Below are 72,089 nucleotides of genomic sequence, written 5' to 3'. Positions count from 1 at the left end.
AGGCACGTTACCCAACAGACGCGTTCGCATGCACCCACCAAAATAATACAACGGTGCCTATTTGGACCGATTACAGATTATGACACTCTTAAAAGGGAAATTTACAAATTTTGAAATCACGCTTACACAGCCCTTCAAAGGGGGGGCCCTGCCTTCCATCTCTAAATTGGGTTTAACGTCATCATTTTCATTTTCGAAAACAGTTAAGAAACAATAGAGCAAGATCTGACTGCAGATCTCGCTCTGGAGGAAAAACTCCAAACAAACGTCTCTATTACACAAACATGCAATTACCAGAGGAAGAGAGTGTGTGTGTGTGTGTGTGTGTGTGTGTGTGTGTGTGTGTGTGTGCTGTATCTACGAGGGTGTGAGCACACAGCGGGGAGTGGGCAGCAGCAGTCAGGACTTGTGTTCACGGATTAGCAACAGTGTTTACTGTGAGTAATGAGCTCATGTCGCTTATGGAAGGCTCAACTGAAGGCTGCGTCTTTTCACCGCGCACCGCCGCAAAGTGTGGGCGTCTGGGGATACGGTGTAATTAAGAGGCTTGCGCTGATGACAGGAGCAGGAGATCATTTTTGACTGATTGTCTTCGTGAAAGAATAATAATAACAATAAAGTCTAGGTTGCAGTTTGGCGGCCACCGCTCGATGCAAACAAGTGAAAACGGAGCGAAATGAGTGCACAGATCTCTTCACGCGTCCTCACTTATCCGCTCTGCTTGTGTGAATGTTCACGGTTAGCGAGTGTGCTCACAAAGATCCCTTTCTACACACGATATGATGTCTATGCAAACACCACTGTGCGCGCACGCCGGAGAGAAATACCTAAACTCTTTGTCAACTGAGCTGCCTGTGTGTTCATTGTGTAAACTTGTTGAGAGTGAACAGTATGTCCACACAGGAGTGATTTGCCTTCCCTTAACTGGAAGCACTTCTGGCAACGCTAACTGACAGCTGATGCTAATTTGAAACAAATAGCACACAAACTGTAGATAAACGTCACCTTTGGGTGCAGTGGCCTCCACAGTGCAGCTGCAGCTGCAGCATAAGAGGCACATCAGAGAAGCCACAATGTCAATAAGAAAACCAAACTCCACAGTGACTATTTGAAGTACTTTAGAGAATATCTAAATCATCCAAATGAGAGAAATAAACTGAAATAATACGGCAGACGTGTTGAAACTATGACAGATGTGCTCGTTTAATATCAAAGGCAAACCACTGAAGGAGCGGGAAATATCTGCGATGCCGAGATAAAGTTAAAGGGAATTGTTTTTTAACAGTCACAATCGCATGAATGGCTACTACATGCCATAAAAGACAACTGCTGCGTATAAACACGTACCTTGTTAAATTATTTGTTAACCAATTATATAAACAAAGCATTCACATATAGCGATCCTCTGTCTTTTACACAGAAATCTTGTTAAATTATAAAATAAAGATTGAGTGAGATATTGTCAAATGCAAGAAAAATCAAATGTTCTAACGAAATCAAAAGAAAAATGAAGATCTGAGCTGATGGAAGAACTATTTCCAGCTCTAAGCGTAGACGTTTGGTTTGTGTATCTAAGTGAAGGACAGACTCTAGCTCCGACCGTACAACTGAGGAAAAAAGTCCATATTTCAGTGGTGCGTTAACTGAAACAGTGTCAAATATCTCTTGTCCACTTTGTTTAGTTGCTAGTTAAAACTCGCTGAGTCAACTTAAAGGAGCATTCCACCCACAGAATACCCATTTGTATATCAATTACGCACTGCATGCTACCTTGAATTCTTGAAGAAAACTTCTCCTGCGCGCCTCTACGGCGAATTTAGGAAACGTAGACAGCAAAAGTCCATTTACACTTGCAGTATAATCAAAATCTCATTCATCCAGTCGTACACTCACTTCTTCCCAAAACACCTGCGTAAACCGTCTGGCGGTTTGGGAAGCAGTGAGCGGACGTCTGGATTAATGACACTCGGATGATTCTGCAGGAGTTTGTAAACGGATGTTTTCACATAGTTAAAGGCAGTTTACTTCAATTCATCAACACTTTTCCTCCGTTTTGTGACTCTGTGCAGGTATGCTAGTTTGCAAAATGTACTTCCAAGACTTCAAGGTAACAAAGGGTGAGTACTTGATATACAAATAGTCATTTTGTGGATGAAGTATTCCTTTAACAGAACTGTTTATAGTTTTTTTTAAACTTGTAAAGCAGTTTTAAGTCTGATCGATGACGTTTTTGCTGAGCTGTTAAAGTACGATCATCAGAGCCAATTCATAAATCAGCTACTGTACCTTCATTGCTTTCATATTCATGAGAGTGAAGACCACTCAACTCATTTGAGACACTTGTAGACTAATGTTTTTATCACCTTGTGAATTGACTAGACATGTGAGCGTGATGTTGAGTTAGTGATAAGAGACGAGGTAACTTAACTACATTAGTTTTACAGCGCAAGTGCTGTCGTGACATATTTTGTTTATGATTCTATCTTTTCAACAAACTGTCTCGTTCCTGTCGTCCAAAGGTTTCCAGTTGATGACAATGTGTTGCTGTTTGTGGTGGTTCAAACCTTGCTTCTGGCAATCAAGTATTTATAACATTTAGATATTTATAGATATAATAATGAGCTAAACACCACAAAACCTAGATGCTAATTATAGGTTAGGTCTAATTATCAAGGGAAAAAAAAAAAATATATATATATATATAAAGTACTTTCATGCAGCACTTTCACACAAAGGCAGTTGACTTGGAGTCATGACATGCCTTGTTGACTGACTACATAAATCATTACAGAACATCCAGTATGGAGAGATGAAGATGATCATTATTGCCAAATCTCTCCCTGGAGGACATAGCAACAGGAAGATTGATGACTTTGGTAAATATTTAGTGTAATCCCTGGTTACCGTCTCTCTTACCAACTACACCAAACTCATTAAGCACACCGGCCCAGCTTTGTGGGTTTACTGTGGTGAGTTATCGTAACGACAAACACGCTGCGGGCTACTGTCACTCACTCACCACAGAGGTGGGACATGCAGGAGGAGGGAGGAGGGGGGAGGGGGGCACTGATGGATGGTGTAGCAGATGAGGAAACCAGTGATAGCTAAAATGTGGCACCATTTTACCTTTTTGTGTCTCATCCCTGTCTGACTTTCTGTGAAGATGAGAGTCGGGCACAAACTTGACGGCTGTAATCCTGAAGCCTCCCTCTCACCCATCTACCCGTAGAGGAGCTGTGATGTGACAGAGCGACCTGCAGAGGGTCTCACCCAGACCTGGAGTCTGAAACCAAAGCGTTAAACCACACGGACGCGCATGGAGAGCAGGAATCATTATTTACATTATCAATTTATCTGCTGATTATTTTCTTAAATAAGAAGTAAAACATTTTTTGTTGTCTATGAAATGTCCAGAGCCCAATGCGGCCACTTATAATAACCAAAAGTATCATACTTATTGTCATATGACGGAACAAAGAAAGATTTGCAAATCTACACATTTGAATAGCTGGAGGCAGACAAAAGTTATTAAATAGACATTTTTTGTCAATCTACTCATTAATATCAGCTGATTATTGTGACTCTACAGACATCAAGTTTAGTTGGTTAAGATTGTTCTTTTCGTAGCAATTTATCCGTCAGTTGCTTTTCAAAAAAACTATTATAACATTTTGTACATAAATGTCAGAAAACAATTAAGTGTTTATCGCAAGTTCCCAGAGTCCAAGGTGATGTTTTTAAATATCTGGTTTTGTGCAACCAAATCCCAAATCCTAAAATATTCATACTGACAGCATAAATGAAAGAAAAGCAGCAAATCCTCTCACTTAAGCTGGAATAAAGATGAATTTATCGATAAAAAAAATCAATATCAACATTGCTATTACGTCTTAATTCTTCTATACGTTTTTAGTCATATTTTTATAGCTGTTCTATGAATTACTTTTCATATCGCTGCATCCGCTACATTTAAATTCACAACGATATCAAACAGAGAAAAGCAGTTCTCACATTTCAGAAGTTGGAACCACTGAAGCAAACTGAATTTATCTATTATCAACACAGCTGTTGATTGACTAATGTATACATTTTCAAAGCGCTTAGATTATAATTCCTGGAGTATTTGAGTTCGTTTTTCTATTGATGATGTTTTTGTTGTTTGATTGCTGATAGTAGAGTTGTTGAACTTACCTTTCCTTCCCCTGACCTGCCTGCTGATGAATACCTGACTCTACGGTCCTGACTGAGTCGTCACACTGCGGCTCACTGCTGCCATCTATGACTCACAGGTGAAACTACATCCGCACTGTTTACTTTGGCTTCTGTGCGCCAGGCGAACAAAACCGTTGATCTGGAATATTTGGGATTTGATTTAAGATACGGACTTAGATGCAATCATAATTAGCTTTGTGTTACTATTTATTGACTCAGTGCATTTACTTAACAAACCTCAAAAAGCCCCCCCCCCCTCCTCCTCCTCCTCCCACTCCTCCTTTCCCAAACTGCATGTTTCCATGTGTTACAACTTTGCTAAAAAACAGAAAAAAGAACTGACTCATGAGTGGAGCAATGACTGTGACCCACAAAGCACAACCACAAAACATTCCCCGACTCTGAAGTGCAGACTTGTTTCTCTTGGCACCAAACCGGCTATTCTTAAGCTAAAGTTCACTTTCGATCCAGGCCAGGCAGGCCGCCTCGTACGAAGGCCTAACCTTTCAAAACAGGGATCGGCCCGCTCTGGGCGCTATTCTCACCGCTGACTACCAGGTCACCAGCGCTCATTCAATAGGCGGGACGCATGAGAAAAATGTGGGCTCAGAGATTATAATGCATCTCTTTATGGACAAAAACCCAGCAGGATCCTGAAAGGCAATCTTTACAACAATGGAAAACATGGCACCTTAAAATACACGCAAACCGCACACATGCAACTAATGAGTCCTGAGAGGCAGAAAACACACAGTTTGGAAGGGGAATGCGTCTAATTTGGTTCCAGGCGAGTCTTTATCCCAGCGAGGTTCTAACAACCGCAGCAAGCGTGCCACCGAGGGCTGATTGGGCGGGAGTAGTGTAAACACCAATCACAGAGTGAGTAAACCGGGCCGACGGGCCGTAAGGAGACCACTCATCACTCACTCAGGGGTTCGACGCCGTCCTGTGAAAACCAAGTTTCTCCAAAACTTAGGAAAAAATCTTGTTTGTATCAAGGAACTTCTGAAGACAATCAAAAAGGTTTTTAGCCAAAAAGAAAAAGCAGGAAAACAAAGAATTGGAATTCCCAAAATGATTCTTTCAAAGAGTCCAGATTATTTGATTTATAAATGATGATTTGCTGATGTGAACCATGTTCCTCCAAAATGTCAGCTTTTCATGAACGAAGGAAAAAGCAGTCTTGTTTTAAGCTGTGCAACAATGCCTTCTTGAGGTAATGTTGTTTTCCTCCTAAGAAGCGGGGGATTTGGTGTTTTCATAACAATATTTTTGGCACCGAACCGTGACAGCCATGTTTCTCCAATATGTCAAGATTTTTATGACTTCATGATAAACACCTTGTTTTAAGCTCTGAGACGACGCGGTTCCGAGGTAATCTGATGGGGTTTTATTAGCGAAACAAATTGACATTTGCATAACTGTCCTCGCTGTCCTGTTCAAAACCATGTCTCACCAAAATGTCAACTGTTCAAGACATAACACTTTAAGCTTTGAGACAGTGCAGTCTTAAGATAATCTTACGGTTATTTTTTTGTTTTATTTTCCTAAAAGCAAAAGTAAAGGCATTTTCAACTTTCTGACATAATCCAATGAGTTTTTAAACAGTCTAAGCAAGAAAGTCTTGGGATTCATTGTTGCTATCCTGATATGGAGACATTTTGTTTTAGAGTTTTATGAGCCTCAGATGAATAATCCCAAGCAAGACAAAGTTATGCTTTTTTTGAAGCATTGTCGGTGTTGTATGTAAAAAATAAATAAAAAGGCATATTCGAGTTAGAGGTCTAATAAGGCAGGAAATTGTGCATCTAAACACACTACAACATTCCCTACCCACACATCACACACACTGGATGACGCAAGGATTGCATAACATGCCCACAAACTATAGTAAGCAGTGGTATGAGAGTAAACTGCTGGCAGGCTGCACAACAGCCGCTCCAGGCCAGTAAACGTATCAACACAGCGAGTTAAAAGTGCAGCACTTTGTGGGGAAACAGGCGTGTTAAATCCTGTGTGTGTGTGTGTGTGTGTGTGTGTGTGTGTGTGTCTCCGGCATGGGAGCTTCTGAACCCGGATGGGGGGGAAACACCAAAGGGTAGCGGAGAGAGAGCTGTAAGAAGATAATAGGATGATGAGTCCTCCTGAGGAGGAATTTGGATATGGATTATGAAGGATATAGATGCAGGAAGTCGGTCTCACGGATGCGATCTGCACTTCAAAAACAATAGAGTGGAAACCTCACCTCCCAACACTCTTTCCACCCTCTCTGTCTCCTCATCCCCATGTCCCCATGTCCCCTCCCGTGTAGTAATAATTCCTCCCGTTCTCCCCGTGTGTCTTGCTGTGACAGCTGCAGGTGGGAGAACTCGCCCGGGGGAGAGAGAGCGACATTGAGGGGGTTTTGTTCGCGGCTTTCCTGTGAAGCGCCTCAGTGGGAGAACACAATGGGGTTCGTGTTGGACAGAACAGATTACTGAGAGCAGCCTGTAAGCACTTCCCCACATCACGTTCGTTGTTCATGCATATTTAATGTGTGCATCGTCCAAGATATTTGGTTTATTTTTCTTCTTGGTCAGTTAACCTGTTATATATAGTAACAGCAAACATATCAGATTCATGTACGTTTGTGGTGTTTCTTATTTTAGCACTACCTGCAATAAGCTAAGAATACGCTATATAAACCAAAACCAGATTACAGTTCCACCCCCTACACAAAATGAAGGTTTTAGTCATTGAAACCCACAGACGACACACATTGCCTGCACTACCACATGAGTCCCAACGGACTTCAAAACTGTCACTCAAACTTGCATTCCTGAAAGTTCCTGACCAGAAAAAGTAGAAAGACACAGAAGAAGTTCTGCATGAGCTGCTGGTTTGTAAACATTGCAGAGCAAACTGGGACGCACAGACCTTTTCTATTAGGAAACCTTGGTGCTTCCTACTATGCTGCTAAAGAAAACGGTTAGTTGTAGGTACTAGACACACACACACGCTGCCTGAGAGGACAGGTTCCGGGAAGACAAAGCTGTCGAAATAAATAAGATCGGATGTGGATATTGCAGCCTACTGACTTTATTGATCCCCTGACTTTCCCCGTAGCGCCACCAAAAGGTTGAAAGTTTGGATTTTAGATGAAACGTGTCAACCACATTCAGATGGATTGGTTCAGATATCCAAGGATGAATCCAAATATACTTTGGGGATCCTCAGACACCAGCAGATACTTTGGTTATCTGGATATTTACTCGGCAAATGCTACCGCGCGAAAATGAAATGGTGAAGGAGGTTATTATTTAATACATCATCTGCTAAACACGTCGAGTTATCCTGCCGACGATGGCTCAAAACACCACAAGAACAGCCGATGGTGCGGCTCTAGACTTTTTCCTCTTACTTTGCAAACAGTGAAGTTGTTCAGATGATGCTAATTGGGTACCCTCCATCCCCATTGCTTCTACTAGTGGAGTTACTGCGACGCAGCACTATTATAAACAATCCACCAGAAACTCAGAAGTGAAATAGTTTTTTTTTTTACAAAGTCTTCTGGCCATCTTCGCTGTGCCTTATGATAACATGTTAGGAAAGAAAGATCAAACTGCTGTTGCAGTCACAGAGAAGAGACATAATATCCCTTCTGTTTTTGCTGGTGCGCTGGTCTTTTGATGCTGCAGCTGGCTGCCTTTCTGGCCCTCCGGCGTCCGTCCCCCTATTCCCCTGTCCACCTCCGCCCCTGCAGCATTAGAAAATAACCCTCACTGTGTTCTCAGTGATGACTCTCTGCAGCGGAAACCAGCACCCACCCACACACACACACACACACACACACACACACACACACCGACACCCCGTTGCAAACCGATGCCTCAATCCAAGTCGTTCAGAAGGGATTCCCTGTGAGACGGTGGGAGCGGGCCGACGGGAAGGAAGAGAGCGAGATGCAGAGGAGCCGGTGTGTGAGTGATCTTTTCCTCTGTGGTGGGACGGACTGGAAATTGCTCCACACCACTGCTGCCAGTAACACAGCCGGCTCAGCTGTTCAGAGCGGGCAGCATGTGGTGAAGAGAAATCGGAGCCAGGTTTATTGGTGTGGAAACAAATAAACACAGGGGAGCCTCGTACAGGTACAGGGGTTTTCTGTCACTCCGAGAGTGTGAGTGTGTGTGTGTGTGTGTGTGTGTGTGGCCTGAGGATGATCTACCATGTGGGAGGTGGGAGCCGAGTCACAGCCTCTGACCACAAAGGATGTGGAGAGAGGAGTCATCGTTCTCCTCCCTTTTCTCCCACTCTCTTCTTTTTCATTCTGTCTGTCTTCCTTCTTTCCTCTTTCTTCATTATGCTATTAGAGCATCAGCAAACAATTATCGTCATAAGTGAGTTATCAAGATTTTTTTTTTCAATCAACTGTTAATTGATTTGCTACTTGAGACGGTGATGCAATAATAGTTCAAGTACAACACTATACTGCTTGCGCTGTCATTTTGAGTCCAACAGCTCTTTTGTAGTTTCCAATTTTCTTCTGTTCTTATTTTCATTTTATATACTTCTAATTATTCGTCTTATATTCTTTTTTACCTTTTTCTGTGTGTCTGCACTTATTTCTGTCCTTGTGCAGCTGCAGCACCTGAATTTCCAGGGATGAATCATCTTAATCCTTAATCCTGACAAATACCCTTTCCACAGACTGAGAATAAAGTTGTTGGAAACTTAGCATCTCGAATAAAACTCCTTTATTCTTATAAATTGTATAAAAATTGTCGATTATTGGATATATAATTAATATGTCTCATGTTGATTTACTCAATTAGTTCTCGATTCTTATACCAGATGGCAGAGAGCGGGCTGACCTGGCTCTTCCTGTTTGACCCAGAGAATCAAAGAGCAGAAACAAACTAACTAATATAAACTAATTTCAACTGAATGATGTCATCCAAATGTGGTTGGATTCAAGAAAGAAAGGACTACTATTGAAGAGCAGAGTCTCCTGTTGACATTACAAATGGCCTCTTGGCTCCGTATCCCACCCAAACCGCCGTACTGAAGGAGGATCAGTGCTGCCTGGAGACGGTGTGTCAGATCCCCGTAGTGGTGTGTGTGTGTGGGGGGGTGGGGGTGGGGGATCTCCTGGGATCTGAGACAAAAGGGACATTGTGGCACAGACTGACCCATCCCAGAAAACATTACTTCCTGTCCCATCAGCTCCAGCGTCCATGAGCGGCTCGCTTCCCAGAACTGAGAGTCCGTTTTTGACAGCGTCTGCTGTTAACCATTCGCAGCAGCAGTCAGAGCTGACATGTACACACTGCCACTCAAACACAGGGAACTACATTTGGGGAGAGACTGTGTTGAAGACGCTACTCGTATTTTTCAGCCCATTATTTCCAATTCTTGCACATGTGCTTCACGGCACAAAACAGAAAGCAGTTTTACTTCGGGGATCACAGAGCAATCTCGTTCACTACTCCTGTTCACCGTTATTAGCTCTGTTCCGTTGTCTGGCTCTTCAAAACAACTCCATGTCCAGTGCAGTGATTCCAGGAAATGGGAAGCAAGTGAACACTGTTTATCAGAAAAAGTGGCTGGAACACGGTGAGCTGCAGAGACTAAAGACCCATGAGAGTGCTGGAGGATGTGTTCACAGTACCTTGACATGGCTCTGAGCACCCAGGTTGTAGATCTCTGTAGGCTTCACCTGGTTGATGATTTTCACCAGGCACGTGCTGTCGGTCAGATCGCCATAATGCAGCTTCATGTCTAACAAAGAGGGGGACACACACACACACACACATGCGTCATTCAAACTTTTATCGGTCCTTCATATATTCAGTCATCGGGCAGGTCTGAAATAGCTCACAGCCATCTGATTCTGGTGTCTTATGACATGGCTCGAGTGGCCACAGCAAAAGGGAGACACACCAGCACCAATTGTTATAAAAAAAAAGATTCGCTCAATTTCAAATCAAGTTCAATTTACATTTTATCAAATCAAATTGCACCCAATTAATTAGGAGGGTGTGGATCTTGTAAGGCTCAAGGCAAAGCAATATGGTAAACTAAGGCAACATAACCATTTCCTGTAGAGGGTAGCAGAGAAAGTTATTGGACTGCAACCACAATTTAACCCAAGAAGGCGCAAAAGAGGAGAAGTCATGCCGTCATGTCATTTGAGGTACAACATAGATCACCGAGTCTAAATATAAAATTATATGAATTAATCTGCACAGCGTTGGGACTTGCTCCTCATAAATTAAATGTTCATACCAAAAACCGCAGTCTACTTTCTAGCTCAAAAAAGTAATGTAAGGCCGAGCGTGAGCGGACACCATCTCTTTATTTTTAGGGCCATCCGCTGTAACCCTCTAGCATTGCAGCTCCAGTTACACTGCACACGTGTCATACACCAAAGCTCTCACGGGAAGCAGGTCAGTACTAGATCAAACTCCAAGAGGACCCCAATTGGTAACGTCAGTGGTGTGTGATGTGCATGAGTGAAGGAGGTGGGTGTAAGGCAATAGGCAAAGCAGAACTAATGGTAAACTAAGGCAAAAAAAATAAAAAATTTAAAATCAAACCAGAACCTGGTGTGCCTGTGGAGAAGAGCAGAAAGAGGGGTCATCACATGACATCCTTAGATGTTGGCATACTGTCAATATGAAATCTGTTATCTAGTGATTTCGGTTTAGTACGCAACATCCTTTTGGACCAAACCCCTAAATGCCAAGTACTCGCTGTTACGGCTGTATGTGTTCCCTGTGCTGTCGTCTCTTGTCCCCCTCTTGTCCTCTGCCCAGGTGAGCTGCATTGCTTAACGAGGTGCACCTGGCCGGGTAACGAGGTGCTTCAAAGCTCCTGTGCCACTGAGGCCTCTGGTGTGGGTAATACTGGTTTTACTCAGCCTAGGATTTTTATGTCTTGTTTGTTTTTGTGTTAATAAATCCCATGGATTACATTTATTTTTGTAAAGAGAGTCTCAAAAGCATGTTAGGCAGGTTAGTCAAGCGCAGTGAACAACGTGTTGTATCAAACTGTATGCAGACAATGTTCGACTGAAGTCTGGTCAGTGGATACACTTCAAACTGTTTATGTACGACGGCATCGCTTGAATGCGTCGATTAGCGGAACAAGACAAAAACAGACTGGCTGGCTTACTAGAGAAACTAGCACTTGAACATACGTCAGCTTGTTCAGAACTACCTAAAGTGACAGAAACCATCTTTGAGAGAAATGTCTTTGACGTGTACTTGTTTATGTTTTAGTTTTTTAGTTTGGCGCATATCCCATCTGCTACAATGGAGGGGGCGCGGTGTACCAGGGGGCGATCGAGATGTTTCGGCTTCACTCCTGAAGAGCTGTCATGTCGTCCAATCTTTATACAGACTATGGTGTAAACAGGATACTCACTGCCTCCAGTGTGTGTCCGCGGGTTCTGGTAAAGATGCTCGATGCGACCCGTGTTGAAGGAGCTGGAGTGACGCAAAACACCATGAACCTGTGAGAAAAGGAGGCGGGGTTTAGAAATTAACACTACGACTGACAAATACCATGACTTTCATATCGTCTTTAAACAATAATGTTTTTGTTAGTATGTTGTTAATGCAAACTTTGTGCAGCTCCTTCACAATAAAAGCTCCCACTGAAGAAAATACTGCTGATCATAGCTTTTACTGTGAAGCACACATTTACACAGACTGACTAGAGATCAACAGAAAATTGCAAAATAAATATGATACAAATCCCAGAGCTATTCTACACATAAGATCATTGGAAACAGCCTGTCACTGTAGAATTGTTAGAGTCACTGGTGGAGATCCAGTTTACACCAGATGAATTCAGTTGTTCAAGATGAGTCTATTCAGCATATTCAGTCATGCTCACTGTATTGTATGCGTGTTTGTTTTTCTATGCACTTTATATATTTACTTTAGTTGATTGGTTTACCGCACAGTATTTTTCTTGAAATGTGACAAGATGTCAAACATGATAAAGTTGCCTACTTTGATCTACTGCGTTTCCTTGAAAGATCTTTGCAGTAGCGGCATATTTTGTATCGCAAAAGTTGACGTAACAACATTGTGTCTCATTGTGTTTTAAAAGCTGCCTGTGACGTGTGATCTGGACTTGGTGTTCTGAGCGGGATCTGTGCGGAAGCTCTGCTCGGGGAAGATAACGGAACCTGATCAGAGGGGAGTGCATTAGTGGGAGGACGCTGTGCCCCGACCTCACTTCCTTTATTCACTGTGCACTTCCTGCCTGCCTGTGTGCTCCTCTTTAATGACACAACCCCCCCCCCCCTCCGCGTGCAGTATCGAGCGCTCTTCCCCCTCCGCTGTCTCTGAGTCGGGCGGCGAAGCTGACTAGGCAGTCTGGGATGAAGGTGTGTGTGTGTGTTGGGGAGAAAGGAAGTCAAGCAGCTACCGTCAGGGAAACACAACGTGCACTGGTGCAACGCATATTTTTATGCACGCGTGTTGAACTGAATGCATCGTCACATTGTCGTGGGTGTCAAAACAGACGACGAAGCCTTACGTAGCAGCAACGGCTTGTTAAGCTCTGCATCCACTGACAGGATGTGGACTTTTTTCTCTTTTTTTTGCTCCTAAAAAAACAAACCACATTGCGCAGCAGGTGAGAGTTAGTGACCTCACTCGTATGACCATTTAATAACTATTTCCCCGTTAATGGTTTGACCCAGGGGTAAAAGGTGCATGTGTGTGTGTGTGGTGTGGGGGGGGTTTAACAGGCTTGAAGCAACACACAGGGTCCTATCAGGGTGAGGTTTCGAGTCGGTCCGGTGTACGAAGCCCTCGACACACACAGTGCTGTGGCTGGAGGAAGCTTATCGAGGGAATGTCGCTCTGCGTGCGTCTGTGTGTGTTTGTTGGCATTCGCGACTGTCTGCGTTGGTTTCTGAGAATCTGAGTTTAGTCCGCAGTCTGGATTTCTCCCTCACCTCGTAGCCTTTAGCGAGCAGGAACTCAGCCAGGTAGGAACCATCCTGAAAAAGACAGAAGACAACACCAGTTAAAACCCGTAAATGGCACACAAGTGTGTTAACAAGGTTTTCTTGTACTGACGGAATCGCAGCACTAAAAACCCAAACGTTCTCCGCCCACGTTTGGGAAAAACCGACTTCAAGATGTCACAAAGTGTAAATGCTTCACGCACTCCCGAGGACACAAACATTGTCTTTGTCTACGCCAACGAGAACTAAACCTGATGGCCCATAATGCAGAGCAACCAAAAACTGACAAACAGGCAGGACAGGAACATGTAATAACTGCTAATTGTAAAATTACATAACAGTTGAAGGACAGGGCTTCAAATAAAAATTAAAAATAAATTAGCAAAATAGATTCTAGATAAAGGCAAAACCTTTTCATGCAAATAATTGATAATTGATTAAAAAAAGAGAAACACAGACAACAGAACATGAGGATGAACATCAGTGTGGGTCCATGATCGACAACGGAGGTTTCAATGAAAGATAAGTGTTCTACCGAATGACTAAATACTTGTTTATATTATTTCATTCATGAAATAATGAATTAATGAACAACAAGAACAGACGTAATGTTATACCGGAACTTTTAGATAGAACCTTTCAGAGGAAACCCGCTGGAAAACCTCTAAATGGTCTTTAAATACAATTATTGCTGAATTGGCTGCTGCAGTGATTTGTTGGAAAGTGAACCTGTGTATTGTTCACTCCGTGACACATCAGTGGAAAGTTCTGTGGTGTTGGACCACCACCCTCCTGAAACCGCCACACCGTAGCTGAATACTGGATCTCCTGGGATCATTACGTGTAACATCCACATGAACCAGGAGCTCTGGGCGGACCAATATATGTGTGTGCGTGTGTGTGTGTGTGTGTAAGAGAGAGAGAGAGCGAGCCCTGTCAATAAGGTCTTGTTCCCCTCACCCATGTTACTCCTCGTCTTTTTTTTTTTTTTTTTTCTTGCTCAGACTTTCCGACCGCACATTCTGAAACACTCTGGAACATTCCGAACCAGTCATGGCATTCATCCCTCCACCCCCCTCACATATGTGCACACACACACAATCACACACACACACACACACACACACACACACACACACACACACACACACACACACACACACACACACACACACACACACACACACACACACACACACACACACACACACACACACACACACACACACACACACACACACCGTGCGTCCTCTCCAGGTCTGGGGGTGACCTTGGAGGTGGAGGGTTAGGGAGCAAAGGAGGTTGGGGGTGGGGGGGGGGACCCAAAAACCCGTGCTCAGCACCGGGCAGGGACATGGCTGCTCCTGAAGAGAGCTGCACAGGTGGGCAAAGTCTGACATGAAGAAATCAGACCGCTCTAACAGAACCTGACCCACTGAGGATGGAACTTTCAGGTCAGTGGGGCCTTCAAATTCAAAGCATGAGGTAGCCTATTTTTAATATGGTTTTCACTCCTTTCTGGCAGAACTGACGACACTTTATATATCCGTTTATTTATCGCAAATAATGTTGCCATAACGAGATTAAAACGTCATCGGGTAGTACTTTCCTCATATCTAGACTCAGACCTCATGGCTGCTTGAACACCCTGAAAGGTGTAAGCCGAAACTTGTGGCAGTTTTAGGCTTTTCAATTTAGATTCTCACACTTCTCCTCTAAAGACTCACTGAATGCAAATAGGTTTTTCTTGTTTTATGAATATAAATGTATGCATTAGTACTACGTTAAATGTTTTTTTTGAGATCATGTTCAGCTCTGCAGGTTGAGCTCCCAGGTTGTGCGGTCGTTGGCACTGATTCTCAACCTGTTTCTGCCCAGCCCTATGGGGGGGGGGGGGGTTTACTGGCAGCCCATCGCCCGTCCCCACGGCGTTCAAAGCTCCGGCCGGTGTCATGTTTTCCTGCCCCTATGCCAGGGTCAAAGCGTTTCATGCCAGACCAATATGGAAAACAAGCCTGAAGAGCTGCAGCTCTGTTTCAAAACAAGAGGCTCCTTTGAGGCCGTATTAGCCCATAAACCCTGGCCTCACCTCGCTGTTTCCTGTTATGGGGAGGTGGGCGCTTATTGGGAGCGGGGGGACTGGACACTCTCACTCACACACACACACACACATACAAACAGTATGCTCACCTGCCAGGTCAATGTCACACCACAAACCCCTCAAAGACTGAGCCTTTGACACAATATGATCTCTGCACTCTACAGCTGCACTGAATTGAAGCAGCAGGCTGGCTCAGCAACAGGAGGGTGAAAGTTAATTAAAGTACAAGACACTGACTGTCTCACACTTCAATACTGGTGTTATCAAAGTTACTGATTCCCTCCTCTGAAGGTTGAGGATCGTCTGCAGTAGCAGAGATGGTCTGCTGTTGCATACAGGTACAGGTGTGAAATCTTTTACTAACAGTCAACAGAGTGGGGTGAACTCAGTAATGATCAGTATTTTAAACTTGAGGCCAAACAGACTTTATATTTTATATATATATGTATATGTATATATAACTGTATATTTCCAGGCACTAGTCGTGTTAAATGACTTTAAAAAGAAACTCTTAAGATACTTCAAGGACTGAAACGTGCAAGCCCAGCTCTTTCGATGCATAGCTCTGTGTGCGTTTCAATATATTCTAAATACTATTCAAGCTTGTTTTCATATTCTGTACGTTTTGTCGATGAACCACTTTGCATAAAACTTGAAAAAACAAAAGAGCAAGAAGGTAAACAGAGAAGAGCATCAGGAAAGGGTGAGAGGACAGAAGGGTTGCTGATGATGTTGGAGTAAATCGGTCCATGTGTCTGAAAAATGTTAACAATGTTCGCTAATCAGAACCCCCCATTCCTCCAAATGCTATCATTAGCTCCAATCAATCAACATTCACATTATCATCATCATCACAGTGTGGTTTCACTGAGAGGACGCATTTATATCAGAGAGGTGGCACCAGTGTGTGTGTGTGTGTGTGTTTTTGCATGCAGTGCTTTAAGAAATAAACATGTTTTCATGTAATTTTCTACCCAAGAAGAGACCAGAACAAAGTTATGATTCACATGGGGAACTATCTGATCAAAGTAAAAAGAATAGAAACCTCACAGAAAGTTTTGTCACTTTACAGTTGACGATATCAAATGCAACAAACACATCTTTGGTTCATATGAAGAGTCCAGGAGAAAAGTTCTAAACAATATCAGGGATGTCAAAGATGGAGGAGCATCAGCTGACATCTGATTCTAATGAATGGATGTCATGATGAAATATCTGGAAGTATTGCAAAAATGTTGACAAAACTCATCCTCTGATGTCATGGGGTCTCTTTTACTTCGATGGATACTGTATACTGCGACTGTATGCTGTGTGTAGCCCAAGTTGACTCATTCAAATAGCTTGTTTTGTCCAACTAACATTTACTATTTTACCATCATCAGAAAGTAAAATAATTGCTAATTTTCACATTTGAGAAGCAAGAAGCTGTGAATTTTTTTTGCCATTTGAACATCATTGCACATACTGACCTGTATGTGCAAATTTAATGTCGTAAACAGCAATAACCTCTTTAAACATTACGACCATCACCACAGCTACCATCATCCCTTCAGCCAAAGAGAAGAGAAGTAAGTGTGTGATGGCTTTGCACAAACCCCAGCACTGTGAGTTTAGCACCCCCTGCTGGTTGATCAGTGAACCACTGGGGTCAGTACCAAGAGTGTTGCTAGAACTGCTCTGTGACCTTTAACACCTTAGATCAGCTGCATATATGTAGTTATGCAAACACGGAGTTCATGCGTCTGTCATTGTGCATAAACTACAAATGAGTCACGTTAATGTGCTTTCATTGGACCGCAAGAAGCTGCCAAGCCGGTCTGTAATTAGGCCTGATATGGTTTAATGACGCTGTAATCACAGACACAAACACACAAGTAGGAACACTGAATCTCTCCCCTCGACGCAAGCATGTCGCTGAAATAAATAAACAATTCAATACCCTGGTATTAATATGACTTCACTTACTTAATGTACAACATGTAAATCTAAAGCTGGATTTAAAATCCACATCCATGTGTTCGCTGCAGCTGAACTCTCACCTCTTCCTACAAGTTACCAGACTTTCATTCGGATGAGGGATCTGCCTTGAAGGAGCCATCAGCAGCAGTTATGAGCGACGGAGGAGATGCGTGCGCGGATTCTTATAAGCTTTATGATTATTATTGCTGGCACCCAGCTCAGATTCTATCCCTTGCTGCTAACGGAGGAGTCGGTTGAAGGAGGCGAGGGAGGAAATGAGAGAAGGGTGACCGAACTCCAACAAAAGGATTGAAGGAACAGAGGCCTGTAGGATGAGCATCAAACGGTCTCGAGAGGTCGTATCGCGGTGCCGCTTTGTTTTCCCAAGCAGACGAGCTGTGGAAAGAAAGTGTGAACCTCAAAGCCAAAGTAAAAAGTTTTACTGTCGGAACGAGAGAGGCTGGAACCTGTCCTCTCCATAACCCTGGATCGTAAAAAACAGCTCTATCAGCCAGAGCCCCCGCGTCGCTCCGCAAGCAGTGCCTTGGCACTCAGGTGGTCTCCCATAACTCACACCCTCTCGCAGCGAGACGGCAGTCAAAAAGTATTCAGACTGAGCAGCATGCTGCCCTGAAATTTATGAACAGTAGTTAGCCAGCCGATTTACGGCATCACCGTGACTCCGACACCCCGGGCTGGTGACTTCTGAGATGGTCTATCCAGATGCCGGCCTCCTGCACGGGCTCTCAGGTATTGAACGGTAACGGCGTGACCGACCGCTATAAAAAATTAAAAAAAAGAATTAGCTCTGTTATTCTTTGTGTGCTGTTAAAGAGTTTGACGGGAGTAGGAGCTGTGGAAAGTGCAACTGGACCCAAAAAAAAAAAAAAAAAAAAAAAAAGGTCGACAATGACTTTCCAAGAACTCTTATAGTTTGGAGGACAGGGTTGCGTTCCGGGTCGACGGACAACTTTCACCTCAAGCCATGAAACATTCCCACCCGAGTCTCTGCTCAGTCCCTGCTGCTCGTTGGCTCTATTTTACTTGGAAATTACCGCCAAGAAAATGACAATGCTCTTTTTTGTGCACACTAGTACAAAGCATACAGTACATGCACAGATACAAATGGTCTCCGTCAGGTCCGTGCTGCTGCCACTTGTTTGAGAAACAGCCATGGTGGTTAGACGTAATACTGCGTCATGTAGTTTCTTCAGATCATTATGCTTTCTGAGGAGCATTCTTCACTGGAGAAATGGCCAAGTGGAAGGGTTGAACTTCCTCCATCAGGACTTTTCAATTCTATTCCAACTTTTATTTCCAATATAGTATTCATGTATATTCATTTTATTAAATGTATTGATGTGTAGGACATGTAAATGTAACTGCATTTAGAGGTAAAATGTCAGATTGAACTGCCTGACAGATATCCAACAAATCAAGGAACTTGTACAAAAATCCCACAAGGCAACATTTCTTGCAAAGGATTATAAAAAGTAGAAGGCCAATTACTCAGTCGGCTGATTAATTGGGTCGATTAATGTCATTTTGAGATGACCGGCCAATGTCCACACTAAAAATTTCACCGTAAAATAACGGTAACTTACTGGCAGCAGGGCCCGTAGTTTACCGTTTTTTTACAGTGAATCTACTGTAATTTAATTTTACGGTATCTTACCGTATGCTGGATTACGTTATTTGATAGCAGGATAACAGTGTTTTACGGGGATTTTACAGAATATGCCAGAATTTTACCATTTATTTACAAAGGGTAATACAACCCAATACTTTTGCATTTAATTCCCAACAAATAAAAGAACAACAGACATTCAATACATAATTGTTGCAGTTTAATACATGTTCTCAAGACAAATAATAAAGGGGCATTTGTATTACATCACAAAACTCACAATGTACTGCATGTTTAGAAGAAAACAAATAAAATCATAAAATCTTTAATGATCGGCTTAACTGAACTCCTGAGGATAACCTCAGACCAGTAGCGCCGAGATCGAAAAGTGGCCGATGGTATGCTACTGTTATTCAGTGGTAGGTACCTATCCCTAAAGAGTTATGCTACTTGGTCAGTGGTAGGTACCTATCCCTAAAGAGTTATGCTACTTGGTCAGTGGTAGGTACCTATCCCTAAAGAGGTATGCTACTTGGTCAGTGGTATGTACTAGGGGTGCAACGGATCACAAACCTCGCGGTTCGGATCACGTTTCTTGAGTCACGGTTAAAAACAAAGATAGCAAGAGTAGCGAGAACCATCGCCTGTACAAATAAAGTGATTCGTTTTCATTGAACCCTGTTACTGTATGGCTTCATATTAACTTCCACTGTTACTGTAAAGCTGTTAGAATTGTGGCCTATCTTATATTTGCAATTAATATGCATTCAATCCAGTTCAATTATTTAAATGAAAATCTACTCTGGCTAAAGTAGTTTATCGAGAGTAAAATAATAGCTGTGATCTATACACACCTCTGCATTAGCAACCTGCTGAAATGAAGGTACAGGCACCTTAACCCTCATTACTTCAGGGTTCTTGAGAGCAACGTGGGACTGTTGGGACTGTTGGTACACTGGCTGTGGTCATCACAATGAACAGTGCATGTGAGCCCTTGTTGCTGTAGTTCATCTCCTTGGAGCAGAGGCTGCATTTAGCATACCCTGCCTTATCAATGTATTTAAACCACTGTGACAGCAGGAAGCTGTACTCGCATCTGTTTAGACCTCCACCTTTATCCAGGCCCAGCTCCACCTTTATCCAGGCCCAGCTCCACTCACAGCTCAGCCCTGCGTCAAGCTGCGCTACACAACCAGCCTCCTCTCCCTGAAGCTCTTTGACCTCATCATCTCATCAGTATCTGGGCCTCATGTTTCGTGGTCATAAAAGTTATTCTGACCACGAAATCATCCTCATTCTACTTTGAGTTAAAAAACACAAACAACCTGCAACCAGATGCGCCGGTGTTCGGGTTTAACTTTTATGAGTGACCGCGTGAACTGAACCGGAACACGGGGGGGCTTCATGTTTCATCACGTTACGTTTTTTTCCTTCTAAATCGCGATAATGACGAACGTTAACAGTCGACAAAGTTCCGCATGCAGTGGACGTTAACTTAACCCAGCAAGTCTGAACGGTAACGGTACATAACGTAACTTAAACTTTAACGGAGGGAAATGAAGGCGCTGTAGACATCTGAACGCCGATTGGCCAAGACTCGACACATCAAAGATGTTCTATTGCGAAGATCACGACATCACCTTTTCTCCTCGTCTCACTCCAATCTGAGAAACGCTGGCTTTTATTAAATAAATAAAATTAAAACATTCATGAATATTCAATTCTGTTAAGTTTAAGTGCAACATGAGGTATGTTGATATCCTCGTCCTTTGATCAATACTGAAAGAAAGAAACAGCCAGTGAGCTAGCTTCCACTGTTTACACTGAACTGAACTGCTCAGCAACAACTTGGGTCTATGTTTACTTCCTGTCAGGTTAAGTCATTCCAATACACAATAATGTTTCATATTACCATTATTTTCAAAAAGATGAGAATATCTACATTGCCAAGTCAAGTTTTTTGAATTTGTGCAGCGATTTATTTTGTTGCTACATTTTTTTTTTTTTTTTTAAATACGTGGACTGCAGACCGAGTGCAGATCTCCTTAAGCAAACAGAAGCAATGCAGACAATAGAAGTGTTAAATAAATGTTGTTAAATTTATTGAATTGCTGTATGATATCTGATGCAAAAAAAGACAGTAACAACGTTTTTTCTGGAAACTTCACAATAAATGAATAATAAAAGACAAACCACTTAAATCTAGAAAAAAAAATAAGTACATCAAACGTATCATATCAGGCTACTCAACCACACTCTTTTTCATGTCAGAATGAAACCACGACAACTTCCTGACCTCCAGGCAAAGAAACGACATCGATCAAAGCCGTGAGAATAATAAGGCGGCAAACATTGTTAACAACATTGTCGCTTTACAGGAGTAGTGTCATTCAACCAACCTTTATTGACGTCAATCTGTACAAAAAGACCAGTAAGACCAGTTCTGCTAATCTACCACTCCTCTTCCCATTGTACAGGTTCTGTTCAGGTTACGACACTTTAGATGAACGGCACATTTAGCATCTTAAACATGACTAATGTTTCTCACCACAGTAGCAGCAGCATGCAGTCAAACAGCAAGTCAAACAGTGAAGCCTTCCCATAGGTCCGACACAGAATGAGATGATTCCTCATGTTTAAACAGCCACAGAACGGAGTCCGTCGCACTGGCAAGATAACATCGCTCCATTAAAAAAAAGGCATCAACGAATTCAACTAATACAGTCCAGAATTTGACGCAGACCCAAACATCACCACTTCTAAATGACATCAAACGGGTGACACCGACACCTCTGCACTGCCACTCAGCTGTTAGTTCTCATGGTTTTATTGAATCGGTTGTCCCACAAAGAATTCCCCACCCTTTTGCAGGCACGCATTTTAGCCTAGGCTGCTAATATTTGGCATGGGGAAAGTGTGTGGGTGTGACAGTGGGCGTTCGTGTTCATGCTACTTAACAAGGTTCCCGAGTACCATTTTAGTCAGACAAATCTGTCTCATGCAACTAAACATTTTCATATAAAGAAAACATTTCCTGTGCACCTCACAACCGGCAGGTCTGTCTGTTTGCAGGTGTGAAACCGCGCCCTGTACTCCTACTTGAGCAACATCATAAACTTAAAACGTAGTGGTCATTCGAACTGTAGATGACCGTTGCTTGCCAACATCACAGATGGAGCCGTGGAGGTAACCGCTCCACCTTTCTCACCTGGCCCCCCCCCCCCGGTAAAACTCTTGATCCTGACCAGAGGCGCTGACACAAACTTTGTATGACACTCATGCGGCAACCTTTGGGTTCTGAAGAGTGAAACCAATGAGGAAGTGCCTTTAAACTGGCAGTGGCCCATTGTATTCCCTACTTCTTGGACTCTGACTTGGCCTTATCCATTTAAAAAAATAAATAAAAATAAAAAATGTATTGCCGTTTACAATAATTTACATAACGTTAAGAAATTACCAATGCGTGTGGGAACTGACAAAAATAGTGACGCCTAAAATGTTTATTATTAATTAATGCGGCACCAAAGTGCAGCTGCAAAACCAAGCAAACCAAAGGTTAGGCATTCTCAGTGTGACTAACAATAAATGCGCAGCAAAGCATTTTGTCCAGATGCCAGTTTTAGGCTAACCTGACAACTTCCTTTACGTGAGAGCAGGTCTTTGACACAATAGAGGTAATATGACAAGAAAGGAAAGGGAAACTGTTTATTTTCCTGTCAGCCAGAATGTAATGGGACAATGAGGGCAATATCCCGGACATAATCATGAGCATACCGTTTGAACCATGCACTCTTACCTAAGCTTCCGATTCATATTGGTCATAAATATCTATGTAGCTACTACTGCCCTTTCTTTTTAATGGTCCACACGTGCATGGGCACTCTTCTCACTTTGTATGATATGCTGCACAGCAATTCCCCCTCAGGACCGGCTTATCTCGGTGAAAGTCGGGTCAAAGGTTTCAGTGTAATCAATAAAAGGGATCGGCACAAGTCAAACGCCACAGGTAACGTTCAAAGACAGGAAAGCTAACAGACATACCGACAATGAAGGAGTTAGGACGTTTGTGAGCAACAGCTGCGTGGTTGTATGAATGTTGACGTTACCTGTCCGGTGATGCCGGTGATAACAGCCACCTTGCTCTTCTTCAGCTCTCCGTTCAGCGCGGAGCTACCGTTAGCGGACTCGGAGCTCATGGCCATCTCTTCTCGGCTGGATGTTTGCAGTCTGCTGTCACAACGACCGACAATAAAACAAAAGAAACCTGTCCGTGCTGAGTGTTTAGCGTGTGAGCACTGACGAGCATCCGTAAACCACAATACACGCCGCTACAAAAACTGCACGAGCCTACGTATGAGGAAGCGGCCGCGAGATCAGCCAATAGGAAGAGCGCAAGTGGGAGTCGAAGAGCAGGCTTCGTTAAAGAGGACGGAGGGTATGAGAGGACTGGAGGTCCTTAGCCACAGCGCCATCTAAAAGATGGCGAGAGAAAGGCAGCCTCCTATTATATCAACGATGGAGGTTGTTTTGTGTGGCTTTTTGTCAGAAGTCGCGGTGGAATGTACATTTAGGTACATTCAAGTTCTGTACTTAAGTCGGATTTTGTATAGTATTTCCATGTTATGCTACTGTACTATATTTTTGAAGCCAATATTGAACTCTTCACTCTTCATATATTTTACAGGTTACTTTGCAGATTCTGATTATTTATATAGGCCTACACAATATGCATCAACTGAAAATTATGATGTAATAATATTGAACCCAACAGTATATAAAGTATAGTTGAAATGAGCTCCACCTTTAAGTGATGAACACATAATGCACCAATGATTCTAACCCAGAGACATTTATTATTATTCCAAAAAGGGACATTTTCCATAATGAGTACTTTTACTTTTGGTACAGTATGGTTTAATTATATTTTGGTGGCAATATAATCCGTCACACATCTGAGGGTGAACCAGAGCCGGTAGGTACAAAACAAGACCTATATTAAAAGGGGAATAACAGGAAAGGTGAGATGGAGGCTTGCAGGAGTCCTGGCTGGGGAGTGAGGAAATGCACCCAGGGGAGAAGGCTTGGCAGAGGGAATCCTAGGACTGTAAGGTGGCTGGTGGGCAAGCTGGCGAGGCAAAGCAGATTTCCAGGTATTAACAAGGAGAGCATGTCTTTCAAGTAAGCAGGCAAACAAACAATAAGATAAGACTACCAGGAAAGATGAACAAGTAACAGAGCTGGAAGCGTGGCACAAACCCTCTTTGGCTCATCGGTCCAGTGGGAACTGGCTGTTGGTGCAGATATTATATGCAAATATATAGAGCGGAAACACTGCCAACCTATTTCTTTTGGATGTGTAGCCATATCTTACACATTGAACACTTTGTTACAAATTTTGCAGTATGATGGATAATTTCAAAGTATTTACTGATAGTATTCAGAGGCTATGTGGTTTACACATTCATATGTCAACACCATTTGTTTAGTTTAATGTAAAGTCAGAGGATGTAGAAGCGAAATCACAATGTTTTTTTAGAAAGCAATACATTTTAAGAATCACAACAGCAGTGCATACGAGTCTCTTCTGGTTCTGGATAAAGCAGAAAAACTTTACATTTTATACTTCTAGTATGTGAAACCAGCACGGTAAAACTCAGAAATCAACCTCCAGAAGCAACAGTGCCGAGGTGTGCAGAGATGATATTTTGTGTGCGCGCATTTGCAGCCTTTTGTGTTGGTTCAGAAAACATCCTGGTCAAACAGGATGGGACATGTCAGTGGCCTGTACAAAGATAATAAATGAACTCTGAACATTGTTCTTGTTTGACGAGCATCACTGCGACAGGAACAAACACTCATTTCACCCTCCAGAAAATGTTTCCTCTCTTACTGGCACACACTGGTGGACAAGCGTTATTCAAACCCACAGAACTTAATTTCTAGTTTCAGTAAAGTTCTCAATATATACCAATTATGTCGGCTTGAAACATGAATAATTGTGTGAACAATAATAAAAAGAATGATGTTCTCATTTTCGGCTATATGCTGAAGCGTCCTGGGTTTGGCCACATCAGTCAAGTGAACTGAGTGTAAGTGGTAGGAACCAAACCCAGACGTGGCTGAATTATAAAACAATGGACTAGTCACGTTCTCTCAGGTTCAGCTAAGACTCAAGCGCAGACACAGACACAGGAGATGAGGTGAAGTTGGAAATAAGGTCTTTCACTTGTCACCCAAAAAAGTCATAAACAAAAACTTAAAGCGACTCCAACAGGGAGCGGGCAAAAAATCCAAACAGAATTTTAAAAAAGTCACAAAAAAAAAAGCAAAGGTACAAACCAGGAGCAAACACGAGGACCAAACGCTGGAGCACGGCGCAGACCCGAGGGAGCCACAATGCTGGAACAGACAGGGAACGAACAAAGACAATCTGACCACCAGAACAGGGAAAGCAGGGGAGTATATATGTGTGGGGTGATGAGAAGATTGAAGGCAGCTGGGTGGACTGGGCAGGTGAGTAGGATGAGTGCAATCAGGGGAAACACACACAGACAGGAACACAGGGAGCAAAGCCTAAACCGTGACAGGACCCCTGTGCACAGACATGCAAAAGGCCCCACCACCTCTACACAGGAGCAAGACACACAGACGTTTTAGTTGTTTAGCTTCTTTTTGTGGTGATTTTGTGTCTCTCTGCAGTTGTCGTGCATCTCTTTGTGGGTTTGTGTCGTTTTGTGTCTTTTTGTAGTTGTTTTTGTGCCACTTTTGATGATTTTGAGTCTTCTTGCAGTTATTTCTTGTCAGTTTCGTTCCTTTTTGTAGTCGTTCTGCATTTCTTTGTAGTTATTTTGTGTCCCTTGTTGTTGCTTTATTATTTGAAATGACCTCTCATCTTGTGAGGAAAGAGTCTGGAAGACTTTCAAATCAGGGAGTAAAAAGTATAAAATAAATATCCTCAATTATACATCTTATTCCATTGTCATAGTAACATAATATGTTGCAGCAAAGTGCTGTCCCATTCCTATTCACACCATCTCAAGCCCTCACAGTCTCTCACACTCAATCACTTACCAGGTGACGTCAGTAAGTCCTTGAAGATTCAGGGTTTGGGGCTTGAAGGGGGACATTGGGATTGGGCCTCCAGGGTGATTACCTTTCCCCGCCCTGATCAGCTCCATAGGTTCCCAATTACCTCTCCTCATCCCGAGAGCATTTAGTCTGTGTGCTCCCCTTTGTTTGTGCCGGTTTGTCTTTGTACCTCTGTATCTAATGTTACAACAATTTCTCCCTGTGCTGTTGGTTGCCTGGTTTTTTGACTCTGTTTGTCTCTTTTAGCCTCACCCCCATTTTGGATTTGTTTGCCTGTGCTGACTGCCTACCTGTGTACTGAACTTTTTAACAGTAAAGACAGTGTTTTATTTAGCTGCCCAGGCCTCGAGTTGTGCTTTTAAGCCCTTATCTCATCTCTTAACCTTTCATAGTCAATGTGAGTCGCTTTGCAGCTGTCCTTTTGAGTCTCTTACCAGTTTGTATGTGTCTCTTTGAGTGTTGTTTTGTAGGTGACGGCCAGGGGCCTTTTAAACTTTGGGCCCCTGTAATAAATACAGACGCTGTTAACGATACTTTCATTAAGTGTGGGAAAGGGTTTTTTTATTTAAGAGGAAAATTGGGTTTTGAGTTGTTAGGACTGACTTGTCAGCATGCCAGAATAAACACAATTTCTGGAACAGAACTTGATATATTGACCCAGATAGAGGAATTCATTTCACATCACTTGAGACGCTATCTCAAGAGGAGCGATCAAACACTCGGAGCGGCTCCTAATCTCTTATTATTCTTGTACATTCGAGCATGTATGAAAACATCTGCTCCAGCTGAGAGTGTCAGTAGCCTGTGAAAGCACTCTCTCACCGCTGGACTTCCCAGAGTGCACAGCGTGATGGGAGGTTTGATTACATTACAGTCTAAAGAGCCTTTCCCACTGAACAAAATACCCACTAACACCCAGTTTTTGTCAGTATAGTCACGGATATGTGTCGGCTCCAGCTCCGCTCGACGTGACAACCAGAAGGACATGCTCATTTTTTGCCCCTTTTCTGGTACAATGCTATATGATGCATGTTGAAGATAAAAAAAAGATGACGGATAAACTCTAGAAAAACTGGACAGTTATTACAATTTGTTAATTTACAAAAAATACAATCAATACGCTCTCCTCAAAGCTACCGAACTAACCTCCGGTGCCAAAAACATAGAAGGGCCTACTCCTCTACTGGCAATAGGAAAGGATTCTTATACTTATTTTTAGCCGGTTTCCCCGTGTTTAAAAAACCTGCATATGTCTTAATTTTGGTGAAAAAACGGGTATAAAGTAGGCCTAAACATGATCGTATAAAAATAAGTGCCTGGGGTCCTGAGAAGCACAGCAGTCTGCTCATCCACCCTCCCTGATCAAAAGAGAAAAACACACAGCTATGTTACAGCCAGGGGCTCAGCTTCTTCTCTCATTGTTTGGACGGCAGGTGTCTCGCTGTGCGTCCACTGCGGTGCAGAAACCTTCATCCTTCACTCATGTGTTGTGTGCGTGGGAACACCAGAGAGTGCAGGGTTAAGTGCAAATAAGAGAGGGATAAAACCGATTTTGTTATATCAGACCAACACCTTCATGCTTTCCTTTCCCTCCCTCCTCCTATACACTAGCACACGCCTGTTTGCCCACACTCTTATATTGATTTAAATCAGGGTGATTCATCACTCATATGTGTTCACGAGTTGATGTGATGGATGGATGGATTTATCAATCAGCAAAGCAAAGTGAGAAGCCTGGACCAACAAACGCATTGTGAACATTTCTCTGTAACTGCTGGATAAAAACTAATTCAGTTATTTATTTTCTGCAAATAGTTCCCTGTACTTTTACAACCAGATTAATACATTGAAAAAACGTCACATTAGTAACATGAACAGTGGTTGTATTGTATATTCAGGCTTATTAATATAAATTCATAAGTCATCTCTGCTAAAATACACTTTTGTAGCAATGCAAGCAATTGTTGCTTGCATTGCTAATATTAAAAGCCTCACTGTTTCACTCTATGATAGGACTTACTGTAAGTTACTGTATTTGATCTTCATCTGTCTTCCTAAAAAAATGCATATCTCGTTATTTCGTTGACTCGTAAATAAATATAATATATATTTTTAAAAAAAGATGTGGCTCAGCTGGGCTCCGACAGCACTGCAGACCCCAGAAACCAGCCTGACCAGAGCTGGCCCTCTGGACATAGCACCGCAAGCATTGCTCAAAACAGGGTGTCGCAGCATCTATGTGTTAAAAAGATTTCCCTTCTTAGATGCTTTAGAGCAGGGATTCCCAAAGTGTCGCGCGCGCACACCTGGGGGTGCGCGAGCTGCCTCCAGGGTGTGCGCGAGAGGAAAAATCTAATGGTGTAATAATTGATATTAAATATAATTTTAAAAAATGTAAGTGGGATTTTTCACAAAAACATGAAATATAAAAATTCCCTTTGTCACATTTAAATTAAAAAACTTACAATTTAATAAATAAATGCACTTCAGCTCCTGCCGCCAGACTGTCTTTTACGTACACAGCCTAGCTTGTGCAGCTATAACGTCAGCTAACAGCAACGTTCATGCAAATATGCTAAACTGGCTGAAATCGGGGAAACTGTCAGGTGGGACATCTGAAGCTATCAGTCATAAAAGAGGAGAGAGAGAGAGAGAGAGAGAGAGAGAGAGAGAGAGAGAGAGAGAGAGAGAGAGAGAGAGGAACGGAGAGGTGCGTTGGGGAGAGACCGGGAGAAGAAATCGAGCAAGAGTCAGAGAAAGATGAGACGGAGGAGACCGACAAGGAGGAAGGGATAGCACAGACAAATCGGGAGCACATAGGTCCATCGCGGAGTCAAGGTGAAACAAGAGGAAACGAGAGTGAGCATCAGACCGGGAATAAAAAGAGGAAACATGATGAAAGGTATCTGGGTCTGGGCTTCTGTTCTCTCATTGGTTCGATTGTTATGCGGCTATAAATAGGCTCTGTTGATTTTATTTTTAAGGTGTGGGGGATTGGGGGGTGCGTGAACCCGGTTGGGATGTAGAAGGGGGTGCGTGGCCTAAAAAGTTTGGGAACCGCTGTTTTAGAGGAATCATTTGACGTTAGGGGAAATACCTTTATTTGCTTTCTTACTGTGGGTTAAATGAGAGCAATAATACCACTTCCAGTCTTTAGGCTAAGATAAGGTAATTGATTCCCATGTTAACAAATGAGAGAAGCATCGATCTCCTCATCTGACTTCCGGCAACAAAGCATCAAAAATGTAACTGTTGCTTTAAGATTCAAGAGATTCAAACTATTTTTTTCCGATCCACACAAGCCCATGCAGACAACGCCCCGGGCCAATGAAATCCTGGATGTAGAAGCAACAGTGACAGGAGGGCAAACAGGCCCACCGACGTCACTGCTGCACAAACAGAAGCAGGATGAAGCTGATGTTGCCTCTCCCCAGCCAAGAAGCTCCACGTTTACCTCAACAAGGAGCTGATTGCTGACAGTGTCAACAGTAAACTCACAACACACACACACACACACACACACACACACACACACTTGGGATCGTTTTGTGTTAAATCAATTAAGGTCTTTCTTCCTCTTCGCTCAATGAGATTTGCCATGAGAGGTATTTGATGGGAATTGAGTTATTTATTGGGTCTTGAATGGTGTATTGGAGAACAATCAAACATTTGCCTTTTTTATTTTAGAACTACTCCTGAACACAGAGGAGGAGGTTGTCCCAGATAAGAGGAGGAGGAGGTTGTCCCAGATAAGAGGAGGAGGGCCGATGAAGAAGAGGCCTCCCCACATAAGAAACAGTGGACCGATGAGGTTAAGTTCCCACCAGACAAAAAGATGTCTGGGTGGAGGAGAGGCGTAAACCTACCCAAAGGACACACCGCTCTAGTCAGAGACAGTTACTGACAAAATGTTTTCCTGTTTTTTAATGCTTTGTAACTGATTGATTTCAAAATATTAAAAATGTTGAGAAAATGTCCATACAACAACAGTTGAATATGAAGTTATTTGCCACAGTTTTACTCTGCCATTTTGATTAACTTCTTTTAATAATTAGCTTGAGGTTTTTAAAACAACTTGCTTTGTACTATAAGAAAGTCCTCCAAAATAATCTTTCTGATTATTTTCTGATCTGAGCAGTTATCGTAAGGATGACACTGTCAAAAACTACCAACTAATTAACTAACTAATTAACTAAGTAAATGGTTAACAATTGTCAGTTATAAAAAATATTCACATGCCAGTTTTCTGATACGACACAACTGCGGCTTAGGTTTGGTTGAGTTTAAACAAATAAAAATATGAGGGAACAACACAAGCAATGCTGACTGTTGGCAGGGCACTGGATGATCCTTGACAGGTAAATGTTAAATATTTTAGACATTTGAACAAACAACTCATACTGTTGGTTTTTATGTTGGGAACAGTCTCTGTAAAGCCTCTGAGTTTCAGCCATATGACCTGGGGACGCTGAATGTAAAATAAAGTGTAGAAGACAGTGATGTGCTGTGTTTACTGTATGTCTCATAATACTCATGTATCATGTCGGACATACGTGTAGTATATTATGCATGTGAAAACACACACACACACACACAGCAGAATGAGAAATAAATAAATGAGGTTTGAAGTGACGGTGAAACCTCCAGAAGTCGATTCAAACTAAAGATCTCATGATGAGTCGAGTCACGTCATTACATGTAAATAAATAATGTCTTCCTTTACAACTGTCAGATTAAAAAAAGGACACATGCTTTAGTATTTTCACATTACGCTTTCATTTAATGCCAACTTTTTTAATTTTCAGCATTATTCTGGAAGCAACGTACTCATTCAGGAAGTCGTGTTTATTCCCTACTGAGTACAACTTTCATGCAAATGGTGACACAATTTTGATATTCAAGTTTTAGTTCCAAAGATATAGACTGTAAGAAACACTGCATATGCTTTTTAGTGTGCTCTATTTATTTGCTTGTTCATATTCTACATTGAATTATGTCATCATTACACAAGAAAACTTGGAAAAAAGGTGTCATGAATTCAAATAAACAAGTATTCAAGATCACAAAGCTGTTCCATTTCTAATCGGAGCAGCCAACAACGGAGTGATAAACATTCATCCAACTTCCCGTCTCTTAGAGAGAACGGGATAGTGAATCAGTCGGCGCGGATGTCATCTCCGCTCTGTCGCTGCAGATCCTGTTTGTCTCCCCTGAAAGAAATCCCATCTTGAATATAAAAGCTTTGCACTTCAAGTACAGTCTGGTGTTGAACCAGTAAATAAAATGAACATAAGAATCCACTTCAGTCGTAATCGGGAGTCATTCATAGGTAGTGTTCTGTTGTTCCTTAAGCCTTCATGGAAGGTGAGGGGGCTACTGCAAACTGCCGAAGCGAAGGCGAGCTAGTGGCATGAACGCATACGGAAGGCAATCCGGTCTGCAGTGAAAATGTACCAGAAACGTGGGATGAATATGGCTCGAAACAGGAAGTATTCAGTCATTGAGATATCCTCACTTTTCAGGGGAATGAGAGTATGAGGCGTTGTGCTACACACTGTACAAAATAAATGAATGTGCTGTGACTTCAACTGCAACCAAGTTCTAAATGTTGTCGTTTTTTAAACTCTATGCTCAAGAAAGAATAACATTTTATAAGACTTAAAATAATAATTAAAAGAAAAATTGAAATTAAATTAAAAGAAAGAAAAAAAAGAATCTGTATTCACAAAAATATATTAATTGAATAATAGCTTTCGCTCTCTATATTTTGCTCAATGTTTGCTAAATCTTGTAGAAATAGGACAAAAAGTGCAAAGCATGCAACAAACCAGGACAACATGACAAACTGCTCACTATCAGGGGGAGAATAACAGTGTCTGTGTGATGCTAAACTGCTGATTTTCAGTTTTGCCTTTTCACTACATGTGGAAGTTGTGGAAGTGGCAAATAACTCAGGTCTTTAGTCGCTAATATTTTGGATTCACCGCTGCGATACAGGTCGTTCTAAACACCGCCGTAGAGCGAGCGAGTCCACGCTGGTTCAGGAGGAAGGTTTGTCCTCTGCGGTAAGCATGCTAGTAAGCATGCTAGCAGATGATTCGTGACTCGACGGCAGCGTTTGAAAAGTCAGTTTTTCTCCTGCGGGCCTCTCACTATTCAGGTCAGAACTACAAGCTGCGAAGCTAAGCTAACACGAGGATGCGAGAGTAGTTATCCTGTAGCCATACAGGTACAGCAGCATTGGTCCAGTGTTGAGCTCCAGGGCCCTACATTGTCAAAAGGCATGCTGAGGGCCTCACAGTGTTTCTAAAAAGGGAAAGAAGAAAAGGCAGATATCAGGTTTTAAGTTCGTAAGTAGCCGGATGGGGAAGAAACAATGCTTTAGATTCAGAAATGAATCACTAACTAGCAGGAAACATGTCTTACCTGTCTGGCTCTCTGGAGAAGGAGCATGCGTGGAGTGGCACTTGTTTTTCTAAAATGAGAGAGGATCCGCTGAATTAGTGCATTAGAGCAATGAACTGAACACTGGTTTGTTTCTTTGTCTATTAGTGTTTTTTAACTTTTAATTATTTACAATTTCTGTCGCTTGTGCTTTGCCACACATGTTCCCTCAGGTCAAGCCTGGTGTCTTCACTAACACAACTTATATAACTCACATAATGTTTGATGTACATATTCAAAGTTTCATGATTGCTGTAACTCAGATACAGCTTATAAAAGCTCTGTGCCACCTAAGAATCCCCCACAGAGGAGCAGCAAGAGCTCTGATTGGCCAGCTGTCTTTTGCTGTGGACAGGGAAAGATAGCAGCAGTAATCATGAGAGCCCTGTCTTTACATTACCTTCTGATTTAGTCGATAGTGCAGACTCTGGTCTGACAGCCAGGGGTGCCGAAGGGACTCTGCGGCACTCATCCTCCAGCTCTTGCTCTTCACCAGCAGAAGGGTGATGAAGTCTTTGGCCTCGTCGGAGATGTCCGTAAACTCCTCCTCCTCAAAGTTCCACTGACACGCCAGGATGTTGTTCAATGTCTCGTTGTCATCGTCCCCCAGAAACGGAGACAAGCCACTGAGCCTGGACCAAGAGGATACAGAGTTCAGGGATGCTACTGTGAGTCTATGTATATCTACAGTATATGTACTGTATATGTGAATGAGCATCCACAACTCACAGCATGTAAGTGATCACGCCAAGGCTCCACATGTCAGTGGGGAATGAAACAAACTCATAGTTGATGACTTCAGGGGCTAAAAATTCAGGTGTTCCAAAGTTGACCCTGAGCTTCTCCCTGGGTTTGTACCTGTGAGAGGACAAGCAGAAACATAAGAGGCATATATGGGGCTCAGAAGGTCCTGTTATGAAAGATGAGAGTTAACAACGATGTCAAATGTAAATAGATGTCATATTTTACCTCCTGGCCAGGCCAAAGTCAATGATTTTAATCTTGTTAGTAGCTCTGCTGACACAGAGAATGTTCTCAGGCTGAAAGGGAACAAGAGAGGAGGATTATGGGGGAGGAAAGAACAATGATGCATCCAAGGTGACCAAGTGGCAGTAATAAAAGGTTCTGAGTGGATTTTTCTTCCACTGGTATGTAAGACCATTAAAACATCACACCAGTGCATGTTACTCTTCATAATCAAACAATAGATACATAAATGGGCATTAAAGTAGTTGCAGAATGTCCTGAAAAGCAGCCTTGATAATTAGGAACAAGAAAGCTGGTATTGGAAAACAAAATTACAGTAAAATGTGAAAAATCAGAGGGATAGTGCTGATTGTGAGAAGACGAGATTCAAAGTTGAAGTGGGTTTACCTTGAGGTCAAGATGTAGGATGTACATCTTATGCATGTACTGCAGCCCTTCACAGATCTGGCGTATAAACAGCACCGTGTCCAGCTCCGTCAGGTTGTAGTTCTCATCAATGATGCGGTCAAACAGCTCCCCTCCCTCCACACTACAGAAACCAGAGCTTGTAAGTTTGTTGTATTGACGAATGAGAACAAATACTGTGCACCCAGATGAACGCATGTGCCCCCCCCCCCCCCCCGACTTACTATTCCATGACCAGGATGATGTCATGGCGTGACTCAAAGGTGGCGTACAGCTGGATGAGGTTGGCGTGATTCAGCTGGTTCATCACCTGGATCTCATTCCTCACCACTTCCTGAGAGACAAGCAGACAAGAGGCATGAAACAAATACGAGTCAATGAAAAACCTGCAGTGCAGTATGGGGTACGCACATAATGTGCTGGAAAACCATAGAAGAAGATCGTATGTAAAACCCTGAAATGAGCTGTATCGCCATCCTTTGCACCTCCAGTGTAAAATAGGAGTCACTGTTGTTTGGCGTTTTATTTTGCTTCCCTGTTATCGCTTTTATAAAAAAGAGATGGACCTCTGGCTGCTTTCTCATCGACTCTCCTCTCTCGAGCCAGACTTGTAATGAAGTCCATTGTTGTGTGAGCTACTGTTAATATCAACTGATTTCTTGCAGCTGCTTCAAAGTAAATGCTCCACAAAAGAAATCTACTGATATTAATTTAGTGTAGCTACCAGCTAAATTAGACTCGATTTCAGATTTCTTCAACTAAAATGTAGCAGTGCATTGTTTCTAAATGTAACACTTGGAACAGTTTGATTTGATGAAGGTGATGTACTTGCAGGATTCTTGCAATTTTGGGGTTACCCACATGGATGAATGCACTTATTTTGATTTACCTATAAAGTAAAGTAATGTCAGCTAAATAAATGTAATGGAATACATTACATATCAATATTTTGCACATTCCTGCACACAACTGTGCAGTTCTTTTCTTGCTTCTTGACTTTTGCAGTATTTGCTTTTCATTTTAATTACAATGTCAACAAAACACCAAAAGGCAAATTCCTTATAAGTGAAAACCTACTTGGCAATAAAACTGATTCCGCTTCAGATTCTGATGTAAAATTGCAACATTTTGCAGGAGGAATTGCAAAGAGGATGCAGCTACTGGATAAATGAAGATATGTTGCCATCAGGTGCTTGTTGTAGTATGGGACGCTTTTTCAGGTGGCACTGTATCTCAGGCTTTAACCCTTGCACACCTAAGTATCAACTACAGTATATTGTATAGGGCTTTTCCAACACACTGGCATCAACATGAGCTATTCAAAAGGCTTATCATCGGAGCCATTTGAATAGCTCAGATGATAATGTAAGAGCTACAGGCCGACATCTGACCTCTCTCACGTCACTATCGGATGACTACGAGCAAGAAAGACACAATAAGGCTGAAAAAAACTGCCACATGCCCTCTGGGCTGTTGAGCTGTATCTATTTTTAAAACGTAATCCTTTTATGGTGCTTAGCAACAATGGAAGTGATCGTCCATTAGACTGTCTGGGGAAACAGGCATCCCGATGCCATTGTTAAACATACACATTCTGCTACGTATTCAGCATTCATCGGCCGATCATTACTGCACCTTCTCTTTCTGGCTCCTGGCTTTGATGATCTTGGCAGCCAACATTAAACCAGTCGAGTTCTCTATGCACTTGTGGACTTGTCCAAAACGTCCCCTGATGAAAGAAAAGCAAAGCACACATGAATCAAGCACATACATAGATACTAGCGGCAGAGTAGAAGAACCATCCTAGAAATTGGATTTGTTGTTTACAAAACATGTATTGTGCTGAAAGGATGACACAATGGACAGAAATAACAATTTAGATTTTTTAAATTATTTTGAAAAAAGGATTTCGTAATAATTTAAGGAATTTCTCATGGTCAAATTTAAAATAATTGTTGGTTCCAGCATCTCAAAGAAATAACATTCTCTGTTTTATATCACAGTAAATTGGATTTTGGATTGTTAGTTGGACAAAACACCCAATTTTAAGACTCTCTCGAGCAACTTGTATTCTGGGAACAATAATCGATTCGTTAAAAAAAATGATTATGAAAATAATTATGAATCATCATAATGGCTCCCTCAGTCATACAGTAATTAAGGCTATATGCTGTGCCATTATGTCAGTCATTTGAACAACGTGCTTGCGTGCAGAGGGGTAATCTCCAGCTTGAGAGGCAGGATTTAGCACTCGTCTATTACATCAGAGAGGCCCGCTATTTCACAAGAGCCCCTCTGAGGCTCAAAATCAAATGCTCTTTAGAGGGGCAATAAAAAGGTCTTTGAAAAAACTATTAGGCGTCCCCTTACAGGCTGCGAGACCCTCTGTTATTTCATCAGAGAGGGCCGATGTGTTGAAGTGTCTCTGGCTGAAAAAAATGAAGACAAACTCTTCGGAGGTACTCACCCTCCCAGGACCTCGTCTCTGTGGATGGTGTAATAGGTGTCTATCAGATGGGGTTTGGGAGTCACGATGCGGTGGTCGAAAGGTGCTAACGGCGGAGGGCTTGACTCTGAAGAAACCGCAAAGGAAGACAGAATGAAACCAAGGATTTGCCGTTGCTGAAAAACAGAGGGTATGAAACTGGAGGAAGACGCCTCGGACCCCACAAACAAAGTGGATCAAAATAGCAGCATGCTAATGTCTCATTATCTGCTCTGCCAGCTATGCCGACTGACATGTTAGTGACGCTCGAGCAGCCGTGGTGTAATGACATCGGAGCTGTTTCAAAGTCTGGGAAACGAAAAAGTTAAATGTCACCGACTAACAACCAAGTCGGGCCTGTGTGGAGAGCTCACAGCACATGAATACAAATCAAAATGGATTCATTTCAAACAGGTCCAGAGCCAGGATTTTGAAAATACTGAGGCCAGGAGTCATCGTTAATGCAGAAATCTGAGTTTGTGTCTGAACTGCAGGCGTATGGTTGGACTATTTCATCATTTCGAGACAGTTTTTGACTTGTCTTTGTGACTATTTATCTTGTATTTGAATGTAAGTGTTAAGAATAAACATGTGCATTGAAACAAAGAAAGCAGACACCTTTAAACAAAGTTAATGTTGAATTGAATTATTATATATATATATATACAGTATATATAATTTATGAAGCCAGTAAGGCATCTGTGTCCATCTTCCAACAAAAAAACCTGTGTATACAGTTACATGAAACCATATACACAACAGGATATGACCAAGTTAAGCCAAGGTCTAAACTTCAAAATAAAAGTTGCTCACTAATCAACTAATCCTTATTTTGGCAAAAATAGTTACACACCTGATTCCCAACTAAATTGAAAGTTACACATGATAACAACTTCTAAAAAAAAAAAAACATGCATTCCCTACAAAACCAAGGATATGCCCGCAGTGCTTTCCCTTAAAAAAACATAATGTCTTACCAATGATGAATTCTTTCACTGCTGACTCTCCCTCCTCCCCCTCCTCGTCCACCTCTGTCTTTACATCGTCAGATTTGGAAGCCCGAGGCTCGTCCCCGTCGACCACCTGCCCGTCAGCACTTTCCCCTTTACTGTCTTCCACTCTGCTTTTTTTGAGGTCGTCCTTCACCAGGTCCTCTTCTGTGACACGACGTTTGCTGCAAGTGGCCACATCGCCGACTTCCTCAGAGCTGCACGTGAAAAGAAAAGAAAAACGTTGAGCACCTGCATTTTTTACTTAATTTAATGTCATTTTTCTTCTCCCTCCCCTAAAGAATTTGTCTTTTAACTGACTTCTGTGATAGATAAGAACGATAAAGAAATAAAGATAAACACAATGATGACACAGTTATCGTGTCCAGAGTTCTATTCTAAGACAGAAACGATAGCATAAAACTGTGATCGGCGAGAACTACCTCTCCTGTGGCAGGACAGCGGTCTGGCAGATATCTGCGATGATGCTTGGGGCCTTTTCCGATTTTGACGACTCTTCTGCCTCCACTTTATGCTTTCTCTTCCCGTCATCCTCCACTATTCCAGCCTCTTCTTCCGCCTTTTCCTCCTCTTCCTCTGACTCGGAGTCATCAAAGACACCCTCCTCCGCTTCCTCCTCTGTCTCCTCGGTTGCCTTCTTCCCGTCTTCTGACTGGGCGGCAGAGGTGTGTGGTCCGTCCAGGATCAGCTCCGCTGACTCCAGTCTTCTTCCCCCACTTCCCCTGTCCTCCCCCTTCTGACTGTCAGCCTCGGCCCTTCCATGGGAATGCTCAGTGTTCTGCCTGTTGAGCTTTTCCACCTGCTCCTGCAGCACAGGCTCATTCTGCGCGCAAGTGTCTGACATGGGGGAAAGAAAGCAAATAACCAAAAGCGATGTTTGGCACTCAGTATGTACTGCCATTACATTAAAACTTCCAAAACTGTTGTTTTCACTGTGTTTTGAAAATGGCATGGATATAATTCACTCATGGTATATACTAGTATGTATTTTACGCAATAGTTAAAAATAGTTAGGAATGACAAATGGCTTAAAAAATCCAGTATTGGTCGGGCTATAGTCCATATCTATTCCAGCAGATCGTCAAAGGATAAAGATGCTGTGTACGTCTCTCTATAAACTCCGGTGATTGGAGGTTGAGTGTCATTTCCTGTTTGAGCCTATACCTGTCGAGTCTGCAGGTCTCCTCTTCTTCTGGGCCTTCGAGCCCTTCAGGCTCAGTTTGGCTTTATCCTTGTCATCCTTTGCCTGGTTGCAGAAAGAAGAAACGAAGATCAAGCATTAGACAAAACTTGAGACAGGTTTAAAAATCCGAACTCCTATATTTGCAACAAATTCGTTTTCTCTTTTTCAAAAAGTAATTTTTGAGTCTGATTTCTGTCGGGAACAGCGTAGTCATATATATATATATATATATATGTGTGTGTGTGTGTTGTCATTTGCACATTAGTCAGACAGCAAGCCAAAGTGCTTGTTAGCGCTGCTATGGTTGACCCCGTAACTCAAGCATAATGTCGAGAGGAATGGATGCCTCCTCCAGGAGAAAGAGGAGAGGTCACATGCCATCTGTAGCAGACGACATGCCGCACAACACAGGAAACCGTTACATTCACTCTTTCCCACATCTGCTATACAGTGATTAAAGGACATGAAATAAGTGCAGTATCCATGCATGACACTTTACAGGATGGCAGAAAAGAGGTTCAGGTGATCCCTGCTGCGGTTTCTCTGTTATTTAATATGTCATGAATCTGTTTGCTTAGCCACATTCCTAAAAAACACAGCTTCTGAATCAGCCGAATTCAAGCACGCGAGATATTCCAACTCACACGCAAACATACATGGATATCTTACAAAGACAAGGCAGTAAAAAGCACATTCTCAATATTGCTCCAAGAGATTAAGGATAACAAACATGCACAGTGTGACGCAGACTAGGTGTGGCTTCGGAACCGGCCAGGCTAGACTGATTCTGTGCAGCTTCAGTCCAATCCACTGCTGTGCTGATAAAGACACCGTTTGGATAAGATAACCAGTCTGAACCATTTACACCTCAGAGGCAAATGACAATCACTGCACGAGGGAAAATCACTTAACATTACAGAGAATGACATGTTGAAGTACAGCAGAGCTAATAATACGATGTGTATGTAGTCACATCAGAACAATGAGGAATGACTGGCAGCTTGATACTCAAAGAAGGAATCTAAAAGCCTTGTTTACAGACTTACTTTATGTATTTTACCGGCAAAACCTTCAGGTTTTAGAGCCAGCTATATTTGTTATGTCGCTGCAAACATTGTCACATATTCCATCAAGAGGATTTGCAACCTTTCGAACAGCACTTAATGCATCTGTCGCTATGATCACAATGCAATTAGACCTCTCACCATGTTGACATGTTGGCGACACAGCACACAGTAACAGAACCACTATGAGAACATTGCGCTGCACCTTCCTCAAAGTACTCTGTGTTGGAGATGAGAACAGATGGATTTTATGGCCACTTCTTGCTGGGAAACCTCGCTTGTGATGTTGTTAAATCTCTCACCTTCTTGTTCGCCTTCTTTCCAGGCTGTTTGAACAGCAGCTCCACCAGCCTGGAGCTCTTCACTACCTCCCCAATAAAGCAGATCACCTGCTGGGTTCCCTCCACAAGCCTCTCCACCCCGTCCAGCCTGCGTCCCTGACTCTCCATCTGCTCGCTGGCCCTCTCAACGGTCCCATGCAGCTCTCTGCACGCCGCATGAACCCCGGACCCGCGTCTCCCCCCGTGGTCCTCGTCACGCATCGATGCCAGATCCCGACCTATGCCCCTGACGTCCAGGGACAGGCCATCTAGCCGGACCAAGACCGTCTGCTGCATGCTGAGCAAGCGCTCCATCTGAGAGCTGAGTGAGTCCATTCGGCTCTCCACGCAGCGCAGGGCGGCATCATGAGGCGAGCAGGGCGATGGCGAGGAGGCTTGGGACTTGTCTGATCCATTAAGTGAGAGCTTCCTTCCACCCGTCTTCTGGCCATGAAGAGGATTTGGATCATAGACTTTGGCTAAAGAGTTGACCAGGCTGGAGCTCATGACTGATTCAAAGCGGGCCTCCTCACAAACACCGTTTCACTCACTAATCAAGTCCGTTCACTTTTCACGCAGGCTCGATGGAAGCGGCAACAAAAAACATAATACCGGACAAAGCTACTGGCAGAAGGAAAAGAAGTGGAGGGAGAACAGAGATCTCTCCCTCAACGCTGCACCACTGAGTTTTAAGAATAGTAAATGGCTGTACTCCAAATTAAAGCGCGCACCCCCCCCACGGACGTCAGGGACTGTAAGTGGCCAGTGATAAGAGCTGAGGGCTCTGGTGTGCAGCTGGGGATTGATGTGGGTTAGGGGGAGATGCTGCAGAGGATCGCTATGTGACATTTGAGACACTTCAAAAGCCCTTCAGTCAGGTGTCAGAATCCCAAGAATCTGGGACTGAAATATGACGCCGTCAAAAGTAAGACAAACAAATAAAACGTACAGCCAATAAAAATCTCATGATTGAGGACCGGTGCAAAGTTTCAGCAGGTGTAGTAGTATGAGTATACAGTATATTGTGCAAAACATGGATCTTATTTTCAGATTCTATATGGGAGTTTGTGGTTTTCACATCGTTACATAACAGGAAGTGGGGTGACAGGTGCAAGCTGTGCAAGGCCCCAAAAACGTTAATAACCGTTTGAACCTCTGTTAAAGATGAAAGCATTGTGGGTATTTCTTAACCTCCTCAAATGCCACACAGTTCTCACAACTGATTTGTTGGGGAGTCAGCACATTGCATAATTGCCGCAAATTCCCAAGGTCAAGACTTTCTCTTAAAAAAGAAGTTAAGTTAATTAAGATGACTTATGTCTTGTTACTAATGCTGGAAAAATGCATTCTAGTAATTCTTCTTGGGATACTATAGCATTTTTCATGCACAGATGTACGATGTATACTTGCTAACAAGTTACCAAATCACTTGAAAAAAAAAAGTCCCCTTTATTTGACAAAGAACGGTGTAGAAATGGGGGGAGAAAGAGAGATGTATGACATGTAGCAAACGTCCCAAGGCTGGAATCGAACCTGGGACGTTGCAGTACGGCATGCGCTGTGACCGCTCGGCTATCGAGGCACCAAATGTTGTCTTTAAATACAAATAGCCTTTTTGTGGAAAGAAAAAAAGGTCGCTCAAATAATCTAAAAAAGACAGTTTTCACTTAAACATTTTTGCAAAGAGGAAAAGTTGATTTAAGGTTTATTTGAAGAAGCCTGCAACGTTCCCAATATAGTCTGTGCAACGTGAGGGACAAGACAACGGAAGAAAACAGGAAACAGGTGATGCCACTGACACCTAAGAGCTGTTGATACAGAGGGGGTAGTGGGAGAGGAAACGGACTTGCACATGTGTTGTTGCTGAGAATTAACAGGGACAAACTGACACAAATGCACGTGGACACTGAAGTCCATATACACGAACAGACGCAGGCCATCGGCACTTATTGAGACGTGTCTGACTGTGTGCATTGGCCTCAAGCTTTTCCACGTCTCGGTGCAGTGATATCTAGAGTGGGCAGGGCTTATATACTGGCACGCATCCGTCTAGCACAGGAAAAACCTGACCTATAACCCTCGCACTGTTCCCAGTACAGCTCGTCAGCTGTCAGGTTTAACACTCGTATCCCCGGTGCCTGTTTACCAGCTAAGGTGAGAATGAAAGAGGACACTGTGCAAGTGCAGCCAGAGTACAGTTCATAGCCTGGAAATGCACTGAGCGGACAAAGGAGTTCCCCGATCAGGAAGAGCTTTCAGCTAACCTGGTTTGAAAACATGAATACGTCTTGACATATAGTAGTGCAGTTCCTATGTAATGCAGCTATCCAGGGATTTAAAGGGCCACTTCACCTAAAACTAGCCTCAAGCAATGTTTTCAACAGGACGGACACATGTCTTTCCAAATACATATATCAGTTTCTAGCCATTGTGAACAGATTTACTAAAAACTACTTTTAACTCACATTTGCCAGCCAACTGAATCTGTCTTTAGGACAAAGGAAGACCTTTCTCACACTGAGGTATGTGTGAGAAGTGTAACATATTCTATTTGGAAAATATGTTGCTGTTGAATTGCGCAAGACAAACTAAATGCCACAGGAAAAGCTGCATTATTTGACTTTTTGGCCACTTGGGGGTGTTGAACTAGCTATAAACACAACATATTATCACCTTATAAAATTAGCATTGCAACATTAGCATTCATTAGTAGTCATGTAAGTCCAATATTCACTCGTCTTTTAGCTCTGCTTTTGTGTCTTACTCTGAAGCTGCTAAATGCTGCGACATGTTTGTGTCTGACTTCGTTTGTCGTTTGTTCTGGGCAAGTCTTTCCCATTACATCGTTGGATCCGTTGTTGACATTAAATGTTGACTAAAGCAGCTTTAAAACCTGTATTCTTTTATCCCTGTGGCAAGGTGCTTTGGTATAAAGTCACAATGCATTAATTGTCACCCCATATGGATAACAATGGACTCAGTGAGGGAACCGTCATTCTCTGTTGCCATATTTGCTCTAACCTCATCTGTTATTTTCTTATATCGGTCTCGTCACACCCACAAGATGTCTGAAAACATGACAGATGGCTGATACAATTAAAGAGAGATTTTTACACGATCCAGCAAAACAGGGGCTACGAAGAGCGATGGGTAAGAAGAGCAGGGAGATTGGTCTAGGTCTGGTGCTGAGGGCAGCGGGAGGTTTAACTGTACCCTGTTGGACAATCTCTGAAATCCCCAGTCAGAAAAGGTCACATGGTAAGATGAGAGCCAGCGTGGTATAGGAGCACTGTTTAGGAATGAGAGAGTGACGTGGCCTCGCCACTCTGCCCACACATATAGAGTTACTCAGCAGAAAGACACAGAACAATACATAATGCTTATTCTAGTGCCACAGACTGTCCAGTAATCCAATGTCTTGCAGCTCAATGGACCGGACAACATGAATGGCTCCTTCCCCACTTCCTACCCCCCTACTTCCGACACACCCGTGTAGTTCGTATATAGTTTCTGCATCCAACGCGTTTGTGACGCTATCCCACTGACAATATCTGTCCAGAGACAGACGGAAATATAAACACCTGGTAAAGTACACAAAACCGCCTGTGAAGAAGAAGACCAGTTTGGAAAATGCGGCTGGAAAATATCAACATAGCAAGCAGTCAAATTCAAATCTTTAATTATGTACGTTCACTCACAGAGGGGTAGTGTATACTTTGAAGTGCGTGCTTAGTAACAGACTAGACATTTTGGGCAACCTGAGAACAGCTCAGAGACAGCTCTCTGATCACTGGCATGTTCCAGGGCCCTGGTCCAGCTTATTTGGAGTGTTGAGGAATGGTTGATGGAGATTTAGCCCGTGGCGGTTTGGGGGAGGCTTAGCTGAGGATCCACTGCGGCTCCCGGGTCTTGCAGATCCCCCAAATAAGTCCCCCTGAGGAGCAGGTTGCCTGCCCGTGCGCTGGTCGTATGAGCTGGGGAGTGTAAAGTTGGTAGGCGTGGGAAGACGGGTTATCGACAGTGGAGTTCTGCTGGTCGATGGTCGGCAAAATCAAGTAAGGTTTTATGGGTTTAAAGACGACATTGGATATGGCAGAACCGATGTTGGATCGGTGTCTGTAGGAGGGCGGATCTTCTGAAATGAGAACCGAGAAAGCCATGGCGTTGCGGTGGCCCAGACGTGAGCTGCATCGAGAATGCGCGACGGGTGTCGCGGCGTCATTTGATGATTGGGTAAGCGACTGCTAGGTTGTCAGGAGTTTAAGAGATGGACTTGCTGGGCCATCCGTGGCCCCACGTAATGGCTGCAGCTACTATTGGTCAGATTCCGTAGCATGAGGGGAAATGACTTGGCATCTGCTTGCGAGATCCGAGGCTGGTCTACGGCAAAACATCTTCTGTTGTGGAAACCCCCCAAAGACGGCAGAGGGAGCGGCATCGTTGTGTTGACCAATTGTGTGGGTCCATCGCTGGAAGTGGACAAGGTGGGGGCACTGGCATCCAGGTGTCCCGGTTACGGCAACTTGCTGTGTTTTCTGAAAGTAGGCGGTGGGGGGCACTGGCATCCCGGTGCCAGGTGTCCCGGCTACAGCAACTTGCTGTGGTTGCTGGAAGTAGGAGGCGGTAGCACTGGCATCCTGGTGCCAGGTGTCCCGGTTACGGCAACTTGCTGTGTTTTCTGAAAGTAGGCGGCGGGGGGCATGGCATCTCGGTGCCAGGTGCCTCGGCTAAAGAGACATGCTGTGGCTGCTGGAAGTAGCCGGCTGGGGGGGGGGGGGGGGGGGGGCCCCCGTCCCCTTGTTGCTTTACGTTCCGTTGCTTGCTGCGTTCCGTTGCTGCCTTCCGTTCCGTTGTTGCATCGTGGCGTTCCGTTGCTGCGTAGTTGCGTGGCTGCCTTCCGTTGCTGCGTTGCGTGGCTGCATTTGCGCTGCGTTGTTGCTGCGATGAGTCGGTGCTTGCTGCGATGGGTCGGTGCTTGCTGCGATGGGTCGGTGCTTGCTGCGTGGCTGTGTTGTTGCGTTCCGTTGTTGCGATGCGTTCCGTTGCTGCGTTGCGTTCCATTGGTGCTTAGAGAGGGGGACAGCTTAGAGACGGGGACAGAGGAAAGAAGACCTGGCAACCTGGTGCCTGGGTATAGGCAGAAGAACGGTGGTGTAGGGGAAACTGGGACAGGGCCCTGAAAAAAAAAGTAAGGGAACGCGAAGAGACGGACGGGTGAATCCGGCCAGGAGGTGGGATGGAATACTGTAGAAATTTAAAGGGAGGAAGATAGAGTCGGCATCTCGTTGCCGCTATGGAAAGTAGAGTTTGCCTGAGAGGTGATGCGCTGCAACCTGGCAACCCGGAACTTTGTGGGTTGGAGGGCGGAGCTTCGGGGTGCGTGGTGGCGTCACGGTCGTTGGCGTTACGCCGGTGTGTTTTGGATGTAGGTACGTTTGTGTTTTTTAGCCTGGCGTGACTTTAGGAAAGTTGTGAGGAGTTGGCACGGTTTGCTTTGTTGCTTCCATGCTCTTAGCAGGCGGACTATGGTCCAGTTGGAGGTCTCAGCTGGTGCGTCTTCAATGGGGGACCTGGCTGGAGCGCGGAGGGGTGGCGGCGTGCCGGAGGCTCGTTTGGAGGGTCTGGAGCGAGCGAAGAAGGAGAGAGCTGGATTTACGTTTCCGTTGTCTACGTCTGGAGGTGGCGGGTCTCCCTCTGCCACCGAGATGTGAGTTATAGGACGACGGCCGTGGGTCTGAATCTTGGTATTGTTGGATTCTGGCGGGTGGATGGAGCCGGTCGGCGAGGTGAAGATCGGCGGGTTTGGCTGCGTTGAGCTGCCTGGACCCTCTCGATGGCGGTTGGCGGCGTCTCGTGGGCGGCAGGTCGAGTGCTTCTCTGGGCTGTACGGGTGGCCTCTGGGGAGGCGAACTGGTCGTCGTCGTCGGATGGCCTGATGGACGGCAGGTCCATGTTTTAGGCGAGGTAAGGTTTTTTGCTTTCTCTGCGTGGCGTTCCGGTTGCGAGTGCAGAAAGCACGAGCCAGCGGAGGCTTATTAGCTGAGGGGAGGTATTTGTAGGAGTGTGGCCGGAAGTGGGCGAGAGGCTGAGGTGTGGTCCTGCTCCTGAAATTCAGCTAAATAAATTTATCAACAAGAAGTGGAAATATTCAACATGTCTTGTTGAGGTCATGTTCAGGTCAGGTCATGACTAGAACTTGCATGGTTTTTAACAGTGCTTGACAATGCAATATGCAGTGTTATTAATGGAAACAATGGAAGGTTTTTGCAGGGTTGAGGAGGTCATTTAAAATGTCTCTTTTCACGACGTATAATTCCTTTGTGCTTGATGACGAATGTCTGGTGCGTACATCACAATGGAAAGAAGGCTGCGCATTATCTCCGTAGCTCCACCTGCTGCTTTTCTATCTGACAAATGTACTTGTGTCACCCCTGGCCGATGACAGTCTGTACTTTCACAGTTCCGCTGCGGCGATAACATTCGTCCAGCTCCCTCTCTTGAGGCCTTGGACGGACACGAAAAGATTCCTTTCATGGAAAAGAGGTGCTGTGTGACGTCAGCGAAGCGTGTGTCTATAGGCTATGTATGTTTGTGCTGGGGAGGGCGATTAGGCCTGTAAATATGTTACATAAGCACCACAAGTATGTGCACAGACTCTAAATGCATGCACACAAACCACTTCCCCCGGTTATCGTGAGTGCTCGCTGTCAGCGTTATATAATGTGAAGGCAACTAGGCGTGGCGGGACTGGTTTTTGAAAGGGGATTCAAGATAAATGGTGACCTCTGACCTCGTGGAATGAGGACCCCCAAACACACATGCAAACACATCCATGCAAGAAATCAGCAGGGCTTAGTGGAGAATTTAGGCAGAGGATCTTATATCTCCCGCTGTCTCTCAGTGTCACAGTGTCAACACAAACTGGTGGTGTAAAGTTGCAACTTGATAAAAATGATATCTAAGCATTTACTTCAACAAGGCAAACAGGCCCAAAGAAAGTATTGATACGGAAGCTATTAACGGGACTTCAACAATGTGGTGGTTAGAGACAGTTACGGAGTTTAATAATCAAGATATGTCACACGGTCGCCTTATTGTGCTACCATTTAGCATTTGAAATCGCATGCAGCCCATTTCGTTATATCAGACTACACTGCTGAACAAATGCATACATGCATACATCTACATGGAAAACCAAATTAAACCAAAAATACACAAATAAAAGATACATGTACATGAATAAGAGAGTGAAAATCAATGACAATCAGATAAAGAAGTGAAGAAACTGATAAATTAAACAATTACAAAAGTATATTACCGGAATTATCCATTAATGTATTTCTGTAATCATTGTTTATCTAAAAATAAATTGCATGGAAATTTGGTCAATATGTGCAACACTACTGTTGCATGATATACAAGTTGCATGCATTTATTGCACTGTTTGTAGTGCATACTAACTTAACTTTGATTTTAATAAGTCCAACATGATGTTTCTTGTATAATAACATAAGTGAAGTTGCAAAAAACACAAAACTCCCGAACAATAAATCTTAACATTTGGTATGATTTGCAAAAAATGTCTGCAGCCATGTAAATGGATATATATACTATATATGTATACTTTCATGTCTATGTTTACATGGACGATTAAAGAGTAAATGAACTAAATCATCAGCAGGCTTCGTGGTGTTGTAATTATAAGGAAGGTGCATTTCTGTCTCGCTACCACAGGATGGCAGAAGAGAGCCACCGACCCACGAGTCCTCTTCCAACACAACATGCTGATGACTTTCTGTGTCAATTGGGAAGCAATAGGATTGCATTTGAGTGTCACGCGCCCAGCTGTTCTCTGGTTACCTTGAACCCTGACCTACTAACCCCCAACACACACATGTATCCACACAAATAGTCAATGTTTGCTATGTATGATGACAGATCATAAACACCCAACGATGTGTCTTTATGTCTGTCCAAAAATTCTATTCAGCTTTATGTCCTCCTGCTCTCAGTCACTACATCTGTACTCTCCAAGTAACGAGACAGAAAAGCAACTTGCATGGACCGCAAACACCGCGTCTGTTTATATTATCATTTGTTAACATCAGCAAAACCCACACTTTAGCAAACACTGTAGCTACATCCATATATATCCCCAAATCTATGTGCTGTAGGCCGACTGCCTTTCCTTGGGATTTGGTCTAGATGTGCTGATGAGGGCATTACTGTAGAAATCGGTCCTGCGCTTATAAGCAGCAGAACACAGTATAAATACTCAATGCAGTTAGTTTAACAGGTAACAGGCTACATACAAAGCCGACTGATCACAGCTGGATCAGAGGCCACCGACATCAGAAACAGACGTTGCTTCACGCGACGCTTCAGAGGAAAGGACGTCTCATTTCTCCTTAAAACCTTTTTAGGACGCAAGTGAGGGAAACGTGGATGCCTTAAGAGACTTGGGATGCACTCTTAGTCACCTCACACCCACATCCAGCCACTTCCTGTTGCCCTGCAGTAAGCCCTTTCTCTCCGGTCCCAGTCACTTGACCGTCCCTGCCCACCTGCTCACCTGTTCCCAGTTTCCTCGTCAGCCCTGCAGATATTTAGCAGGTATATCCATTATTTCTCTGCCATGTTGCCAAAGAGTAACAGTATTCTGTTATGTGAAACCTGGGATCTGAGACTTGCCTGTTTTTGAACCTCGCTTGATCTTTTTGGACTTCATATTTTTGCTTGTTTGGGCTGCCTTTTTAAGATTTTACCCTTGTCTGCCTTATGTTTCCGCAAGCTTTTTTGCCTTCGCTATGGTCAGTAAATCCCCGTAACTTTATCTGCATTTTGGACCTATCCGTTGCTTTGCACTCACCAGCCATGAGTATTGTGTCGCTTTCGTTTTTTGAAAGATGTATTATCGGCTCAGTGTATCATTACCTGATGCCAAGTGGAAGACTGTTGTCCATTCTCAGAATTTCTGTAATACTAGCATGAAGGAGAAGCATGGCTCCTGGCACACATGGGACACACAGTAACCTTTTCAACATTAAGAAAATACTCTCACTCAGAAGCATTTGGTTTTCGTTTCATATATTTCATATTAATCTAACCTAATAATTAAATGTCTGCAACTCACCAAGGGCAATGGCCAGCAAGCACTTGCACTTGTGTGCACTGAGCGTGTGTGTGTGTGTGTGTGTGTATTAGGCCCCGCCATGATGTATCAGCACTTGGCTGGTTATGCAAACGGCTGAAAGTGGACACCACCCGAGAGGCCAGAGGAGTACAGGCGAAAACAGCACATTCCCCCGGAGTCCTCATACCAGAGAGACACACGGGAGGAACCACGGAGCCAGCAGAGCGAAGGATTAAAAGTCTAAATGAAATGTAGGTTCCCATACAACGTGTTGAAAAAATAAAACTCACCGCAAGCCTCTTTTCCGTCAATTCACACAATGAACAGACAGTCATTGCGCGTAACTGGTCAATGTACATGAAGGCACTGTTAAACTGAATACCTCATGATTGAGTCAAAATATTCACAAACAAACACTATACATATTTATAGTCAGGGCCAGCCACAAAGAAAACTGTAAAAATACAGTATAGGCTTCATGTATTTCAAGCAGAAAAGCTGTAACTATGGGAAGACTGTCCTATACTGAGGAGTAAGATGTGTCCTTTAACATTCTCGTCACACACATGAAATATATTTGACAATGTAATCCAACGGAGTGAGAATTTCTTTATGTTTTCCTTTTTTATACTACAAAAAAATACACTACAAGTTTTTATACAGTGTGTCTTCAGGGGTCATTTCATCAAACACCAGTAGGTAGTGGATAAATAAATGTTAAAATATTTACATTAACAACAGTGGGGGAAATGTGACCTAGTCCTGAGTATAATATAAATGAATAAAAATGAGTTTGCTAACAGGAATCATTGGAAAGACTTTTATGCTTTTTTTGCACATGGATAAGAAACACTTTTCTTTTATCAAATTATTTGATCAAATCAGGAAATTCCAGTCTTTCTGTTTTTTTTATCAATACTCCTCCTTACTTAATGTCCTGCCCACACATTCAGTTTCAGCAGAAAACACTTCAAATGAAAGACTTGAGACGCTGTATTTTTGAAATGTTTGATGTCTGTTAATCTCAAACTCTAATGAAGAGAACACTAATACGCACAGTCACTTCTACGTGGCCGTCTTTGTCTTTTTAACTTCTTTAATCCATCACATGAAACTATCGCTGGCTCTGTTCCCCCAGCCCTCCTCTGTTTGTGTACTAATTTCATCCGAGTCATGTGAGTGTGAGAATCTGGAGCAGGAGAAGCCCTTGTCACGTTAGTCATGCTCACGCGCATTAACACAAGCCACACTTTAAACTGTACAAGCATCGCACAGAACCGTTGGTTTGTGTACTGTACGCGCCTCTGATCAGACATGCACAACAGTGAACCTCTCTTCTTTAATTTTGTTGCTGATGTTGATTATTGTTTTAGTTTTAAGACTAAACGCTTGTTCACGTCACCATTCCACGCACAGCCGAACGCACATAAATGAACCAAAACTACAAATACAGTGCTGTATTACTAGTATGTGCAAAAAGAAAACATAAAATGTCCCACTTAAATATAATATATACTGTGATCTGGATGAGGAGGATGATGGTAGTGCTACACTGCACTAGTGACTGTTTGATGTTACGCAAACCCTTTATTTGATTAAAGAGCTGTTACTTTAAAAGCACTTTAAAAGTGTTATTTCAGTATCACGTAGTTCAGTTAAGTTGAATCATAATCTTCTGTGTTGCATGGACACAAACAACAGAGGATGTACAGAAGAGCTCAATCTGATCTCACTCTCTGAACCCACAGAGAGTCACAGAAACGTGGGCTTTACTTCCTGGTTGACGTTTTACTGACGCTGTCTTTGGTTTTCCGCAGGCCGGCATTTTGTGTCTAAACCCGGAGTTGAGGCAGAAAATCCCTCCCAGTTTAGCCGAGAGATGACCCCGCGTGTATCCGGGTTACTGGAGCTTTGGCATGAATGAAACATGGCGACGGAAATCGAGTTTAAAGTAAGGAAAGTTAACTGAAAGTTTCAGCACCTTGGACAGAGCTCACCGAAACAGGTTTAACCTGTTCTGCACCCAGGTTTCAACACGCTTTGATTCAAAGTTCAAACTTGACTTTAGATCACCTCAGATCAGTCCGATCTATGATCGATCACCACTTATTCACCTGAAAACCAACATGACATCACACCACGTTGACACATTTGGACTAAACTGTCCAGCGTTGTAGAAATGATAGATAGACCACTGTCAGCGGAGACAAGAGTCCAATGAAATGTTATTGAGCTGACACTGACAGCCGTTAACTGCTCGAAGCACCACAGCTCTCACGCTGTACGAGGAGGCAATTACATTCGCCTCCCTCTGAATTACGTTAACATAATGAACACAGTGCGTGTAGCCTAGAGGCCAAGGCTGGTGTGAACGGAGTGCTATTGAACAGAACTTAGATGTCACTGCTGGTGACAAGTGTGACGCATGTGAGATGACGTTATGTTTTCCACTGGCTGTCCCGCGCTGGCTACGGATGGATGCTTCACTTGTTGTTGCATTGCTTTGTCAAAGTGACAATGTTCAGTTCAACTTCAGCAGCTCAAGCCAACAGCCGAACTGATACAGGTGCCAGGGATACCTGCGCTGAATAGTTTTACTGCCAGTATACAGTACATTCCTGGAAAACAGCTGTAGTCCGCAGACACACAGACCAGATTAGTCAGTAATGCTCTACATTATCCAGGGGGAAGACCAGTTCTGAGGGGCGTTAGCCTGTTTACATTACCAGAAACACAAATCCTCTTCTCAGAGCGAAAGCAGAAACCAGGCCACCCGCAGATAAAACCAGCATTGCTGAGCTCAGCGTGTCCAGGGTCTTCTTTCCAAAGTCAAAGATATGATAATCGAGCCACCTACATGCAATGTGTCCAGCTACTGCTCTGCTCCACCAGCCAGAGCTTTCGCCACAAAGTATGGAGGTCTAACTGCAGCAGGATTGTGATTTAGAAAGTAGTCAGATTGTGTGTCCATCTTCCAATGCTTCCAGTCCTCTAAATCTGTTCATTGATTATCAATGAAAACGTTTTTCGTGTTTTTAATTCTGCCCTTCATCTTACATGAAGAACATCTTTACTCCAGTAAAAACAACACGTTCGTTCAACCACCAGTTTGTTTTAAATTATGTGTGATATTTCAAAATACTGAAAGCGTGCAAAAAAGTGCCAATAGCTGTAATGTTAAGAACTCTGGATCAACATCCAGGAGCCTCTGGGGCTCAGGGGTGGAGCGGGTCGTCCTCTAATCAGAAGACCGGCGGTTTGATTTCCGTTTGCCATCAGTGTGTGAATGCGTGTGTGTGTGTGTGTGTGTGTGTGTTGACATGTAGTGTACAGCGCTTTGGGTGATCTTAAGATTAGTCCTCCGTTGTTCCTTGGCCTGACTTTCTGCCAAATTTCATTTGAATCTGTTAACAGGTTGTTTTTTTTCAGACAAACAAACACAAAAACACAAGCTCCACGGTGAAGGCAGAAAAGCAACAGCTGCGGTCAGAACTGTGAACATGACAGAAAAGAGAAACTATCTAGTTTGAATTCCTTTGGCATTAAGGCAGCGTTAGTAGGGCTGATAACATGATGACTTCCATTACTTCATTTCCGGTTCACGCGGGGCCCGCAGCTTGTCGGGCTCAGCCTTAATCCTCGACATGACAGCAGGGTACAATAAACAAGGGGGTTCGCTTTACATCATTTATAACAACTCTGCTGAATGAACTTCCTGGCGTGTTCCCAACATTCTCCTGTTGACATGTGGCGCACACCGACACCGCCTCTTGCTGTGTTTACCTGTACATCTGCAGACGCTGTGGTCCTTCTCCTCCTCTTGGCGGAGAATAATTTCCACAGCCGTCCCCACAGGAAAGTGGCCACCAGACACACACTCCCTAATATCCAAATATCTTTATCCTTCAGGACGTTCTCCATGATGGAAACCTTCCCTCTTCCTGCCCCTGCTGTCCCTGCCCTGCACAGGCTGCGTTTCCTATCTCACCCTTGTGGGCGAATCAGGTCTCAGGTGCACAGGCAACAAGTTGTCGACATGGGGCGACTCGGCGGCCGTTGATTAACAAAGAGTCAGGCTCCTGTGGCTGTGCATTGGATACTCAGTCTCTTGCTCGCTACAGACTCGGACAAGAACAGGGAGTCGTTGCCGTGTGAGCCACCTGCCCACTGAGCCAACCGTTCACCCGCCACCCGGCTTCCTCCCATGCCTCCCACCCCGGGACCTAAAAGGAGAGAACATGCCGTCTCCGAGACGAGAACGGGACAGGTGGTGTTGGGTTCAGGTTGTCGTTGCCGTACGCAGAAATCACATGCTGGCATGTTAGTGAGACCCCGGCGGACACAGCACTTGACGCGTGCATGCGTCATTGCAGACACCTGTGTGGCGCTTGGTTTGTCCATTCTGTGAAATGTTGGGTGTGTATAGTAACAAATTACACTCTGACAAAGATAGAGAGGGAAATAAAAATGAATAGCTAAATTCTGATTTTAAATATGAAAAACAAACATAAAACACTGTTGCTCCTCTTATCTATGTTCAGTACACGCCACCAATATAGTGTTCAGATGCTCTCCATTTGTGCTGTCAGCAGCAGAGTTTCCTTTTTGGACTTTAAGTGCCTCTGTGTGTGCGGCACCTATCCGGCTGGATGGCAGCAGATGATTTATACTGGATAGTGGAATGAAACCACTGCAGTCAAGCAGATCCGATCCCTCCCCATGCCCTGCCAAACCTGTTGGTTAACAGTATGACGCTGGTGCCTTTACAAATCTCTTCAAGAGAAGATACATTTTGTGTCCCTTGAAGTGATTTGTGTTGATTACTCAACCTCAAGAAATCATACAGAAATATGGACACCCCTGTTTTTGCTTACATTTTAGAATATACAATTTATTTTTCCACACAAAACATTTGATGATTTCACCATGTTACTGTAGAGAGTGGTAATCGCTGGGCAGAGTAATTCTACAGAAAACTTCATACTTTCTTCATACTTGCTTTTTTCGGGCACCCATTTTTAGCAGATTGTCAGAAAGTTACAGCTCAAAGAAATTCAACAATCTGCAGCAGGCCAAAAAGAAGCTTGATTTAACAAGCAGCAACAGGTGTGTGTGTGTGTGGGGGGGGGGGGATATTATATAATATATTCGCAAGAGGGAATCTGAGGAGAACCCCTGCACAGAGCAGGGCTAGGAGTGACAGCGTTTGTTAATGAAGCCGGTGGATCAGGTGGCTGACCCGCATGTTCGTGATGTGTGGTACGCCGTGTTAAACTACGAGAGAGGGATGGACAACAGAAAAGATGGAAAGTGTAAGCAAAGTGGTGGAGCAAAGGTGCAACTGAGGTCAGAGTTCAGACATAGAGAGGAAGGTGCGAGAGCTATTCGCTTGGCGCTGTGATAGGCTGAGGATCTCAAATTACACACGGTGCCTCCCGTGTAACTGGAACGTTTCCCTCGGCGTTCCCTGGTGGTCACTTGGAAAGCACCACTGATATGTAGTCGGACAAGACAAACGATAGATGAAGCCAATCCCCAACATAACATAAAAACTCTTTTCTCCACTCTTACAGTAGCTGCTGTCAGATCAAACAGAACCACACATAAAGGCTGCAATAGTTCACAGGTTCTCATATTACTTCAGCTTATTTTGATAAACTTCTGAACTGTAGAAAATATGATAATGACTTGTACAAATGTCATTTAAAAAAAAAGGGAGCGATCCAACCACGAGTAAAACAAAATACACCACCTGCAACTAGTCCACAAGAAAAATTGGCAAAAATACATTTAACTTTACACTGTTACATCACTGCGTATGTACTGTATATTAAACCGATGGACATGTTTAGTCTCATGTCTTCCTCAATATCAATCACATGCTGGTGTTTGAATCCAGACATCCATGTGCCCTGATGTGAACTGAGTTGATTGGCAGCTAGTAATGTCATATCGGTAATGTCAGCCTCAGTGTCACTATTACCTTTCTAAAAACATTTTCATGTAGGTCACATTTACTGAGTGTTAAGTACACGTTTAAGTAAAGGCTACGGTGCTACTGTTTAATCACATAACTATTTATTTAATTATGTTACCATTAAAAATGAATCCTAACAGTTTAAGATGACCTCTTCTCTGGATGCTGACTGACTGTAACTGTATAACTCATACCAGAGTGCAAGGCCTCTGCATTCATTCTCCCGAATGAGCAAAGCAAACTGGCACAGGGCCGCCATCTTGTGGCAACTGGGTCTGTGTGCGTTGGCCAAGCAGCCAAACATTCATGTCAGTCTGTGGTTTTGCTGTGCGTATGTGTCTGTATGCGCGAGGCACGGCTGTGAGTTGAGAAGGTTCAAGCAGACTAAAAGACATTCAAAGATTTGCAGCTCCCTCTAGTGAGCTTGTTGTATTCCACCTGTCGGGGCATGTTGTGTCTGCAAACAGGTGCAGAGAGAGACAGAATAGTTTACGGTGGTTTATTTCAGTTCCCTTCTTCCTCCCCTCTGCACAGACTACTGATTGTGGCTCAGGTTGAACACATGGCAGCTTTGCCACCAGGGGGCGCAATATTGTTACAGAGTCATTCTCATGTAATCTCACTCCCTTAAATACCGGCTGTATGAAGGAGCAGAAAAAGCAACCACCCAATTCAACTGCTCATTCATTGATATGTAGTTTTAAAACACAGGATTTAGAGAATCATACTGGATTTTGCTGTTTGAGCCAATTTCTTTTTTACAAGTCTTATATATGTTTTATTGCTGGTGAATAGAATAGTCTTCAAAAACACCATTGCATGCTTTGCAAAAGCAAAAGTTTTAGCAAATGGGCTAAACATGCGAAAAGCAAACAAAATGTTTTTTCTTTGACAAATGAGCATTTCAAGATTTGGACAAGTCGATGCAGTTAAATGTGGCCGTGGGGTGGCAGATGTTGAGGTCAGGTGTATCAGTAAGAATGTATTCTACCTCGTGTCTTTGAGCAGAAGTACTCGGGGAGTAAAGGGAAAGCTATCCACGTTTCTAGGAATCACAGATTTATCGGAATCAACGCCACATGAAGGCAGTGCATGTTACCTGCTGGTGTCCTCCCTCCAGCTCCACAAGCTTGAGCTCCCAGAAGCAGCGCATGGTCTCCACCTTCTCCAGGTGTCGGTAGAAGGCCAGTCGGCCCAGACGGAGGCTGTTGCTGCGGTTGCGGATGGCCTTCAGCCCCTCCATCTTTTCAACGATGGGGGACATGGGTATCGGGGGCGGTACGGCGGATGAATGGAGTTTGACAATCGTTCCAGAAACAGACTCATTACACAGAGTCTTGTCTGACCTGAAATTACAACAAGCTGTTTATTAACGTCTTTTCTCTAAAATATATCACGACACTGATCATGAATCTATCAACACAACAGCTCTTCAATATGAATCATATACTGCTGAAACGATTAGTCGAAGCGATCAGTTAATCAACAGAAAATTCATTTTGACGGAAGTTTTAATGTTTTGTGTCTCTGTTTTCTATAAAGGTATGTGTACATTTGTATTATCACAATCTGAGCTGAAATTGAGTCGACACTCATTTATGCAAAAGTTCTAAACATTACTCACTTCCAGCCCCTTTTGCTCTTCTTGCTTGAAGAGTATACTTTGTATATTTGTGTTTTGGACCGTTACTTGGACAAAAGAAGCAACTTGAAGACCTTACACTTTAGGAAACTGAGAGGCATTTGTCACTATTTTCTGATCTTTTATTTTAACCTTATTATTGACAGAGAAACTAATTTGCTGAATAATTGATGATTAAATAACAGAAAAAAAAGAATGAAAGTAATATTTTATTAGAGCCCTATTTAATAAAGACAATTAGGAAACAATCTATAGATAAACTAAACAGATAGGGATGATTTTGACAGTGAATTACCTGAAAAATCAATGTAGTGCATCACATTGACGCAAAAAAGCTCCTCTAAATCCGACAGGATTGCCATAAAGCAGTTGCTTTCACTTGCCTAATGCAACCATTGCAATTAAAGAGATTGCAGCACTTTTATAAACAATATAGCAAAGTCTCTTGCCTAATCTAATTGGCCAACTCTAAGCTGCACTGTTGAAATTGCAGCGCACACCATATGCTTCGACCCAGCCCCCCAAGGGGCAGCAGTATCTCTGATCCAAGTGGGATGACTGGTGATGTGGCGGAGAAATCCACCCTGATGCCTGGTGGCGACAGCTGGCTTTCTGCTTCTCTCTACCTGTTGAGCCTCCGGGGGAGTCATGGAAGATCACTGGGGATATTTATACCTCCAAGTGTAAACGTCCTGCCTTTTTGCTTGACAATTACAGAGGTCAGAGTGTCTGTAGTGTCAGCACAGCGCATGAACCCGACTGTGTGTTCCAGCCAGGGCTGTTCTTCAGCATCTCAGGGTAGGATTTCAACTCCAGTGCTAAAACCGAAACACCTGTCACTGTTATTTATCTTGGACTTTTCACATTTGGTGGTTTATTTACACAGTCTATAGTTTAACTTTTATTATTTTACTTTCCCTTGGACAGGGGGAATGTGTTTGGGAAGCAGACGCACCAACTGTGCAGATCCACATTGTTAATTAAAAGGTGCACGACTCGAGGTACAAGATAAAGGTTGTTTCATAATATGGGAATTCTAGAATAAAGTAAAAACAACGACAAATGCCTGAATAAAGTCTGCAAATGTAGTGCGAAGTTCTGTGGAAAAGTTGTGAAAAATCGAAGCGTTTTTTACGACACAAGGCAAGTTTTTTTGCAGAGTGTCTAACATGAATATTTGCGCAGACTCATTACCACGAGAGGCCTAATATACCCGTCAGACCACATTACACATCTTAACAAAGCTCTCATTAATTACATTCTTCAATTTTCACATGTTGCTCAGACTTACAGAGTAGTTGTTTGTGCCAAAGTGACCAGACTTCACTACGTTACAAAGGTACTTACTCTACTATTAAATTCACTACATGCTAATGAAGTACACTCATTTTGCAGAATACGATTTCTTATTGAGTATTACCACAGTAAAATGTAAACTGTATTTCTAAAATTTCCATTTCTCAGAGACTAGTACGTAGTAGTATATAAGTACGTTCCCGCTGTAACAGTCTCAGTTTTTCTGAATGAACTACGATAGACGTTCCAGGCACATGTTTATAATCACTATGATATATATTTAAGTACATTTTACTGGTACATGTGATCTTTAGTTTTCTAGGAATACATTTGAATGCAGGTGTTTTATTTGTAGTATTTCTACATCTATATATTACTGCTTTTACTTGGTAAAAGAGCTGAGTACTCCCTCCACCACTCACTGTGGGACACAACAGGTGTTCAACCTGACCACCACCCAGCCTGTTCTTTTAAATGTAGTGTTTTGAGGAAGGTCTTTGAAGAAACTCATGCCTGTTGTGACGGTGTCAGCTGGAGCTGAGATGACTCACAGCCCAATGGAGGCCTGATGCTCCTCTGAGAGGCTGCGTGACCCTAGGTCACTCACTTTAAAGGGCTTTATTTTGGGTGCTCCGCCGCATGGGCCGAGGGTCAGGGAGCACGCTATCACCAGAAATGGAGAACACCCACCGGTGAAAACACATTAGGAGCAAGGAGCTGTCACGATGCTTGTTGTCGGACGGGAATTAAAGATGAATAGATTGCTTTCCATTGTGCTCACTTTGACTCATTGCAGTTGTTGCTTTAACCCCCCCTTACATAAGGGTATTGTCTATGGTATGTGGCTGTGTTTTATTTGATCATGCGTGCCAGTAGCGAGAGCGCCACTGTCCAAGCGATGCTGTAGTTTTGTGTATGTTGACTTTGCTTGCCGGCCTTTGGTAATCCCCCTCTTTAAAACGGCAAGGGAGTTCCTATCTGTCTTCTCCATTGTAATCCCTCCATGTAACTGATCGGAAGCCCCGCATGCATCTCATGACTCTTAAAGTAGCAATGAGTCATGGAGGCCCAAGAAGACTGAGTAAGTCCGCCAGTGTATGTTTAGATGAGTAAAAAGCCGGAGAAAAAAAGAAGCATTTGTGCCAAATGTGCCACAACAGCAAAATTATGAGAGGAAGCATCAATTCCAAGATCTATTTATACTGGTTGTCTATGGGGGATTAAAACCACATGCACAGCAAGTGCTGATTATGACAGTCATGCTAATCGGAGGGGACAGTGTCACAATGTTTTTGGCACTGTTAAATTATTTCTCCATGTTCAGGTCTGTGGCCAAATGCTGTATCAAAGCCTGTGCATAGCTTATTGTAACAGGCTAATTGCACAAGCTGGGGACAAAGGAGAGCGTTAAAAAGAGAGGCACTGTATCAGACGGTAGCAACAGGTGACACTACAGCACTCCTGTGTCACTCTTTATGCCTTGTAAAGGACACAACCTGGTACTGGGGTCGTAAAGAGTGTAATAAGAAAACTATTGCCGTTAAAATACACTCGGGCCCCACAAGAAAAATGCCTGCTCCCATTATAACTGATGTAACTGTCTTACTTCCTGTCTGTGGTAACGAAATGCGAATAAGTTTCATATTTATTTATTTATACTTAGTATTTATTTTGATCTGGCACAACAAAAGGCCTGCCAGCCCTGATCTGACCTGGTGTGGAATAACAAGCCAGACTTGAATATTGCACAATGACTCAGGGTGAGCTAGTTCCGCCCAGTCAACATTTCATGTAGCAGTGTCGAGGGGAGACACAGAGTCTGCTTGTGTTGTGTTCATGTATGCATCCATCCATATATATACTTAAAATACGGCCTAGGTCTGCTAGGGATTGGTTGTTAAATGTGAGCATGGTACAGAATCAGCAGGGCAGATTAGGGGTCTTTTTTAGGTATCAGGCCAGGACGGAGAGTCAAGTCCCAGACGGCCTGAGTGGGAGGGGCGGCCTTGAGTGGACGGTCTTCATCCCAGGGTGCTATCTCTCTCTCAGGGGCCTCTGTTGTCCTGGTTTAGCAGTCGCATGGAAACAGCCATCAAAGCCTATAAACCATAGGAATGTGGGGCAGGTGTCTCTGAGTGCGTGTATGGAGAAGAGAATAGACCAACAGAATAATATCATCCAACCAAATTTGTCTTTGGTCAAAGTAAGCGAAAATCTTAAATATAGAAACCAAAAGTCAGTAAAGTACAGTAAACACACAAGTCAAAAGACTTCTAAAGAGGCCTCGAGTGTAGATCTCCAAGTTCCCTCTGCTAAAGGAAACACTGTTCAACTGCAACTTCGTTCACCAGAAAAAAAAGGAAATTACTGAACATATTTCCCAGTCTGCACTCCTTCATTAGTGGGGATACTCAAGTGACCGCAGGCACTTCTTACATTAATAGCCATCAAATGAAACGTGTTGACACCGACACGATAATATCAAGTGATCAACAGGTTTATTTTTCACTGTCTAAACTTGACATTGCCTCCTTTACAGCCTGCCAGCTCGCTGCGGCTTTCACCACGGCTGGAGCCAAGTTACGATCAAAGTATCACTGCCGAAGCTCTCCGGAGTGTCCAATGCAAATAGTTGGACTGAGGGTGTCCTCTTAGGACGCAGCCAAATTGCTAAGGAACTCGGGCGACCTTGAAATCCTTCTGCAAGTGTCATATACAATACACAGAATAAACACATAGACAAGATGAGTGCAGTGACTCCCTACGGGCTTCTCAGAAAATGCACCAACTCTGGAAGGTCATCACACTGGATCTTGTGCACACAAACGCACTTCTTTCACAGACACAAGCTGGACAGTATGTACAGAAATACACACTCATTTGTGTCCTAACGGACATATTCGGTGCCACCAGCCCTTCCAATCCGTCACACTGACAACAACTCGGCAACCTCCACAGAAGAGTGTAACTGTAGAGCTTTCACTCAATGTACTTTTCTATTTTGCCAAGAACAAAGCAGAGACCTTATTTTAGTCCACAGCAGATAGAGTTGCATTCTGCTTTCCACCAAAATCATGTAAGAACCAGCGGTGGGCTGAATTAGATTGTTTTCTCACTTATTTTTTTTTATTGGGAAGAATAGATTCTTGTTCTTGCCCAGTTTGTTGAGCTATTGCACATGAATGTAATAACATAATCCTCAAAGTGTGATACAGGAGGTCTTGTTTGAAGAGTTTGAAAATGATAATGCCAAGGAGCGCCTTATAATTTAGGAGCTGAGTGGTTACAGCGTACGCTGCATAACTGCAACGTACCAAGTTTGTTTCCGGCCTTTGGGCCTTTTACTGTCATACGTCATATCCCCTTTTCTCTTTCCCCCCATTTCTGCACTAAACTCTGTCAAATAAAGGCAAAAATGTCCTCCGCCCCAAAATTTTTTTTTTTGGGATTGTCTTTAAATTCAACATATTTAAAATATTATTTTAGTAGTCGTTTAAAAAAGTATTTTTTCAAATATTATTTCATTTCAAGCCAAGGCCAGAGTAAATGTGCGCTAAATAAATCAGTATGCCTGGTAACTGGAAAAGTGTCAGCTTGCTCTGTGCGTAACTGATGCCACAGGAAGAGAGGGTGTTAGAATTCAAAACATGGTCATTATGGAAGTTTAAGACTGCTTTACATTTCTGAGGATAGCCGGTGTAGGAAGGTCAGAAATATCTATTCCAATCAATTAGCGACGGTGAAAAATTTGATCATATAGTTGCAACAGAAGACTCACCCTTGGTAGTTGACATTCGCAATCACCAAAATCTTCTTCTCCTTTCCTCCCATGTCTCTCATGGGCGTGATGAAGTCCGACTCTCCAGGTTTCCTCTCTTCCTCCACCGGTTTGTGTTTTTTAGATCCTGGCGCCGGATGCTCTCTTCCTACACACACCAGCCAGCTGGGGCAAATTGATCCAGTGTGACAGACGGACAGATCGGGAGAGACAGCTCATTGGGAATCTCCGGCTGCTTGTGGCTCTCTGCACTGGGAGCCACAGACGCCCAGGGATAAGCACCCACCAGAGGGGGCGGGTGAGGGAAACAGAGGGTGTATGGGAGGAGGAGGAGGGGGTCCGATCTGGGACGAAGGGACCGCAAGCAGGGACAGAGTGGAGGAAGTGTTCCAGGGAATGTGGCTTGTTATAATGGAATGAGTGGCATGCCCAGAGTGCCATGTGTCTCTTCAAGAGTAGGGATGATATACTGAGAGGAAGATAAGTACAGCACGGGGAAGACAGGGGAAGGAGCAAAGATGCAGAGTAGGGTTGGAAAAGAGTATCCTCCTTGTTTGCGCTATTGTTTGTTCAACTGATTCGATTTCTCGCACTTAACTGAAAAACAGAAAATGAGGTAATTGGACTCCAAATAATAGTGATACAAGTACTAATTTTGCAGAAACATGTCAGTCAACCCTGCCAGTGTTTTACTATTATATATGGATGTTAAATATGTATATTTTTTGGATCATTATTCCTCCTGCAGATGTTTCAGGTGGAGCTTATTTTAACTCCTTTATACACTGTTGTTCAGTTTGGGTAGTTAGGAAGGGTTTGGAAAATGTATAATGTGCAAATAACTAGTAAGTCAAGATGCTAGACAAATGTACACAGCTTATCAAAACCATACAATTTACTGTTTTTTATAAAGAGGTGGAATAATATTGAGCAGGATTGAGTTCAGCCTATTGCTCCGGCCCTCCACAACAGTCCCTGTTTCTCATGTGGCCCCTTGGGAAAACCCTGGGTTACAGTGAACCAAAACAGTTAAGTTGCAGGCCAGAAAACAGATACCTTGAGTTAAAAGAAGCAGAGTCGGGTGATAATTTTCTGTGGGTTCATCACTATGACATGCACAGAGTCATTTGAGGCGTCGTTGATAAAGATATCTTGATTATAGCCGCTTTAATCCGTCTTTGATCTGCTTAACCAGGATGGAGGGGCAAGCATTGCAAATGAGTTTAGACTGTAAATGCAATGATATATGGCATCAGCCTGTTAAGTCAACATTCTTTGCTCAAGTATCTGTCCCTCCAAAATACATCTAAATAGATCAAATAATTGGAAATAAACACATGAAACCAATTCACATCAAAAATAACAGCATATACAGTGAAACCAAAGTCTCATTGAAACATTCTAGTCAATTAATAGATTAGTAGCTAATGTCAAAATTCACCACCACTAAACAACATTTTGGAATGAGACACGACTTCCTCCGATGCGCCGGCCTTTCACGGGATTGCCTCATTATCATCTGTCGTGTTTATCGCCATCGTTTGTTGTTCTCCTGACCTTTCCATTAGTGAGCTCAGTCTTTAGTCTTCGGTCCTGACACTGAATCCTACTTCAGCCCCTCTGTCGCCTTCCTGTCCCCTCTACCTTCTCTCTCTGTGCTAATTGGTGACACCGGTGCCCGTGGCTGTAGGGGTTTAACAGAGCTTTACGTCGGTGTAAAAGTCTCGCCCCGGGCCAAATGTTTGTATTCCACTTGTGCTATATTTAGCTCACACATAATTAGATTATGTTGGGACAATAACGTTTGGCACAGGAAATATGGCAGCACAGAGTATTGTGTGTATGCCAACGAAAAAGACGAGTTGCAGCAACAGGAACACTCAAAGCTACAGCTTCCATGAACAGCTCCATATTTCACTGTGAGATAAGATGAAGTGTGCCAGACACTCTGCTGTTCATACCTGAAAAGCAACACACTCTTCACAATGAAGGTGACGTCTTTATCTGTAAATAGATTTTTTTTAAACAAGCAAATGATAACGCAGTTAAACAGACAGCTGGCTGCTGGTTGACCTGACCACCACCACCTGCCTTCACCCCCCCCCCCCCATAGTCTGGTTTAAACTGGGTTGTTCAAGAACCAGCATGCCTGCTTTTATCACACAGCCACAAAACATCTCCCTCTAATAAAGTTATATAGATATTATGTGTTTTCTTTCTCAAGAACATGTATCAACATTACATTAGGGTAAATTAAGTTGAAAACTAGGTTTGCAGCATTTGTAGAATGACAGCTATCTCGACGCTGCCCTTATTTTTATATCTTTTCAGTTTTGTATAAAGAAATTTGGGATGATTTATCCCAAAAAAAAATTTGCACACTGTCAAAATAAAACTGACAAAAACAAATCTCATAAAACAAACAAATCCTGCGGTCACACATTGTTCGACAGAGCCATATAACACAGTTACTCCAGACAGGAAGTCACGAAGCCTTATTTTAACAGCTGCATTTACTGCGAGGTATTTCCAGGCTGTATGCTGCGTAAACTGTCTGGTATGGTGGCGGCAGAGAGTTTCCGGCACTGACTGCACGTGAATGGTCAGTAGTACAGTACACTGACACGATCGCATGTCTAGAAATCTGCAGCACATTTACAGTTCTGCTGCCCGGCTACAGACAAGCAATGATGGAGTTGTTCCTGCAAGTTGAAAAAAGCTCAATAATGAGGCCTATGTGTGGTACTAGAGTGGTAGAATGGTTGCTTCACAGAACCACCAGAACACACGCTGCTGAGTACATCACCGACACCCAGCCGCAGACAGCTTGGTGAGTTTCATTCAGTTTTTGGCAAGATTTCTATGACGTGTCTTATGCAAGGACTTTGAGCTCATTGCCTGCATACATCGATGCTTGTCTTTGAGTTTGAATGAAGTGTGTTTTACGTGTTGTGGCAAAATGACGAGAAGAGACGCTGAATTGGAGTTGCCACCCAGCGGGAAGTGTTTTCATGAGCACACGGCAACATTCAACAAAATCCAATGTATTACTTCTCACAACTTACTCTTATAGTCTAAATTCACCCCCCTTAAGTCACTTTACACCAATCAAACCAGTCGGGTGGACCACAAACAAAGCACATCTGGTCTCCTCATTATGTCATGCTCTCATGTCTACGTCTGGGTCAAGATAACCTTTTGGCAGAACACACGATTCATGTACGTGAAATGTTAGGAATCAAATTGGAGTGATGTATTACACTTTGTCTGATATATTACACTTCATCACTTTCTAGGAATGTTTTTATGAAGCCAAATGTCTTCAACATAACAAGTTATATAAACCGTTTCTTTATGAAACCAAATGTGTTCGGTTCAATCCTAGGTTATATGATGACTTTCTTCAACATAGCAGCCTTGCAGCTAGTGTCTAGACTCAGTGGCCGTTGCAGACACACCTGGCGGACATTTGAGTGCACCTTTCTCAGTTATTGCATGTAAACACTCTTTCCCTCCACCTCGTCCTTTTGGTCTGCATCACTGCTTGCTAAGGTCAAACCACTGCCTCACCGAATCATAGACACATACTGCACACATGCACATGTGTTCACAGTATTCTTAGACCAATTTGTGCTTTGGCTGAATGATCCTCTGCGGGTATTTCCCAACTGTAGCACTGACTGCTGATGGCACAAGTTACCATCTTAGGTCTATATTCTCCAGCAACAACATCAGATGCAATTCTGCAAATAAGAGCATGTAATTAGAAGCAGATTCTTTCACGTATGGGTAAGTGCTTAGCTAAATAGCTAGAGAAATTTGAGCAAACACAGAAAGAGCCAGTACACAGTGTTCACTTTCGGCTGGTTCAAACTGAGCAGCTGAATCGTTCCAGAATCTGTATCAAGTACGTGACACCTTATTTAATTGCACCTAAGTGGAGCAACTAACTCTGGAGTGATGCATCATGCTGAGGTCAATATTGTGATCATGCAGCTAAGGTAGTATCTGGTGATATGTCATGACGCACCCGCACACATTTTCTTTAAAGCAGACTTACACTTATTAACCCGCCGTGAGTGAGCACTGCGACCGTAAATGCCATTCATCATGTAAACACAACACAACTGCAAATGAAGGATCATTTCGCTCCGTGTTTGATAAATATTAGCCATAACAACTCTACGTGGTGATAATATGTGAAGGGTGTGTGTCTTTCAGATTGTTTTTGATACGTTAAGCCTCATGGCAGACACTTCATTTAAAGAAGTTGATCTCGTGTCTGCCCACCTGTGTCTTGTTGTCTGATTAGTTTCTTGTGTATTTATAGTCCTGTCTTTTATCTGCTGGTAGTTAGTTTGTCTGCTATGTTCCCTGTTATGTTCGTATCCCTCGTGCACATGTCTGATCTACCTGATCCTGTTTCGTGTTGTTTTGCCCTGGTTTCTGGTTTCTTGGATACTCACCTGGCATGTAATTCATGTTTAGTACTGGTAAGCTGTTTGACCTTGGCTTTACACCTACATCCAACAATGTCGTGGGTCAAACAGCTCATCGCATCTGTTTATTCTTTCACCACCTTAGACCACCTTGTACAGACTTCTGTTTTTGCGGCTTAGGCCTCCTGTGTCATGGCTGCCGCAGCTCAGCGAGCGGGCTTTAGGGGATACAGGCCTTTATTTGTTTTGTAATATGTGCCATTCAAGCCATGGTCCTCTAGAGTTAATAACTGTTAACTGCTGCTCTGGGGCATTAGAGTGTCCTTGATGGGCCTGCTGAAGGACAAAGGCAAAGTAAGTTAAACAATGTGAAATTGAAACACACACACACACACACACACACACATCCCTCAGCCCCCACCTGCTGGTGGCAAGCTGCTACGCTTTCATCTCACACTCCTAAGTAAGTCAGAATAACAATGATGAGATTTATGGAGAGTCATATACTCTGCCAACAGGCCCTCTCTCCTGCCAAGCGTAACATATTGAACAGAGATGTGTGCCACCATCGAATTCTAGGTCAGTTAAAGGCACAGTTCATAGTAATCACAGTACAACATTGGAACCAATCGTAACACTGAAACTATTATTACAGAAAGAAAAACCCGACCACAAAGAGGTCTTATTGTTTACTGTTTATGTGTTTGTCCATTTAAAGGAGCAACCCACTGCTTTACTCGTGATGGCGGAGTACTACATAGTTTGTAACTATCGCTTTCACATTGTCATTTGGTTAGAATAGTGTGGGAGCTCTGCGTTAGCTGCACATGTCATCCGCGGGACAACACATCCCTCTGGCTCCCTCTAGTGGAAGACAGATGTTAAGTACTCTCTGTTTGCGTGTGCATTGATTGCCTTTGTTCCTTTTTCATGCTGATTTTGGGCCCCTGGAGCCACTAGAGCCCTCAAATTGTGCACAAAAGCAAGCGACATGAACATACTCATTTCGTATATAATTTCCAAAAGACAATTATTCCATTTCAGTATCATTCAGCTTTGCATTTTCCTCTTTGGCAATTGGTAGACTTAGAACGAACTATACATGTGACGTCTCCTTCCTCTGCTCATTTCTTGTTTTTTTTCCTTGTTTTGTTTTACTATCAATGTTCCTCATTCTGTGAGAAACAGAGTATACTGAACAGAGCCAACTAAATTCATCTGAGGCACATAAATGCACTTAAAGTAAATGCCTCTCTTGTCTCTGCAGGGGGCTGGTTATCACTCCTTAATACCTTTTGGGAAGCGCCAAATATCGAGTGTCGGCCTCAAATCCTTATTCAGATTCTTCGTCTGGTTTGGACTCCTTATTCTTTCACTAGATATTTTCTGGTCTAAATTGAGAAACTTCAAGTAATTTAGTCAGGCATAATGACTTGTATTACATGTAAAAAAAAATGTGTGAGGAAGTAAGAGGGGAGGAAGGCTTCTACAGTGGGACAGGCTATGGTATGGTGGTTATGTAACAGAGGTCTGGAGTCCAAGCGTTGTCATGAAACAGTTGATCATGTTTCAGTGGTTGTCAAGGATATACTGTAAGCCTTTGTGACGGGTGGAGACAAGGTATAATCTCGACACAGTAAATCATACAGACACACCTTTCAAGACACGAAACGTTTCAAAAGAGCAACCTCTGCTTCTTCTTGGCAGAGGCCGTGTTACATGTACCCTTCAAGCCCATACTTAAAGAAAATAAGTTTATTCAAACTTCTACCACAATCCAAAGTGGAAAGGAACACCTGCTGTATGGTCAGGTCTAGTGTGTGTGGGTTAAATGACACTGATAAATATTAAATTAATGATGAAAAATGAGATGTGTGTGTATATATATATATATACACACATATATATATATATATATATATAAGTTTATATAAGTTTATATAAGTTTATATATATATATACATATATATATATATACATATACACATATATACATATATTATGTATATGCATATACATAATCTGTGCGTCCCACCCACAGACTACGGTGACAAACACTGTTTGTGTTGCGTATAAATGAGAAGCGTTGGACCTCTGGGTTCAGCCACCGCCCCTGTGCTTTCTATATTTGTAGGGGCTTGTCTCTGACTTTCGCGTGCTACGTTTTGCTCTCTTCCTCACACATTGAGTGCGTGCGTGCTCAGAGCGTGCTTCAGTCGTTGCGGGAGGACCGTCAGGTAATGTAACAATGTAGCTAATAGGCCTGGAAACACACGCACTTTGTCGTATGGCTGTAATGCTGATTCCTCACATGCATTCTGCGGTACGTGTTTATTAGCAGCTGTTAGAGAGGGATGTGTGCGCCTTTATTTCCGGGTATCTGAACGCGTCTTTACTCGCTCCAGGCAAAACTATGAGACTATTCACAATAATGCATGTGGGAATATACAACATTTGATATAAAGTTTGTGTATAAATACGTGTAAAAAGGTTTGAAAAGTAGCATAATATTTTATTCTATGCAGAGTCTAGACTCACAAATGTTAAACCGTGGTGGTGAATGTAACGTTGCACAATATCAATAGTCTGCATGGACAAACAGATTATTAAAAATGGTTATACATTGTGGGTAAAATATCAAGTGAATTAACAAAAGGGAGAATAAAGCGTTCTGTGACAGTTCATTTGGATAATTTGTCTTTTTGGAATCTATATTTATGTAACTTGTATGAGGTTTTCACAGGCTGTGAAGAAGAAGACAAAAGGAAAAACAAAACGCCTTACAAAACATTGCAGATTATTTTTTTGGCTTTATTTAAATAATCAATAAATCAAGGCATTTTGCTTATATTTGACGGTTAACAATAACGTAACAGAAAACAGGGAGTGAGCAAAGGAGATGACATGCAATTAGCCCTTTCATTTAATTCACATTTATTTTTACTGTGTTTAACTGTTTTTAAGGTAAATGCTTTCCTAATATATATACTGTATTGTGTGTGTGTATATAGGATCCAGTTTGTTTCCTATAGACGCCATAAACTATGAAATATGTTAATATTAAAATCTGAAATGTATCTTACAAAATGGAATTACACTGAATAACTATTTGAATGTAATTTGCTCACTACAGGAAAATCGTACAGCATCAGTCATGGCCGCCATCAGCAGCTCAAACACACACTTTGCCTTAGAGCTGCTCCGCACTCTGAGCCAAGCAAGTCCCACCGGGAACATCTTCATCTCCCCGCTGAGCGTCAGCTCAGCCCTGGCTATGGTTTATCTGGGGGCTAAAGGAGACACTGCTGCTCAGATGGCAAAGGTCAGCACACTGTCTCTCAATTACATGCCAATAAACGTTATGAACCGCAGTCATGCTGGCCTGTTTCCATAAACCATTTTGTGAGTTCTGAAGTTCAGGCTGTTTGCCCAGGTATAGGCACAGGATGAAGGGTGTGTCCTCAGACGGCCGAAGTCTAATGAGACCTGAACCTTGAGCTCAAAAAGCTCCCTTGAAACAAGCCACATATTGTTTGCTTGGAAGCAGGTGGTTGTAAAAACAGGTAGTTGACAATGTGGTTTCAGTTCATGAAACCTGTTTGCTTTTGGAAGTACAGTAAATCCTCAGAGCTTTGTTCTTCCTTTTTTTTTTTTTTTTTTTTTTTTTTTTGATGATGAATGACTTCTGTGTTCGAACTGTGTTAGCTCGAGCCAAAAGGAACATTTTCATCCGCAGTGGTTCAGCAGGTCGGCAGCAGCAGCAGAAATGTAGAAATACACGCTGTATGATCAAGATTATGAGGACACATGAACATTACATCCATACATGATTGTTGTAACACATCATTCCAAAGCGCGGGCCTTAAACCCACAGACCCTTCACACCGTGCTCCCCTCTGGTAGGCGTTACAGAACTGTGTACGCCAAAACAACCAGACACGAACAGTTTCTTCCAACTTGCGGTCACTCTGAGCAGTTGACATCAGTTCAATGACACTATATATCTGTATTTTATCGTTTGAATATCCCTTTTTTTGGTAACAAGTACATGTCACTTTCAAATATACATTTTTTTTGTATGTACAAAGACAACGCAAAAATAAGTCAAAATTGCATTGTATGTGCCAATAAAGCTGATTCTGAACTCCTGATGTACAGCACTAGATAATATTACAAATCACATTCCCTGCAAATGTAACCAGGTTATTTTAGGTCTCAACAAGCGGTTACAGTAGTATAGTTCAAGAGCAGTGCAATGTCCTCACTTTTCACTTTCTGTAACACACGTTTTTGATCCCAGATTAAAGTCTGTTGTTCCAAACTTTCCCGCAGGCCCTCTCATTCAGCAGTGGTGCAGGCGTCCACACAGACTTCCAGACACTGAACGCTGACATCAACTCGCCATCTGCGTCATACGTCCTGAAACTAGCCAACCGTCTTTACGGAGAAAATACCGCCAACTTCCTCCCTGTGAGTTTTCAGTTTACACCTCAATCACAGAAGACTCCGATACTGTATATTGAATGTCCGGCTTTATATGACTGAATTCATGAGATGCTATCTCCTCACTGCAGCAATTCCTCGAAGCCACACAGAAGCACTACCAGGCAGACCTGAAGGCTGTTGATTTCATGGGGGCGGCAGAGGCATGCAGAGCGGAGATCAACAGCTGGGTGGAGCAGCAGACAGAGAGTGAGTCATTCTTCTTAATGGACACTAAGTATTCCTATACCAACTTGTACAGCAACCATTTTAAAGTGTACTTTAAGGCTGTCCACGACTAAGAATTTACATAGTCAAGTCTGATTGGTCAAGTGATCCCTATTGTCGACTGATCTTCAAATCGTGGTGTTTATTTTCTTGCTCATTTATCCCCCTCTGTTTAAGCTTCATGGATCTATACAAAAATAGTCAAAACAACGTTATTGGCCAAGATTTTTGACTATCGCTTTGCTGTTGTGGTTGTAAATAGGACTTTTGGTCCCAATTCCATTTTACCCGTTGTATCAATGCAGAGAGGAGAGGAAAGGACAGGGAAGTGTCGAGGGAGAGAGAAGCAGCAAACGGCTCAACGAGCATCCCTCTGCTGATTTTACAAAGTCATTCAAAAATATATTTTGCGCTCTGATAGTGCTACGGTCTTACATGAGTACTCCCATTTAATAAATATATTCTTTAATTTTGAAACGCCAGCCTTATGTGGTTGTTGTTCAGCATTTCTGATGGTCACACAAATGTGGATAGTGCAACTTACTCTACATGGTGATTTATTCATGCACACTAAGGAGGTTGATTGAACCCACACAAGTTATTTTCAGATTGCTATTTAACAGTATTATTAATGGACGCATATTTATACCAAAATAGGCTATATATATCAGGATTTATTGAGAGAAACCAACCAATTCTGTATAAAACCAGACATTCAGCACCGCCCACATTTTTCCGCCAGTTCGACTGTGAGATAAAGCGGTCGAAACCAAAGTCTGGTTCACCCCTAGCGTCCTCTGTGAATCAGTGTTCAATGCTTGCTTTGCCTCTGTATTTCCTTTCAGATAAGATTAAAGACCTTCTGAAGGCAGGAACAGTCACTCCTGCGACGAGATTGGCTCTGGTTAATGCCATCTACTTCAAGGGAAACTGGAAGAACCGCTTTGATGAGAAAAACACCAAAGAGATGCCCTTTAAAGTCAACCAGGTGAAGCTTGCTGATGTAGAGGCATGAAGTTTGATACATGAAACAGTTTAACTTGAGCCAAAATGAGATCCGATCACCTCGATTTACTGTGTTTCCTGTGCGTCAGAATGAGGCCAAGCCGGTCCAGATGATGTACCAGATGAAGAAGCTGCCTTTCAACTACGTTCCTGAGCTCAGCCTGCAGATCCTGGAGCTGCCGTACGTGGATGAGGAGCTCAGCATGTTCATCCTGCTGCCTGAAGAGTCCGCGGACGGCTCTGACCCTCTGTTGAAGG

At 43.0% G+C, this 72,089-nt stretch overlaps 3 protein-coding genes across 7 annotated transcripts in view; 1 reads left to right on the top strand and 2 right to left on the bottom strand.

Moving 5' to 3' along the window:
- LOC116395646 (GDP-mannose 4,6 dehydratase) overlaps positions 1 to 23,221 on the bottom strand; it is a 55,174-nt gene extending 31,953 nt beyond the window's left edge. Inside the window, exons 1-5 of one of the 2 annotated variants that reach the window (XM_031869682.1) lie at positions 22,971 to 23,221; positions 13,166 to 13,210; positions 11,617 to 11,704; positions 10,794 to 10,802; positions 9,860 to 9,969 (exon numbers count right to left, since the gene is read on the bottom strand). In XM_031869682.1, the coding sequence (XP_031725542.1) occupies positions 9,860 to 9,969; positions 10,794 to 10,802; positions 11,617 to 11,704; positions 13,166 to 13,210; positions 22,971 to 23,066 (348 nt within the window). In that variant the 5' untranslated portion in view covers positions 23,067 to 23,221. The remainder of the gene's footprint in view (positions 1 to 9,859; positions 9,970 to 10,793; positions 10,803 to 11,616; positions 11,705 to 13,165; positions 13,211 to 22,970) is intronic. The other variant, XM_031869683.1, reaches the window with a different exon arrangement.
- A 7,491-nt stretch (positions 23,222 to 30,712) lies between these two features.
- Positions 30,713 to 61,923, bottom strand: mylk4b (myosin light chain kinase family, member 4b). Of its 3 annotated transcripts, none has more exons than XM_031869712.1 (13): positions 61,678 to 61,923; positions 56,061 to 56,307; positions 38,449 to 38,530; positions 37,707 to 38,121; positions 37,252 to 37,481; positions 36,257 to 36,362; positions 35,425 to 35,518; positions 34,014 to 34,123; positions 33,772 to 33,913; positions 33,367 to 33,437; positions 33,127 to 33,255; positions 32,798 to 33,029; positions 30,713 to 32,259 (listed from the first exon to the last, which is right to left on the bottom strand). In XM_031869712.1, the coding sequence occupies exons 1-13, from the start codon at positions 61,737 to 61,739 to the stop codon at positions 32,164 to 32,166; spliced, it is 2,016 nt and encodes a 671-aa protein (XP_031725572.1). In that variant the 5' UTR covers positions 61,740 to 61,923; the 3' UTR covers positions 30,713 to 32,163. The 3 variants fall into 3 exon arrangements, with proteins under 3 accessions (XP_031725572.1, XP_031725570.1, XP_031725571.1); XM_031869711.1 differs by lacking the exons at positions 56,061 to 56,307; positions 61,678 to 61,923 and adding exons at positions 32,380 to 32,428; positions 39,834 to 40,796 and having other exon boundaries at positions 32,167 to 32,259; XM_031869710.1 differs by lacking the exons at positions 56,061 to 56,307; positions 61,678 to 61,923 and adding an exon at positions 39,834 to 40,803.
- Positions 61,924 to 68,214: 6,291 nt separating this feature from the next.
- serpinb1 (serpin peptidase inhibitor, clade B (ovalbumin), member 1) overlaps positions 68,215 to 72,089 on the top strand; it is a 4,615-nt gene continuing 740 nt past the window's right edge. Inside the window, exons 1-6 of one of the 2 annotated variants that reach the window (XM_031869714.1) lie at positions 68,215 to 68,353; positions 69,250 to 69,438; positions 70,449 to 70,586; positions 70,691 to 70,808; positions 71,672 to 71,814; positions 71,921 to 72,088. In XM_031869714.1, the coding sequence (XP_031725574.1) occupies positions 69,271 to 69,438; positions 70,449 to 70,586; positions 70,691 to 70,808; positions 71,672 to 71,814; positions 71,921 to 72,088 (735 nt within the window). In that variant the 5' untranslated portion in view covers positions 68,215 to 68,353; positions 69,250 to 69,270. Of the gene's footprint in view, positions 68,440 to 69,249; positions 69,439 to 70,448; positions 70,587 to 70,690; positions 70,809 to 71,671; positions 71,815 to 71,920; position 72,089 lie in introns of both variants that reach the window. The other variant, XM_031869713.1, reaches the window with a different exon arrangement.

Source organism: Anarrhichthys ocellatus, unplaced genomic scaffold, assembly GCF_004355925.1.
Source record: "Anarrhichthys ocellatus isolate YVR2014 unplaced genomic scaffold, GSC_Weel_1.0 scaffold48, whole genome shotgun sequence".
NCBI lineage: Eukaryota > Metazoa > Chordata > Actinopteri > Perciformes > Anarhichadidae > Anarrhichthys > Anarrhichthys ocellatus.
Note: the sequence above shows the minus strand (reverse complement) of the source record. Positions and strands in the feature narration are given on the sequence as shown.

Excerpts from the sequence above, each read along its gene's own strand:
- mylk4b (XM_031869710.1), bottom strand. The coding sequence starts at position 40,358 with ATGAGCTCCAGCCTGGTCAACTCTTTAGCCAAAGTCTATGATCCAAAT. Across the intron at positions 38,122-38,448 it reads GAGACCTGCAGACTCGACAG|ACACTTGCGCGCAGAATGAG; the intron begins GTATAGGCTCAA and ends CCCCCATGTCAG. Across the intron at positions 33,914-34,013 it reads ATCATCCTGGTCATGGAATA|TGTGGAGGGAGGGGAGCTGT; the intron begins GTAAGTCGGGGG and ends TGGTTTCTGTAG.